Here is a 55,242-nt window from a genome sequence, read left to right as displayed (position 1 = left end):
CCAAGAACACCATCCCCACCGTCAAACATGGAGGTGGAAACATTATGCTTTGGGGGTGTTTTTCTTCTAAGGGGACAGGACAACTTCACCGCATCAAAGGGACGATGGACGGGGCCATGTACCGTCAAATCTTGGGTGAGAACCTCTTTCCCTCAGCCAGGGCATTGAAAATGGATCGTGGATGGGTATTCAGCATGACAATGACCCAAAACACACGGCCAAGGCAACAAAGGAGTGGCTCAAGAAGAAGCACATTATGGTCCTGGAATGGCCTAGCCAGTCTCCAGACCTTAATCCCATAGAAAATCTGTGGAGGGAGCTGAAGGTTCGAGTTGACAAACGTCAGCCTCGAAACCTTAATGACTTGGAGAAGATCTGCACAGAGGAGTGGGACAAAATCCCTCCTGAGATGTGGGCAAACCTGGTGGCCAACTAGAAGAAACGTCAGACCTCTGTTATTGCCAACAAGGGTTTTGCCACCAAGTACTAAATCATGTTTTGCAGAGGGGTCAAATACATTTTTCCCTTATTAAAATGCAAATAAATTTATAACATTTTTGACATGCGTTTTTCTGGATTTTGTTGTTGTTTTTCTGTCTCTCACTGTTCAAATAAACCTACCATTAAAATTATAGACTGATCATTTCTTTGTCAGTGGGCAAACGTACAAAATCAGCAGGGGATCAAATACTTTTTTCCCTCACTGTATGTGTGTATCTCTCTCTGTGTGTCTCTGTGTTATATCTCTCTGTCTGTGTGTCTCCGTGTCTGTGTTTTGTCTCTCTCTCAAATTGAGCAACCTTTGGAAGAACGTTATCAACCAGGTGGGGTGTTGACTGTTATGTTGGCCGACTCTCTGTGTTGTATTGCATTACATTTCTAAGTTCACTAGGTTTGTTTTCTCTTTCAATTGTACCTGATGATGATTGCTTGTGTTGCAATTGAAACGTCGCATGCTATTTGAACACAGCGTTGGTGTACGGTGCTTTTTGTGGAATATTTTGCTGTTTTTCCCTGGATTTTATGTTTGCACAGTCACACATAGTCACTTCAAGATATTTTCTTGTTCATGTTTTAGTTTTTTTGTTTGTTGTGGTTGCACCCGATTCAAGAGCCGAATGGCTCACAGGGCTATACCAAGTAAATGAAACGGAAGCTATTATTTAATTAATTTGGGGGTTTTTTTTTTGTGACTTTACCGAAAGAACCAAAGAGCATCTTGCTTAAGTTTTAATTTCTCTTCACCTGGCTCGCTACTTTGTAACTTTGTTTGTTTTAAATATTCACAGTTTTTTTTATTTTGTACCAGGCCACGCCCGCGTTGAGCTGCTGTACCGCTCTTGTTTACAGAAGCAACCTGCCCACAACAACAACAACAAGGTGGGGCTTGTCAACAGCATGGTGGTGTTCACTCTAGACACGTTGCGGTGTTCACTCTAGACACGTAGTGTTCACTCTAGACGCGTGGCGGTGTTCACTCTAGACGCGTGGCGGTGTTCACTTTAGACACGTGGCGGTGTTCACTCTAGACGCGTGGTGGTGTTCACTCTAGACGCGTGGTGGTGTTCACTCTAGACACGTGGTGGTGTTCACTCTAGACGCGTGGTGGTGTTCACTCTAGACACGTGGTGGTGTTCACTCTAGACGCGTGGCGGTGTTCACTCTAGACGCGTGGTGGTGTTCACTCTAGACGCGTGGTGGTGTTCACTCTAGACGCGTGGTGGTGTTCACTCTAGACGCGTGGCGGTGTTCACTCTAGACGCGTGGCGGTGTTCACTCTAGACGCATGGCGGTGTTCACTCTAGATGCGTGGCGGTGTTCACTCTAGACGTGTGGCGGTGTTCACTCTAGACGCGTGGCGGTGTTCACTCTAGATGTGTGGTGGTGTTCACTCTAGACGCGTGGTGGTGTTCACTCTAGACGCGTGGTGGTGTTCACTCTAGATGTGTGGTGGTGTTCACTCTAGACGCGTGGTGGTGTTCACTCTAGACACGTGGCAGTGTTCACTCTAGACGTGTGGCGGTGTTCACTCTAGACGCGTGGTGGTGTTCACTCTAGACGTGTGGTGGTGTTCACTCTAGACGCGTGGCGGTGTTCACTCTACATGTGTGGTGGTGTTCACTCTAGACGCGTGGCGGTGTTCACTCTACATGTGTGGTGGTGTTCACTCTAGACGCGTGGTGGTGTTCACTCTAGACGCGTGGCGGTGTTTACTCTAGACACGTGGTGGTGTTCACTCTAGACGCGTGGTGGTGTTCACTCTAGACGCGTGGCGGTGTTCACTCTAGACGCGTGGTGGTGTTCACTCTAGACGCGTGGTGGTGTTCACTCTAGACGCGTGGCAGTGTTCACTCTAGACGCGTGGCGGTGTTCACTCTAGACGCATGGCGGTGTTCACTCTAGATGCGTGGCGGTGTTCACTCTAGACGTGTGGCGGTGTTCACTCTAGACGCGTGGCGGTGTTCACTCTAGATGTGTGGTGGTGTTCACTCTAGACGCGTGGTGGTGTTCACTCTAGACGCGTGGTGGTGTTCACTCTAGATGTGTGGTGGTGTTCACTCTAGACGCGTGGTGGTGTTCACTCTAGACACGTGGCAGTGTTCACTCTAGACGTGTGGCGGTGTTCACTCTAGACGCGTGGTGGTGTTCACTCTAGACGTGTGGTGGTGTTCACTCTAGACGCGTGGCGGTGTTCACTCTACATGTGTGGTGGTGTTCACTCTAGACGCGTGGCGGTGTTCACTCTACATGTGTGGTGGTGTTCACTCTAGACGCGTGGTGGTGTTCACTCTAGACGCGTGGCGGTGTTCACTCTAGACACGTGGTGGTGTTCACTCTAGACGCGTGGTGGTGTTCACTCTAGACGCGTGGCGGTGTTCACTCTAGACGCGTGGTGGTGTTCACTCTAGACGCGTGGTGGTGTTCACTCTAGACACGTGGTGGTGTTCACTCTAGACACGTGGTGTTCACTCTAGACACGTGGTGGTGTTCACTCTAGACGCGTGGTGGTGTTCACTCTAGACGCGTGGTGGTGTTCACTCTAGACGCATGGCGGTGTTCACTCTAGATGCGTGGCGGTGTTCACTCTAGACGTGTGGCGGTGTTCACTCTAGACGCGTGGCGGTGTTCACTCTAGATGTGTGGTGGTGTTCACTCTAGACGCGTGGTGGTGTTCACTCTAGACGCGTGGTGGTGTTCACTCTAGATGTGTGGTGGTGTTCACTCTAGACGCGTGGTGGTGTTCACTCTAGACACGTGGCAGTGTTCACTCTAGACGTGTGGCGGTGTTCACTCTAGACGCGTGGTGGTGTTCACTCTAGACGTGTGGTGGTGTTCACTCTAGACGCGTGGCGGTGTTCACTCTACATGTGTGGTGGTGTTCACTCTAGACGCGTGGCGGTGTTCACTCTACATGTGTGGTGGTGTTCACTCTAGACGCGTGGTGGTGTTCACTCTAGACGCGTGGCGGTGTTCACTCTAGACACGTGGTGGTGTTCACTCTAGACGCGTGGTGGTGTTCACTCTAGACGTGTGGCGGTGTTCACTCTAGACGCGTGGCAGTGTTCACTCTAGATGTGTGGTGGTGTTCACTCTAGACGCGTGGTGGTGTTCACTCTAGACGCGTGGTGGTGTTCACTCTAGATGTGTGGTGGTGTTCACTCTAGACGCGTGGTGGTGTTCACTCTAGACACGTGGCAGTGTTCACTCTAGACGTGTGGCGGTGTTCACTCTAGACGCGTGGTGGTGTTCACTCTAGACGTGTGGTGGTGTTCACTCTAGACGCGTGGCGGTGTTCACTCTACATGTGTGGTGGTGTTCACTCTAGACGCGTGGCGGTGTTCACTCTACATGTGTGGTGGTGTTCACTCTAGACGCGTGGTGGTGTTCACTCTAGACGCGTGGCGGTGTTCACTCTAGACACGTGGTGGTGTTCACTCTAGACGCGTGGTGGTGTTCACTCTAGACGCGTGGCGGTGTTCACTCTAGACGCGTGGTGGTGTTCACTCTAGACGCGTGGTGGTGTTCACTCTAGACACGTGGTGGTGTTCACTCTAGACACGTGGTGTTCACTCTAGACACGTGGTGGTGTTCACTCTAGACGCTTGGCGATGTTCACTCTAGACACGTGGCGGTGTTCACTCTAGACACTTGGCGGTGTTCACTCTAGATGCGTAGTGGTGTTCACTCTAGACGCGTGGCGGTGTTCACTCTAGATGCTTGGTGGTGTTCATTCTCTACATGTAGAGGGGAGACCGGGGGATCGGGAAGGAAATCCACACGACCACGGGGAGAGAGAGAGACACGCAGCCTCGGCTGTGTTGATTGATCCTCAATTAACTACTTGGTGGAGTGAGGAAGCATTAATACTGAGCAGGTGAAGGTGGCCAGGCGTGGGTCTGGACACACCACCACCTGTGAACCATGCCAGTGTGTGACAGTGGTGGAGCCAGTGGGGGGTGGAGTGGCACGTGCCCCCCCAACGATCCGATAGAAATCCCTAATTTTGATAGGATCATTGGGGTTTATTAGTAACGAGCTTCACTACCCAGCTTCGCCCGGGACTTGGATTCTTGTCTTTGGTTAACTTCACATTCCCTTCTATTTCACTGAAAAACCCTGGAAAAAATTGATGCTTGCAAGAAAGAAAAAAGCCGAAACAAATCAATTTACCTAAATCGGATGTTTTCACTCAAGGAGATTCAACCTTACCCCACTGCTACGTAAGGCCGATTTTGGCCACTCGGGGAAGGGAATAATGACGTGGCGAGCTGAAAATAGTCACGTTCACTTAGAAATTCCAGACAGCGTTAGCCGTGCAAATTTTCACGACGCCAGAGCTCAGCGTTGGAGAGGTTTTTGCTGCTTCGCACAAACAAACAGATGGAATGTTCTGCTTCATATTTTAGATAGCAGTTCTACCCGTTCTTCGCACGGAGGATATGTATTGAACTCCCGAGAAACCAATGGCTTCATCGGCCAGGAGCGAAGCGCCACCTAAAATCTCCCGGCACGCTGTTAATAGCTCTAAGCATTGCAGAGCGCTTAACTCAGAGGTGTTGCGGGTTGACGCCAGACACTTCATGGTCATTCCCCCCCCCCAAAAAAAAATACAAAAGACTATTTTTATATTTTTTACATTGTGTACAGTATGCAACATACCCACATGCCAAATTTCAAGTGTGTGGCACGTTGGGAAGTATGCTAAACATTTCAAACAGACACAAGTATCCACACATTTCCCTTTCATATATATAGATAAATCAGCATTTTGCGACCCCCACTGCCACCGTGTGGCATATTATTACGTGCCAGGGACTCTATGAGAGGACAACAGTCCGAGTCCATAATTGGCAATAAGTAACGACAGAGCAGTTGTGACTCACAGAATTTTGCGCAGTTGCGTATACAGTACACGACTTCCCTGAAGGCAAACACCTTCAGTGAGCGCAATTCCGATCACACGCGTCGAATAAAAAGCAAGGGACAAGTCATTACTTACTAACAACTCCTTACTAACGACTCCTTACTTACTAACAACTCCTTACTAACAACTCCTTACTAACAACTCCTTGCTTACTAACAACTCCTTACTTACTAACAACTCCTTACTAACAACTCATTACTTACTAACAACTCCTTACTAACAACTCCTTACTTACTAACAACTCCTTACGTACTAACAACTCCTTGCTAACAACTCCTTACTAACAACTCCTTACTAACAACTCCTTACTTACTAACAACTACTATCATTTTTCATTGCTGGAGGGGTTGCCCCCCCTACCTGAAAATCCAGGCTCCGCCTCTGAGTGTGTGACAGTGTCAAGTTTGTGTTTGCAGTAAAGTCTATTAACTCTATTGAGCACGGAGGTTATATCAAAACAGGAGTTTCGTTTTGTTTTCCTCTGCAACTCTTTATAAGAATGGAGTCAGGAAGTTAACACAGCACACACGTGCAGCTTAAGTCGGATCTGTTCATCCCAGCATTCAAGGACATCTGTGCCTGGCTTCCCACCTCTAAGTTGCGATTGAACATTAATTCATGCATTTCTGCATAACACAAATAGTATTATTTTAAACACCCTTTGCTACGTCAGCTGAATTTAGCTTTCATAAATATTCCTTTTGAAGCCAGACAGCTGAAATTTTGTGCTCGGAGTTTTTGGTGAACATTCATTTTGAAGATACGAGGGCTTCCAGGCATGTTTATGACCATTTGCCCTCTCATTGTGTGCCATAACAGCCCGTGTGATGAATTTGGGACATTTTTCCACTATATCATGAATATGTGAATAAGTATAGACGTGTAAGTCACGTGTTACTGTGTATATATGCTTTCCTCTGTGCATCGATACTGACGTGTAGATGGTGTGGATATTATTTTTTTCTGTCAGCAGCTGACGCTTCCTCTGATGCTTCCTCTGCAGAATTGGTCTCATGGAGCAAATGCACTCAGCGCAGCTCGGTAGGACAAGGCTCCAATGCGACCGGTGTGCATACAACACGGATCGGACTGGAGATTTCACACGGCACGAGAGAACTCACACAGGAGAGAAACCCTTCAAGTGCAGTGTGTGTGAGAAGGCGTTTGCACGTTCATCTGCTCTTGTAGAACACCAGAGAACACACACGGGAGAGAAACCCTTCAAGTGCAGTGTGTGTGGGAAGGCGTTTGCACATTCATCTACTCTTGTAATACACCAGAGAACACACACGGGAGATAAACCCTTCAAGTGCAGTGTGTGTGGGAAGGCGTTTGCACATTCATCTGCTCTTGTAATACACCAGAGAACACACACGGGAGAGAAACCCTTCAAGTGCAGTGTGTGTGGGAAGGCGTTTGTACAGTCATCTAATCTTGTAGAACACCAGAGAACACACACGGGAGAGAAACCCTTCAAGTGCAGTGTGTGTGGGAAGGCGTTTGCACATTCATCTGCTCTTGTAATACACCAGAGAACACACACGGGAGAGAAACCCTTCAAGTGCAGTGTGTGTGGGAAGGCGTTTGCACAGTCATCTAATCTTGTAGAACACCAGAGAACACACACGGGAGAGAAACCCTTCAAGTGCAGTGTGTGTGGGAAGGCGTTTGCACATTCATCTACTCTTGTAATACACCAGAGAACACACACGGGAGATAAACCCTTCAAGTGCAGTGTGTGTGGGAAGGCGTTTGCACATTCATCTGCTCTTGTAATACACCAGAGAACACACACGGGAGAGAAACCATTCAAGTGCAGTGTGTGTGGGAATGCGTTTGCACAGTCATCTAATCTTGTAGAACACCAGAGAACGCACACGGGAGAGAAACCCTTCAAGTGCAGTGTGTGTGGAAAGGTGTTTGCATATTCATCTACTCTTGTAATACACCAGAGAACACACACGGGAGAGAAACCCTTCAAGTGCAGTGTGTGCGTGAAGGCGTTTGCACGTTCATCTCTTCTTGTAGAACACCAGAGAACACACAGGAGAGAAACCCTTCAAGTGGAGTGTGTGTGGGAAGGCGTTTGCAGATTCATCAAATCTTCAAGTACACCAGAGAACACACACGGGAGAGAAACCCTTCAGGTGCATTCCGTGCGGGATAACGTTTGCACAGCAACCACATCTTCAAGTACACCAGAGAACACAGAAGCATCAGAAGATCCACATGGAGTGGAGTCTGAAATCGGCTTGTGAAAGTCAAAGTGCCACCATGAGCCCATCCCGCATGAAACACGAACCGGAAGAAAATCCCAGCTTAGACACTTTTAAAGTTATCGAGGTGAAATATGAATAGGTGATGGTGAAGAGGGAAGAAGTGGTGGTGAAGAGGGAAGAAGTGATGGTGAAATGTGAAGATGAAGATTCAACTCCAAAATGGGACCTTCACATTGATGGAGGCAACGTGAAGCAGGAGGAGAATTCTGACTGTGAGGCAGAGCGAGGCAACTCCCAGCAGTTTGTGGAAGTGGAGGTGTGGGTGGACTTCCTGGACAATCCAAAGTCAAGTGGAGACCCGGTAGATGTGTAAGCCAGAGACGATGTCGCTACAATAGATGCACCTTTGTCACAGGCCTTTAATGACAAGAATGTGAAGTTTTACACTCATTTCCTAGGTTCAACCTGCAGAGTAAGAGCGGCCAGTCTTTGTGGACCTGTGAGTTGGGTCAATCTCTCACCAGGAGCGAGAGCCAATAAGCTCCCAAGCATTCACGATGTTCTCATGATAATTGCTTTTACGCTTTGCTCGCTTAATCGCCTCGGCAACTCGGAGTTTTGTGTCGTACCTCGTCTGAAATGCTCGAAGAGCATCCCCAAGTAGCAGCTGCCCCTGTGTGGCACAAGGTGGTGGCCCTGCACCGGCCTGCATGTGGACAAGAGCTTGTCAGCAGGGGACGATGATTGATGTGTCATCTCAGTTGTGTAGTTTGTAGGCAATCTTGATTTCGAAGCTTTCGTGACTACAGGAATCCACACTCTTGAGTTCTTTCGGTAAATTCACCACGTGGGTAGAAACATAACAGATCACGGCGTTTAGATCACAACACAAGCAATCGTGATCAGGTGGGACAACCACAGCAAGAGAAACTGCTGAAGTAGTAGGTGCCTACTCCAGCAGTTTCCTCTTATTGCTGCTGTGCTTGTCCCACCTGATGACGATTGCTTGTGTTGCCATCGAAACTCCGTGATCTATTATTTGTAGCGTAATGTTTAGAGTTTGCTACATTTTGACCCAGATGCCAGCATGCAACGGCCTACTCGTTTTGAATGACGCAACAATAGTACGTTGTACATACACTGTTAAGCAGATGGTGCGTATTTGTAAATAACTTCTTGTTAATACGATGTAACGTGATGCAGTCAATTTCGCTGCAGTAATTCAATGTTGCTAAAATGTCCGTCAATGATTTAGAATGAATACTTGTCTGATTGTGCGCGTACATGTAATATTTTGTCTGAGGGTCACACATTGAATAAGTGATGTTAGGACAAAGTGTGTGTGTGTTTTGGAAGTAACCTGTACAGAGAACTCTTGTGTTTCACGAAGCGTCTGCCTCTGGAGCAACTCATCGTCTTTGAAATAGGGAGCACGCTCGGATCATTCATCAGTTACAAGGCATACCACTTGAAAGTTACACGTATAGGAGGAGGTACATTCTCTACAACACGAATTGTAGTTTTGTCTTACGTGTTGACGTAGATTTTGTCTAACTAGGACTAGAAATGCTCCTTGCTGATTCACGTCTGGATGTTCGTTACCTATCGGTTGAAGCAAACCCCACTGCTGTTGTTGAGACGCTGTGCACCAATAATGGTCCAACACATTGACGGCCTTCAGGCCAGGAAAGTCACAACATTTCCGGCACACGAAGGACGCATTCACGCAAGTACCCCATGCTCCGTTTTGAAGTTTTAAAATGAAACATCTTTGACTTGTGTTGTGTTTTGAATTAGATGATTTTATTTCTTCATTAAAAGCTTGTATCAATTTACATCTGGAAGACTTCATTGAAAAGGACATTTCGTGTGAATTTTCTCTCGTCATTAAGTAGATGGCCTTGCCGGGGGTTCGGACACAAACAGTGTACACACAGTGTACACACACACAGTGTACACACACAATGTACACACAGTGTACACATGCACACAGTGTACACACACACAGTGTATACACACATACCGTACACACACACACAGTGTACACGCACACAGTGTACACGCACACAGTATATACACTGTACACATACACAGGGTATACACTGTACACACACAGTGTACACACATACAGTGTATACACACAGTGTACACACACAGGGTACACACACAGTGTATATACACACACAGTGACACACACAGTGACACATAGTGTACACACAGAGTGTACACACACACACAGTGACACAACAACAACCGCCATTCGCCACTAAGTGGCGGTGACGTCACCACGACGCTTGTGCCAGGCACAGTGACACACAGTGTACACACACACACAGTGTGTGTACACACACAGTGTGTACACACACTGTACACACACAGTGTACACACACACAGTGCACACTGTGTGTACGTGTACACACAGTGTACACGTACACACAGTGTACGCACACAGTTTACATATACATAGTGTGTACACAATAGTTTCAGTTGATATATATTGGTATACCCCTGTGAGCCATTCGGCTCTTGAATCAAGTGCAACCACAACAAACACAAACAAGAACAAGAAACACATCTTAAAGTTACTACTTTGTGTGACTCTGCAAACAGAAAATCCATGAAAAAAACAGCAAAATGTTCTTCAAAAAAGCACCGTACACCAACGCTGTGTGCTAAAAATCCCAGTGGGATGCAATGTCCACGTTGTTGTTGCTGAGTTCAAGGGAGGGAGCAATGGAAAATGAATCTAAATCAACTTAAACTCCAATCCCGCTCTGTGACGTCACTACTCAGCATTACCTCATCGGCGTGAAACGCCAGGGTGAGGTGTACCTCGCCAGTGACGTCATGTCACCAAGGTATTCACCCCACCCCGTCTACCGCGCCCTTGAGCGTGACGTCACCTCTGCCTGGGTCAACTTGCGTTATCTGTTCAAGTACAATCCTTATTTGGGCAAAGCTACGCCCGGTAACTGGCGGCTCATTAACATAATGTGTTCGTATTCTTAGTTTTTTCGGTAAAGTCACGTTGAAGAGAAACAACAAAATAACAAAATATATATAAAACAATAAAAAATTCTCACAATAAAAAATTCTCACGACGGTGTCGACCGTCGCGAGTTTATTGCGACGTATGGGCCGGACTCATTAACATAATTTATTTAAATTAAGACCCGCTCGTTGCGGGAGGGGAGTGTTCTTGTACCATGCAAGTGACGTCATCTCCTGCTGCTGCGTGACGTCACGAGGTAACAGAAATCTGCCGCTCCGCGCGTGAACTGAAATCCGAGGTGAGAAATTCTCATCGCGGTTGTGGTGGTGGTTGTGGTGGTGGTGGTTGTGGTGGTGGTGGTTGTGGTGGTGGTGGTTGTTGTTGTTGTTTACCAAGGTAGAGCCTCTCTCTCTCTCATAGGGATGTCAGTTGAGTAGCAGCGAGCATGGGAATCGATGTCCAGATTGGAACTTTACAACGCGGGGCCTAGCCACGCGGGGCCTTGCCTCCTGCCCTCGCCTAATCGTGTTTGCTTCAATTATCTCGCTTAGTTGAGCAATCTTTGTAAGAAAGTAATCTACCAGGCTATGCGTTTATTGTGTGTTGACCGACTCTCTGTGTTGCATTGCATTACATTTCCAAGTTTTACTCAGTTTGTTTGATTAAGTGTGCTTTTGATTTAAAGCTTTCGTGACTGCAGGGATTAATATTATTGGTTCTTTCGGTAAAGTCACCACCACGTAGAAGGGAAACAATAAAATAATAAAAATATAAAACAATAAAATTCTCACGACGTTTCGACTGCAACACAAGAAGCAATCATCATCAGGTGTGAAAACCATCAGCAAGAAAATGTTCATGTGTTGCTGTGGTTTTCACACCTGATGATGATTGCTCGTCTTGCAGTCGAAACGTCGTGAGAATTTTATTGTTTTATATTTGTATTATTTTATTGTTTCCCTTCTACGTGGTGACTTTACCGAAAGAACCAAGATTATAAGTGAGCTTTCTCTCTCTCTGCGTGTGCTCGTGTTATTATTATTTCCTGCAGTCACCAAAGTTCCAAATCTCTCATTGACACAAGGCCGTAATGATAATATGTTATAATAGTTATAATATATATATTGGTGGGGGATATATCCCCCCCCAATAATCAAATATGCTCAAAATATATTGCTATAAAAATATTATTTCAAATAATAATTGCTATGCTATGTTAATAAAAACAATATGCTAAACCTTGGCCACAAAATGTGGACTTGTCTTCATGTAACAATGCGTAGATTTGTGTTTGTATGATTGCGTTGTACTTTATGAATCCCTAATCTCTGCCATTACATACTATGAAACAAGAAAAGTTAAAAAATAAACAACAGAGCAATGTAATACAATACAATATTATACAATATTGTTAGTGAAATTTTTCAATATTTTAGAAATTAGTTTTCAAATTTAGATTTTCTTTCTGGGGGGGGGAGACCCCAGAGCCCCTGGTAGATTTGTTCCCCCCCCAATGTTGACTCCATGGCTACGGCCTTGCATTGACTCGCGAATTTCTCTACACCCCCTCCCCTCTCTCTCTGCCCCCCTCTCTCTCTCTATTTAAGGCCTCGACACAGAGGCGTTGTTTCTCTGTGTGCCTACAGTGAGGGAAAACAGTATTTGTTCCCCTGCTGATTTTGTACGTTTGCCCACTGACAAGGAAATGATCAGTCTATAATTTTAATGGTAGGTTTATTTAAACAGTGAGAGACAGAATAACAACAATAAAATCCAGATAAACGCATGTCAAAAATGTTATAAATTGATTCGCATTTTAATGAGGGAAATAAGTATTTGACCCCCTCTCAATCGGAAAGATTTCTGGCTCCCAGGTGTCTTTTATACAGGTAACGAGCTGAGATTAGGAGCACACTCTTAAAGGGAGTGCCCCTTATCTCAGCTCGTTACCTGTATAAAAGACACCTGTCCGTAGAAGCAATCAATCAATCAAATCCCAAACTCTCCACCATGGCCAAGACCAAAGAGCTCTCCAAGGATGTCAGGGACAAGATTGGAATGGGCTACAAGATCATTGCCAAGCAGCTTGGTGAGAAGGTGACAACAGTTGGTGCGATTATTCGCAAATGGAAGAAACGCAAAAAAACTGTCAATCTCCTTCGGCCTGGGGCTCCATGCAAGATCTCACCTCGTGGAGTTGCAATGGTCATGAGAACGGTGAGGAATCAGCCCAGAACTACACGGGAGGATCTTGTCAATGATCTCAAGGCAGCTGGGACCATAGTCACCAAGAAAACAATTGATAACACACTTCACCGTGAAGGACTGAAATCCTGCAGCGCCTGCAAGGTTTCCCTGCTCAAGAAAGCACATATATATGCCCGTCTGAAGTTTGCCAATGAACATCTGAATGATTCAGAGGACAACTGGGTGAAAGTGTTTTGGTCGGATTAGACCAAAATGGAGCTCTTTTGCATCAACTCAACTCGCCGTGTTTGGAGGAGGAGGAATGCTGCCTATGACCCCAAGAACACCCCAAAGCATGGAAACATGCTTTGGGGTGTTTTTCTACTAAGGGGACAGGACAACTTCACCGCATCAAAGGGACGATGGACGGGGCCATGTACCGTCAAATCTTGGGTGAGAACCTCCTTCCCTCAGCCAGGGCATTGAAAATGGATGGTGGATGGGTATTCCAGCATGACAATGACCCAAAACACGGCCAAGGAAACAAAGGAGTGGCTCAAGAAGAAGCACATTAAGGTCCTGGGGTGACCTAGCCAGTCTCCAGACCTTAATCCCATAGGAAATCTGGAGGGAGCTTAAGGTTCGAGTTGCCAAACGTCAGCCTCGAAACCTTAATGACTTGGAGAAGATCTGCAAAGAGGAGTGGGACAAAATCCCTCCTGAGATGTGTGCAAATCTGGTGGCCAACTACAAGAAACGTCTGACCTCTGTGATTGCCAACAAGGGTTTTGCCACCAAGTACTAAGTCATGTTTTGCAGAGGGGTCAAATACTTTTTTCCCACATTAAAATGCTAATAAATTTATAACATTTTTGACATGCGTTTATCTGGATTTTTTTGTTGTTATTCTGTCTCTCACTGTTCAAATAAACCTTCCATTAAAATTATAGACTGATCATTTCTTTGTCAGTGGGCAAACGTACAAAATCAGCAGGGGATCAAATACTTTTTTCCCTCATTGTATGTGTGTATCTCTCTGTGTGTGTCTCTGTGTTATCTCTCTCTGTCTATGTGTCTCCGTGTCTGTGTTTTGTCTCTCTTTCAAATTGAGCAATCTTTGGAAGAACGTTATCAACCAGGTGGGGTGTTGCCTCTTATGTTGGCCGACTCTCTGTGTTGTATTGCATTACATTTCTATTCTAGATTTTAAAGCTTTCGTGACTGCTAGGATCCATACTCTTTGGTTCTATTGGGTAAAGTCACGTAGGTAAAAAAAATAAATAACAAAAACCACGACGTTTCGGCCACAACACAAGCGGCCTTCATCAGGTGAAGGGACGAGACTGTCTGGAGGATAGCGCTGGAGTGGAAAAAGCCACGCGCAGATCACGACCTTTAAGCTGTGTGAGAAGAAACAAAGCGCCTTGACAAAGGAATTAGGATATAATTTAGCATTGAAATGGCTCATTGAAATAGCTAAGTTAAAGTATACACATCCGCAGAGGCACCCCTTGACAAAGGAATTAGCATAGAATTTAGCATTGAAATAGCTGAGTGATGTTCTGTGCATGTGGACAAGAGCCTGTCAGTAGGGGGCAATGATTGATGCGTCATCTCGGTTGTGTAGTTTGTCGGCAATCTTGATTCGAAGCTTTCGTGACTGCAGGAATCCATACTCTCTCGTTATTTCGGTAAAGTCATCACGTGGGTAGAAACATAACAGATAACGGCGTTTAGATCACAACACAAGCAATCGTCATCAGGTGGGACAACCACAGCAAGAAGAAGACGCTGAAGTAGGCGCCTACTTCAGCAGTTTTGTCTTCTTGCTGCTGTGGTTGTCTCACCTGATGACGATTGCTTGTGTTACGATCTAAACTCCGTGATCTATTATTTGTAGCTAATGTTTAGAATTTGCTACATTTTGACCCAGATGCCAGCATGCAATGGCCTACTCGTTTTGAATGACACTGCAATAGTTTGTTGTACATACACTGTTAAGCAGGAGTTGCGTATTTTTAAAATAGCTTCTTGTTAATACGATGTAACCTGATGCAGTATATTTCACTGCAGTAATTCAATTTTGTTAATATGCCTGTCAATAATTACGAATGAATACTTGTCTGTGCGTATTTTAAATGTTATTCTTTTATAAGGTGATGTTGATATCGAAAACTGACACGTAACTGGCATGCCATAAATAGGAAATTAACTCTGCTTATTCGAATCAATGTATTCATATATGTTGATAAACTGTTTCACGCAGATTGTGTTTCTAACGGCGACTACAGGGACCACGTGATTGTTTAAAAATGTCTTTGATTATAACTTTAATTGCCTACAATTCGTCATGTGTAGCTTATTTAGACTATAATTTATTCACTACCCAAAATATATTTACTTGAAAACATAGAGCTGATATTTGTAAGCAGTCTTTTTATTTCTACGTTTGAAAAAAAATATTTGCACAAATTGAACTTGTTCAGATACAAGGTGAATTCACAAGGCCTTGTAAAAAATCCAATATTTCAGAATTTTGCCTTAACGGAGAATATTTTTTCAAATGTTGGTAAAAATAAAGATTCACAAATATATATTGTGCCATGTCTACAATTTTACTGTAAATTGGAATTGGTAAAAAAAATTGATGGTTCAATGAGCCACTCCGTCTACGGGAAAGCTACCCATACGGATGCTTACCTGAAACCGGATTCCCACCACCATCCATCCCAGAAGAATTCCCTCATCAAGACTCTGCACCATAGAGCCCAATGCATATCCGACCAGGAACACATAGCCAGTGAACTCAAGCACGTACACCAAGCTCTTAAGGCTAATGGTTATTCCGACTACACAATCCGCAAAGCTATCACTCCAACCATGAAGAAGGACCCTCTTGAGGAGACTTTCAAAACCATCACTTTACCCTACATTGCGGGGATCACAAAAAAAATCTCAAAAAATCTTGAATAAACACAAGATCCAGGTCCGTTACAACACATTACATAAAATCCGTGATCTGGTTCCGTCTGTAAAAGATGTGATTCCGGACATACAGTACCCTGGTGTCTACAAACTAAGTTGCCTCTGTGGTAGTAGTTACATTGGATAAACCAAACGCCATGTCTCGGACCGCATTCGTGAACACAAAGCAGACCTTAAACACGGTAGGACCAACACCTCGGCCGTGGCAGATCATTGTTATAATTCAGTAGGCTCACATGACATTGACTTCTCCAAGACAGAGGTTCTTTGCAAGCCATCTGGCTACCATGAGAGATTCGTTCATGAGGCTATCCACATATACAAACACAGAGACAATTTCAACCGAGAGGAAGGAATTCTGGCTTAGCAATCATTGGAAGGATTTGATAAACCATTTCGGGTCTTAATTGATTGTTCACGCTTACGGTGGCTTTCAGACAGCATAACTTTATTTTTCGTCTCCCCCCCTCCTCTTTTCAGAACATAGATGGACTAGTCCTTCTAAATAAACTGCCAAATCGCTCTCCGTGGTGCTAACGTTTAAAAATAAATAAATACAAACCGCCACTTCTTTCAAATGTTTCTTGCCGTTGGTTTTCACACCTGATGATGACTGCTTGTGTTACAGTCGAAACGTCGTGAGAATTTTATTGTTTTATATATTTTTTTATTGTTTCCCTTCAACGTGACTTTACCGAAATAACCAAGAATATAATTCATTATGTTCGTGTTACATTTTAAACAGAAAATGTTTACGTTTGCGGGACCTCTTTGGCCCAGAATTAAAATGGTGACAGAGAAAGGGATGTGGCGTGAACACCTACACACACTCAGTGTACACACACAGAGAAAGGGACGTGGCGTGAACACCTACACACACTCAGTGTACACACACACACAGTGTACACACAGAGAAAGGGACGTGGCGTGAACACCTACACACACTCAGTGTGCACACATACAGAGTGTACACACAGAGAAAGGGACGTGGCGTGAACACCTACACACACTCAGTGTACACACACACAGAGTGTACACACACAGAGAAAGGGACGTGGCGTGAACACCTTCTGCCTATAAACAAACAGCAGCAGCAGCAGTGGCTGTGAAGGTGTTGATCTGACTGGTGTCAGAACATCACAACAACCACCACCACCAGGGTGATGGGGGGTGGTGGAGGGTAATGGGGGGCGTGGTGGGGGGGTATAGGGTGATGGGGGGTGGTGAAGGGTGGTGGGGGTGGTGGGGGTAGTGGTGGAGGGTGGTGGGGGGTGGTGAAGGGTGGTGGGGGGGGGGACTCCCCGGGACTGCCAAGTGTATACACACACAGTGTACACACACACAGTGTACACACACACACAGCGTGTGTACACACACAGTGTACACACACACAGTGTATACACACAGTGTACACACACAGTGTAAACACACAGTGTACACACATAAACAGTGTATACACAATAATGTCCACGTTGTTGTTGTAGCTGAGCCCACGCACCCAAAGGAGAGAGCAATGAAAATGAATCTAAATCAACTTAAACTCCAATCCCGCTCTGTGACGCCACCTCTCAGCATTACTTCATCGGCGTGAAACGCCTGGGGGAGGTGTACCTCGCTAGTGACGTCATGTCACCAAGGTATTCACCCCTCGCCCGTCTACCGGGCTCTTGAACATGACGTCACCTCCGCTTGGGTCACTGACGTTATCGTTCCAGTGCCAATCCTTATTTGGGCAAAGCTACGCCCAGTGACTGGTGCCGCCATTAACATAATGTATCCGTTAAAGCCGTCGCGAGTTTATTGCGACGGGTTCAGCACTCACGACGTGACGGACGACGACATTAACATAATTTATTCATTCTCTAATTTATTTAGTTACGGAGCCGCTCATTGTGGGAGGAGCGTGTCTCGTACCCCGGAGGTGACGTCACGTCACCTGCTGCCGTGAGACGTCACGAGGTAACAGGAAGCTATCGCTTCCTGCACTGAAATCCGAGGTGAGAAATTCTCATTGCGATTGTGGTTGTTGTGGTGGTTGTTGTGGTGGTGGTTGTTGTTTACCAAGGTAGAGCCTCGCTCTCTCTCGTAGGGATGTCAGTTGAGTAGCAGCGAGCATGGGAATCGATGTCCAGGTTGGAACTTTACAACGCAGGGCCTAGCCACGCGGGGCCTTGCCTCCTGCCCTCGCCTGATTGCGTTTACTTTAATTATCTCGCTTAAGTTTAATTTGTCTTCACCCGGCTCGCCACTTTGTAACTTTGTTCTATTGTAAATATTCACGCAGTTTTTATTTTCTTTTGTTACCAGGCCAAGCCCGCTTGAGCTGCTATACCGCTCTTGTTATCAGAAGCGACCTGCCCACAACAACACAAGGTGAGGCTTTGTCAACGTGTGTGAATGTTTTGACTTAAAACTTTGGTGACTGCAGGAATTAATATTCTTGGTTCTTTCGGTGAAGTCACATAGATAGAAAATAAAATGAAAATAACAGATAATATTTTTTTTATTTTTTTAAATGAAGCAAAAAACCCCACAACGTTTCTATGGCAACATTAATGTTGAAGATGCGAGGGCTTACAGGAATATTTATGACATTTGCCCTCTCATTGCGTGCCATGACAGTGCTGTTTGCACAGTCACACATAGTCACTGTAAGATGTTTTTCTTGGTCGTGTTTTTGTTTTTTTGCTTGTTGTGGTTGCACCCGATTCAAGAGCCGAATGGCTCACGGGACTATAACCAAAATAAATCAAACTGAAAATCAAAATACTGAAACCGCGTGATGAATTTGGGAAAGTTTTTCACTGCATCTCCAAATATATATAAAAGTCAAAGTTGTGATTTTGTGTGTTGTCTGTTCAAAATGTTTAGCGTACTTCGCGACATGCAACAAACTGGAAATTTGCCATGTGGGTACTTTCCAGACTGTACACCGTGCAAACATTATACAAATACACTTTTGTGTTTTTTAGGGGGGGAGGGGAGCTCAATAATGTATAGATTTTTTGGACGGCAAGTGAGCTGTGACGTCAAATCTGTCACGTGACCCTCGCATGTGGAAGAGTAACGCATTGTAGTGTAGCGGTTAGCGTTGTCTGTGTGTTTGTGTCTGTGTGTGTCTGTGTGTCTGTGTGTGTCTGTGTGTGTTTGTCTGTGTGTGTGTATCTGTGTGTGTCTCTGTGTGTGTGTGTCTGTGTGTGTGTGTCTGTGTGTGTCTGTATCTGTGTGTGTGTATGTGTGTCTGTGTGTGTGTGTCTGTGTGTGTCTGTGTGTCTGTGTGCTGTGGGGGGAGTTCCAATTTTGATTGGCTCCTCCCCTCATGGCATATGTGTCCACCACAGGGGCTAAACGGGGGCTCTGGACGGGTGCGAGGGGCTGGTAACCCCTCCACCTTCAATTAATTACCACAAAACCACGAATTAAAGTGAAATATGTAACAACTAAGCTTGTGCCGGAGGCCCCGGGGGGCCAGGCGTCTATGACGTCTCCTGGCCAAACCCCAATTGGCGGAGCCAGGAGATTGAATACCTACCCTCGGGGCTACTCCAGAAACAACGAAAAGCCACTACGGGTGGCCACGTGGAATGTTCGAACGCTCACTGCAGAGGAGAGGCTGCCACTCCTCTGTCGGGAGCTGGACCGGTACCGCCTGGATCTATGCGGCATTCAGGAGGTCCGGTGGACCGGCTCTGGCTCCTGCCACCATGAGGGGTGGACAGTCCTCTACTCGGGGCAGCAGACTGCCAAACAACAGGGTGTGGGTCTTCTTTTGAACAAAAGAATGAAGGGGGCGTGGGAGCGTGGCGGTGAGGTGTGGGAAGCTGTAAGCCCCAGGCTACTTTGGGCTCGCCTTCCCATCAACCGGAGGCGAGGAATGGTGGTCGTGGTTACTTATGCCCCCACCGAAGATGAACATCCGTGGAGGGATGCAGGCAAAGCCGATGAGTCAGATGCCTTCTATGACCTCCTGTCACAGGTGCTGGCTAAAGTGGCCCCTCGGGATAGAGTCATCATGCTGGGTGACTTCAATGCCCGAGTTGGTCATGATACTGGCACCTGGTCTGGAGTGATTGGAGGGCATGGGCCAGATCAGCTCAATAACAACGGTAGGAGGCTGCTAGATTTTTGTGCAGCCCATGGGCTTGTAATTACCAACACGCTGTTCCGGCATCGGCGCATCCACACAACATCATGGATGCATGCCGGGTCCAAGCAAGAACATCTGCTGGACTACATAGTGACGGACCAGCGAATGCGAGCCCATGTCCTTGACACCAGGACCTACCGTGGAGCTGATCTGCCCTCTGACCATCGACTAGTCATCTGTAAGATGCGCCTGCCATTCTTCCACTCCGGTGGTGGGTGTACACCCAGGACCCCATTCCAACCTAAAGTGGCCTGGTCTCAGTTATCTGATGAAAGTTGCAAGCGAGAATTTCATCATCGCTTGCGGCTGGGATTGGCATCGTCCCCGACTCCTCCTGATGTCGAGGGTAAATGGGCGAGGTTTAGGACTGTGACTCATGCAGCTGCAATGGCTGCTTTGGGTACGCGGTCCAGACCTCCCCAGACACCCTGGATGACAGAGGAGTTGTTCAGGATGGTTGAGAAAAAGCGACAGGCCCACTGTCATCGGCTACAGAATCCCACGTCAGAGAATGAGGAGGCTTACCGCAGCCTTCGCTCGGAGGTTCGGAGAGCCGTGAGGCGCTGCAAGGATGGGTGGTGGTCGCGGGTTGCTGAGGAGATGGAGTCTGCCTCAGTGGCCCGTGATCACAAATCGCTATTTAACTCCATCAAAAAAGTAACCTGCAGCGCCACACCTATTACCATCATTAGGGGAAAAAACGGTGATCCAATTTCCGACCCCCAGGAACAGGTTCGCAGATTTGCTGAGCATTTCTGTGAGGTCCTGGGGGAGGGAAAATCCCACAGCCAGGAAAACATCGTGGCACAAAGTGAGGATGACCCTGCTGAGGCTGCGGTGCCTCAAATATTGGATGAAGTCACCCCCTGTGAGTGGCTGGCTGAGGTGCCATCTGCTGAGGAAGTATTGAAGGCGATCCGGAGTCTGAGACCAGGAAAGGCAGCGGGCAGAGATGATCTCCCAAGCGAAATGCTGAGGGAGGGTGGCGTTTGTGCACAGACTGCCCTATATGACATCATAACAACAGTCTGGACCACTGGACGGGTTCCGCAGGATTGGAAGGATGCCCTGGTGGTCCCCCTTTTTAAGAAGGGGGACCGCACAGACTGTAACAACTACAGGGGCATCTCACTCCTCAGTGTGCCGGGAAAGGTCCTGGCAAGGATTATTCAGCATCGCCTTGCCAGGCACGCTGAGGAGAGGCTTGCGGAGCCCCAATGCGGTTTCAGGAAAGGGCGGTCCTGCACAGATGCCATATTTTCTGTCCGTCTGCTACAGCAGAGGTGTAGGGAATTCCAACAAGACCTACATCTCTGCTTTATTGACCTGGTCAAGGCCTATGATACCATCAGTAGGCCTGGGCTCTGGGTCGTTCTTCGTGCTTTTGGAGTACCTGACCCTCTGCTCACGATCATTAAGGACCTTCATGATGGTGAGCGGGCCCGGGTAAAACTACGTGGCCGGGAGTCAGAGCCATTCCCTGTACACCTTGGGGTGCGACAGGGATGTCCTCTGGCTCCCACATTATTTAACATTATTTAACATCTATTTTGACCACGTAGTTCGTGAAGCCTTCAATAGCTGTACCGGGGGAATCTCCATATGGTACAGATATAATGGGAGGCTAATCGATGCCCGGGTGCGGTCAAGGGATGGCTCCCTATTGCTCAACCACGTTATGTATGCTGATGACTTGGTAATAGCTGCTCAGTCAGAGGAGGAGTTGGAGATGCTGCTGCTGAGACTGGAGCGTGCCACTAAGAGGTGGGGCCTTACCATCAGCCCCACCAAAACTAAGCACCTGCCTGGGTATTTTGTACCATCGGACACTCCGCCCCCACAACTCCCAATCGGTGATGGGGCAGTTGTGGAGAGAGTGGAGAGTTTCCCATACCTGGGCAGTGTGCTTATGACTGGCTCCAGTTTAACAGCAGAGGTCTCACTCCGAATCAGTCGAGCGGCAATATCTTTTCATCGGTTGCGTAACGCTGTGTGGAAGCTACCTGGTCTGTCGCTCCGCACTAAGCTTCAGGTCTTCTCGGCCACGGTCATTCCCTCCCTTCTCTACGCTTGCGAAACGTGGACCCCCCTAATGGAACATCTTCGCCGGTTAGAAACATTTAGGCTGACCTGCCTACGATCCATCCTGGGTTTAACCAGACTGGATTGTGTGAGGAGCTCACAAATCCTTGAAAGATCTGGACAGGGTCCCATCGGTGAGCTCCTCCGGCAGGCAAGGCTGCGATGGCTGGGTCATGTAGCCCGCATGCCCAGCCACCGCATGCCGAAACAGCTTTTGTTTGGCCGGATTGAGGGGGCTAAGCGGGCGCGGCACGGGCTAGAGAAGAGATGGAGTGATGTGGTACAGGAGGACGTGGAGCTGAGTGGACTTGCCGATGACTGGTACCAGCGGTGTCAAGATCGGCCTCTGTGGAGGAGGCTCGTGAAGGATGCTACTGGGCAGTTGGAGGCAGTCGCCCTCCAACAACAACGGAGGGCGGAGGAGCGACGCTCACAACAGCGAGCGGAGCGCCGGGTGGCTAAAGCACAGCAGGTTGGCACAGTAGGGGGCACAGGTGGTGCATCAGCCAGTCATCTCAGTCAGTCGACCCGTGGCACCTGGGTCTGCCCCGTGACCTCCTGCCAGCGGGCGTTCGACACTTCACGTGGCCTCAGGGTGCACATAGCCTGGCACAAGCGTCGTGGTGACGTCACCGCCACTTAGTGGCGAATGGCGGTTGTTGTTGTTGTTGTATCTGTGTGTGTGTGTGGAAGAGTAACTCATTGTAGTGTAGCGGTTAGCGCTACGCTGCGCTACGAACCCGGCGACCCGAGTTCGATTCCCGCTCACGGCCACCACCGGCGACGATTATTTGAACCGCTTCTGGGCCTCCCCTAGGTCGACTCAGCCTCAAACGAGTAACTGCTGTGGTGTGAACATCGCCACTGGGGAGACAAAGGCGGCCGGACGTGGTGGATCCAAGTCCCGGGCGAAGCCGGGTAGTACAGCTAGTCATGAATACATGAATGAATATAGACGTGTAAGTCACGTGTGACTGTATATATTCATTCCTCCATGGCTCGATACTGACGTGTAGATGGTGTGGATATTCTTATTTTCTGTCTGCAGCTGACGCTGGTCTGATGGAGCAAAGGCAGTCAGCACAGCAGCTCGGTACGACAAGTCAACATTGCGACCGGCGTGCATACAGCACGGATCGGACGGGAAATTTGACACAGCACCAGAGAACTCGCAAAGGAGAGAAACCCTTCAAGTGCACTGTGTGTGACAAGGCATTTGCATGGCCATCAGTTCTTGAGACCCACCAGAGAACACACACAGGAGAGAAACCCTTCAAGTGCAGTGTGTGTGGGAAGACATTTTCAGATTCATCTGCTCTTAAAAAACACCAGAGAATACACACGGGAGAGAAACCTTTCAAGTGCAGTGTGTGTGGGATGGCATTTTCACGGTCATCTGCTGTTAAAACACACCAGAGAACACACACGGGAGAGAAACCTTTCAAGTGCAGTGTGTGTGGGAAGACATTTTCATATTCATTTGCTCTTAAAACACACCAGAGAACACACACGGGAGAGAAACCCTTCAGGTGCAGTGTGTGTGGGAAGACATTTTCAGATTCATCTGCTCTTAAAAAACACCAGAGAACACACACGGGAGAGAAACCTTTCAAGTGCAGTGTGTGTGGGAAGACATTTTCATATTCATTTGCTCTTAAAACACACCAGAGAACACACACGGGAGAGAAACCCTTCAGGTGCAGTGTGTGTGGGAAGGCATTTCCAGATTAATTTAATCTTCAAAGGCACCAGAGAACACACACGGGAGAGAAACCCTTCAAGTGCAGTGTGTGTGTCAAGGCATTTTCACAGTCATCTGCTCTTAAAAAACACAAGAGAACACACACGGGAGAGAAACCCTTCAGGTGCAGTGTGTGTGGGAAGGCATTTTCACGGTCATCTGCTCTTAAAACACACCAGAGAACACACACGGGAGAGAAACCCTTCAAGTGCAGTATGTGTGGGAAGACATTTTCAGATTCATCTACTCTTAAAAAACACCAGAGAACACACACGGGAGAGAAACCCTTCAGGTGCAGTGTGTGTGGGATGGCATTTTCACGGTCATCTGCTCTTAAAACACACCAGAGAACACACACGGGAGAGAAACCCTTCAGGTGCAGTGTGTGTGGGAAGGCATTTCCAGATTCATTTAATCTTCAAAGGCACCAGAGAACACACACGGGAGAGAAACCCTTCAAGTGCAGTGTGTGTGTGAAGGCATTTTCACAGTCATCTGCTCTTAAAAAACACCAGAGAACACACACGGGAGAGAAACCCTTCAAGTGCAGTGTGTGTGGGAAGGCATTTTCACGGTCATGTGCTCTTAAAACACACCAGAGAACACACACGGGAGAGAAACCCTTCAAGTGCAGTGTGTGTGGGAAGACATTTTCAGATTCATCTATTCTTAAAAAACACCAGAGAACACACACGGGAGAGAAACCCTTCAGGTGCAGTGTGTGTGGGATGGCATTTTCACGGTCATCTGCTCTTAAAACACACCAGAGAACACACACGGGAGAGAAACCCTTCAGGTGCAGTGTGTGTGGGAAGGCATTTCCAGATTCATTTAATCTTCAAAGGCACCAGAGAACACACACGTGAGAGAAACCCTTCAAGTGCAGTGTGTGTGTGAAGGCATTTTCACAGTCATCTGCTCTTAAAAAACACCAGAGAACACACACTGGAGAGAAACCCTACAGGTGCAGTGTGTGTGGGAAGACATTTTTAGATTCATCTGCTCTTAAAAAACACCACAGAACACACACGGGAGAGAAACCCTTCAAGTGCAGTGTGTGTGGGAAGGCATTTCCAGATTCATATCATATTAAAACACACCAGAGAACACACACGGGAGAGAAACCCTTCAAGTGCAGTGTGTGTGTGAAGGCATTTTCACAGTCATCTGCTCTTAAAAGACACCAGAGAACACACACGGGAGAGAAACCCTTCAGGTGCAGTGTGTGTGGGAAGACATTTTCAGGTTCATCTGCTCTTAAAAAACACCAGAGAACGCACGCAGGAGAGAAACCCTTCAAGTGCAGTGTGTGCGGGAAGGCATTTGCACATTCATCAAATCTTCAAGTACACCAGAGTACACACATGGGAGAGAAACCCTTCAAGTGCAGTGTGTGCGGGAAGGCATTTGCACATTCATCAAATCTTCAAGTACACCAGAGAACACAGAAGCATCAGAAGATCCACAAGGAGTGTAGTCTGAAATCAGCTTGTGAAAGTCAAAGTGCCACCATGAGCCCATCCCTCATGAAACACGAACCAGAAGAAAATCCCAGCTTGGACACTTTTAAAGTTATCGAGGTGAAATATGAAGAAGTGATGGTGAAGAGGGAAGAAGTGATGAGCGAAGAAGTGAAGGTGAAATGTGAAGAAGTGATGGTGAAGAGGGAAGAAGTGAAGGTAAAATGTGAAGATGAAGATTCAACTCCAAAATGGGACCTTCATATCGATGGAGGCAACGTGAAGCAGGAGGAGAATTCTGACTGTGAGGCAGAGCGAGGCAACTCCCAGCAGTTTGTGGCAGTGGAGGTGTGAGTGGACTTCCTAGACAATACAAAGTCAAGTGGAGACCCGGTAGATGTGTAAGCCAGAAACGATGTTGCTACAATAGGTGCACCTTTGTCACAGGCCTTTAATGACAAGAACGTGAAGTTGAACACTCAGCTCCTAGGTTCAACCTGCAGAGTAAGAACGGCCAGTCTTTGTGGACCTGTGGGTTGGGTCAATCTCTGACCAGGAGCGAGAGCCAATAAGCTCCCAAGCATTCACGATGTTCTCATGATAATTGCTTTTACGCGGTGCTCGCTTAATCGCCTCGGCATCTCGGAGTTTCGTATCTCGTCTGAGACGCTCGAAGAGCATCCCCAAATAGCAGCTGCCCCTGTGTGGCACCGGGTGGTGGCCCTGCACCGGCCTGCATGTGGACAAGAGCCTGTCAGTAGGGGGCAATGATTGATGCGTCATCTCGGTTGTGTAGTTTGTCGGCAATCTTGATTCGAAGCTTTCGTGACTGCAGGAATCCATACTCTCTCGTTATTTCGGTAAAGTCATCACGTGGGTAGAAACATAACAGATAACGGCGTTTAGATCACAACACAAGCAATCGTCATCAGGTGGGACAACCACAGCAAGAAGAAGACGCTGAAGTAGGCGCCTACTTCAGCAGTTTTGTCTTCTTGCTGCTGTGGTTGTCTCACCTGATGACGATTGCTTGTGTTACGATCTAAACTCCGTGATCTATTATTTGTAGCTAATGTTTAGAATTTGCTACATTTTGACCCAGACGCCAGCATGCAATGGCCTACTCGTTTTGAATGACACTGCAATAGTTTGTTGTACATACACTGTTAAGCAGGAGTTGCGTATTTTTAAAATAGCTTCTTGTTAATACGATGTAACCTGATGCAGTATATTTCACTGCAGTAATTCAATTTTGTTAATATGCCTGTCAATAATTACGAATGAATACTTGTCTGTGCGTATTTTAAATGTTATTCTTTTATAAGGTGATGTTGATATCGAAAACTGACACATAGCTGGCATGCCATAAATAGGAAATTAACTCTGCTTATTCGAATCAATGTATTCATATATGTTGATAAACTGTTTCAAGCAGATTTTGTCTCTTAACGGCGACTACAGGGACCACGTGATTGTTTAAAAATGTCTTTGATTATAACTATAATTGCCTACAATTCGTCATGTGTAGCTTATTTAGACTACAATTTATTCACTACCCAAAATGTATTTACTTGAAAACATAGAGCTGATATTTGTAAGCAGTCTTTTTTATTTATACGTTTGAAAAAATATATTTGCACAAATTGAACTTGTTCAGATACAAGGTGAATTCACAAGGCTTTGTAAAAAATCCAATATTTCAGAATTTTGCCTTAACGGAGAATATTTTAAAAAATGTTGGTAACAATAAAGATTCAGAAATATATATTGTGCCGTGTCTACAATTTTATTGTAAAGTGGAATTGGTAAAAAAAAATGTATTTGTACACGTATAGGCGTTGTGGTCCATAAGTCTGGTGACACAGAGGAATTGTGGTCCATAAGTCTGGTGACACAGAGGCATTGTGGTCCATAAGTCTGGTGACACACAAGTTTCATTTATTAGGTATAGCCCTGTGAGCCATGCGGCTCATAAGTCGGGTGCAACCGCAACAAACATAAGTCTGGTGACACAGAGGCGTTGTGGTCCATAAGTCTGGTGACAGAGGCGTTGTGGTCCATAAGTCTGGTGACAGAGACGTTGTGGTCCATAAGTCTGGTGACACAGAGGCGTTGTGGTCCATAAGTCTGGTGACACAGAGGCGTTGTGGTCCATAAGTCTGGTGACACAGAGGCGTTGTGGTCCATAAGTCTGGTGACACAGAGGCGTTGTGGTCCATAAGTCTGGTGACACAGAGGCGTTGAGGTCCATAAGTCTGGTGACAGAGGCGTTGTGGTCCATAAGTCTATGGGCTGTGTTGAGTCTATGGCAGTGTTGAGTCCATGGGTAGTGCTGAATCTATGGGCAGTGTTGAGTCTATGGGCAATGTTGAGTCTATGGTAGTGTTGAGTCTATGGTAGTGTTGAGTCTGTGGGTGGTAGTGTTGAGTCTATGGGTGGTAGTGTTGAGTCTATGGTAGTGTTGTGTCTATGGTAGTGTTGAGTCTATGGGTGGTAGTGTTGTGTCTATGGTAGTGTTGAGTCTATGGGTAGTGTTAAGTCTATGGTAGTGTTGAGTCTATGGTAGTATTGAGTCTATGGGTGGTAGTGTTGTGTCTATGGTAGTGTTGAGTCTACAGTGAGGGAAAAAAGTATTTGATCCCCTGCTGATTTTGTACGTTAGCCCCATGACAAAGAAATGATCAGTCTATAATTTTAATGGTAGGTTTATTTGAACAGTAAGAGACAGAATAACAACAAAATCCAGAAAAACGCTTCGCTACGTGGCCACGAGTGACGGTGAAATATGAAGAAGGGGCGACCCTGAAGCGTGAAGGTCAGGAATCTTCTCCGGGTGCTCCTCCTCCCACGTTTGCAGGCGCCTATCACCGTCATCACAGCATCCCAATGGCAGTATTCTCGACACGAATATCTCGAGACTCAAGGAGGCTATTCTGGACAAATTCATTCGCATTATTCTTATTATTATTGTAATCCTCATGTGTGTATGTTGAACTTCTTTCGCACAGTACGTAGCAAACCTTGCTATACATCCTAAATAGAAGAGTCATCCTATGCAGAGGCCAGTGCCTGCCAATAAATGTATAATTTCCACCCTCAAGCTCAGATGAGAGCCGTCAAATGTATATTTGACAATGGTGACACTTTGATTTGTGTTTCTGGATAAGGTTAACATATAGGTTGCATTTTGCATTCAAACAGATGATTATACAGGAATACAGCTTCTGACCTTCAAGTGTGCATAACGTTAATTTTATTTAAGCCGAGATGCCATTCATTAATGTGAATGGAAATAAGCTCAAATATATGTTTTATGAAAGTATACCACATTGATGAAATGTATGGTGTGCATTATTGAAGGTCTGTGAACTTTCTAACAGTTTTCCCAGGAAGTGAAGAAACTTGTCAAGCATTTCTAAAACACTTTATATAAACAAGGTTAATGTTTTAATGGTATCTGTGAAAGCAGAGGATGGAGCTCTTTTTTCATCAGCGGAGTACGGTGCCCACACTCCTCTTACACAGCAACTCTTTGAGTTATGGATCACGCAGAGATCGTAAAACTCTGCACGCCCGACTTGCAGGGCAGCACTGTGGTGTCTGTAAGAGCATTCATTTTGATCTATGCACGTAGTCTTCAGTCTCGGTGGTGCTTTCCTGGGTAAATATTCTAATGAAATATGGATGATGAACGTTAGCAACTGCTCAATCTGCTGTGTGTGTATATTTACATTTCTGCTCTAATTTGATGCGTGAGAAGGGGAGATCCATTTTTCACTTAATGGGAACCAGTCTTCCCGAAAAAAGACTGCAGTATAGTGGTTGTACAAATATACTTACAGCTTTGTTGAACAGCACCACTCACCTTCATTACAGTGGAGATAACCCATGTATATCAGTTCACCAACATTGATCTGTTGTTCACACATTACTAAGGTTGTGGTTATGGTGGTGGAAACAGAAAAATGCATTTGTGGGGGCTACCGTCCCCCGCCATCACCGAATTGTCGGGGCCGTTGGCCCCCGACTCCCCCGTTAAATTCATACCACTACCACAACTGCAACACCCGTTGTATGATTATGCCCGTGGGTACCCGTGTACCTCACGGCGCAGCTCTACTCACGCAGTAACCACTGCCAGCAGCATCGCGTGCTTGAATTGTGTAATCTTGTTTCATTTACCTTCGCAGCCGGTCGGAAGCAACTAATTAGGCCACGCTGCGCGAATTCCCGCTCACCAATTGATCTCTACACGCTACACGCGCGGCGCGTGCCGTGAGCGCCGCTGCTCCTGCACGTCCCCGTACTGGCGCGGGCGAAGTGCAACCAGTACCACACAATGCAGAGGCTCACCACACCACGCACGAGTGCATATTAATGATCGAAGGACCCGTACTTTAATTCCCAGGGCGATAGCACGTTGCTGCTGCCCCGGCATGCGCGTCAAGCCCCGAGTGGACTCACCCGTGCGAGCGTAAACACATGGGTAAAATTACTCACTCACGCGCAAACAAAAGAATCACTGCGGGCAGGCTTGCCACACCACGCACCGCCCCTCCGTACTCACAGAGACAACATGATACGGTTTATACCCTACGGACGGTTTATTCCCCACGAATAAACGAACTAGACTGTGCGTGTCAGTACGGACCAGCAGGACAGGTCTAACCTATCTCGCTACTGCCTGATACTTAATCGACCTGTCTGCCCTCTATTTTCTCTCCCCGTGCTTCCCCAAAGCGTCCCTTTTTATCCTCCTTTCAAAGCCCTCGCACCGCCCATCCGCGGTGCATCACGGGTCAGGCCGTTAATCTGCGGTGCATCATGGGTAGGGCCGTTAATCCGCGGTGCATCATGGGTAGGGCCGTTAATTCGCGGTGCATCATAGGTAGGGCCGTTAATCCACGGTGCATCATGGGTAGAGACGCTAACCCGCGGTGCACCATGGGTAGAGACGCTTAACCCGCGCTGCCCCGCTCCCCACCTGTCTGCTGGTACGCGTGTGTCCTAGGCATCTCCTCACTGCAGTTCTCAGCGAGTTCTCCGTGGTCATTTAATTCTAAGTTAAGCCACGGCGCCGCAGTGCCATTTGGCCTGGGGGGGGGGGGGGGTGACTGCCAATTCCCTAACCCTGAGAAACCGTGGAGCACCTCCACGAGGGGGCCTCTCGGGTAACAACTCAGGGCAGGTACCCCCCCCCCTCCCCATGAGGCCCTACTTGAGTGTGTGTGTGTTTAGGTGGGGGGGGGGCAGAGGAAGTGCTGTGATGGGAGCCGGGTGGCTTCTCGGTCGCAGCAGCACAGCGACTGCCCCGGTTTCGACGGAGCGGCTTCTCTGTTGTGGCACCACAATGGCAATTGTCATCCCGGCCGAGGGGCGCCTGACAGCGAGGGACATCCGTCGCTTCATTACTGAGAACTTCCTCTTCTATCAGAACAATGACAAGAAGCGGGGAAACTCTGTCCGTCGCTGCCTCACGTTTGAAGACTGCTTCGTTAAAGTGCCCAGAAGGCCGTGCCAGCCGGGCAGAAGCAATCACTGGGTCGTGGACCCGGCGGCTGCGAACATCTTTGATGACGGCTCGTATCAGCGCAGGAGGAAGAGGTTCAAACGGTGCGGTGTGGTGTGGGGTGAGTGGGCGAATGACTGGATGGGTAGGTGAGTGGGTGGGTAGGTGAGTGAGTGGGTAGGTGAGTAGGTGGGTGAGTGGGTGGGTAGGTGAGTGGATGGGTAGGTGTGTGGGCGAATGACAGGGTGGGTAGGTGAGTGGATGGGTAGGTGAGTGGGCGAATGACTGGGTAGGTAGGTGAGTGGATGGGTAGGTGAGTGGGTGGGTAGGTGAGTGGGTGGGTAGGTGAGTGAGTGGGTAGGTGAGTGAGTGGGTAGGTGAGTAAGTGGGTAGGTAGGTGAGTGGGTGGGTAGATGAGTGGGTGGGTAGGTGAGTGAGTGGGCGAATGACTGGATGGGTAGATGAGTGGGTGGGTTGGTAGGTGAGTAGGTGGGTAGGTGAGTGGGTGGGTAGGTGAGTGGGTGGGTAGGTGAGTGAGTGGGCGAATGACTGGATGGGTAGATGAGTGGGTGGGTGGGTAGGTGAGTGGGCGAATGACTGAATGAGTAGATGAGTGGCTGGGTAGGTGAGTGGGTAAGTGAGTGAAAGGGTGGGTGAATCGGTTGGTGGGTGAGTGGGAGGGTGGGTGTGGATGTGTACTGTGATGCATCTGCCAATTGTCTCAAGTCAGTCAACCCATGGCATCTGGGTCTGTCCCGTGACTTGTCAGCGAACTTGGCCTAAGCTCCGTGGTGATCTCACGGGTGGTCGGGGCATTTAAACTGGAGCATGATGTGTTTATTTTGCTCCCCATAGAATGTGGAGATTTTACGTGGTAACAACTTCTTTAAACACCACCGAGGCATCGTTAAGCGTCTCTTTCAAACCGTGATAGTTTGCGAACGGTAGTTTCCCTTATCTCCAGATATATAAAAGGCAAAGTTGTGATTATGTGTGTCTGTTCAAAATGTTTAGCGTACATCCCGACATTCAACAAACTTTAAATTTGCCATGTGGGTACTTTCCAGACTGTACACCGTGCAAACATTATAAAAATACACTTTTAGCTTCTATTTTAGGGGGGGGGGGGAGCTCAATAATGCATTTATTTTTTGCACGGCAAGTGAGCTGTGACATCAAATCTGTCACGTGACCCGCGCACGTGGAAGCGTAACGCATTGTAGTGTAGCGGTTAGCGTTGTCTGTGTGTGTCTGTGTGTGTCTGTGTGTGTCTGTGTGTGTGTCTGTGTGTGTGTGTCTGTGTGTGTCTGTGTGTGTCTGTGTGTGTGTCTGTGTGTGTGTCTGTGTGTGTCTGTGTGTGTGTCTGTGTGTGTGTGTCTGTGTGTGTCTGTGTGTGTCTGTGTGTGTGTCTGTGTGTGTGTCTGTGTGTGGCTGTGTGTGTGTCTGTGTGTGTCTGTGTGTGGGGGGGGAGCGGTAGTGTAGTGGTTAGCGCTACGCTGCGCTACGAACCCGGCGACCCGAGTTCGATTCCCGCTCACGGCCACCACCGGTGACGATTATTTCAACCGGTCCTGGGCCTCCCCTAGGTCGACTCAGCCTCAAACGTGTAAATGTTGTGGTGTGAACATCGGGAGACAAAGGTGGCCGGACGTGGTGAATCCAAGTCCCGGGCGAAGCCGGGTAGTTAAAGCTCGTGCTGTTATATTCACAATCAGATGTTTTTATTTCGACTCGAGGAAAATCGGTGAAATCGGAAGCCAACGATAGGCCCCAGTTGTGGGCCCTTCTTAACCTGGTAACAAAATAATATTCTTAATCAGTGATGTCCTCACCTAAGCGTGTGAGACGAGACGGACGCACAAGACTCTAGTCTCCCGTTGCTGTACATCACTCACAGAGCACCACAGCGCCCCCCCCCCCCCCCACCAGATCCACAAAAGCGTTCGCCCCGCAAGACTAAGGCAGCTTCTCCCTGCCTCAGCTGGACCATCAACAACGGCAACATTTGTGTCAACAACAGCAGCAACAGCTAACTTGGCGCCTTTATCATTACGTCTTCAGCACGGCAGCAGCAGCAGCACGGAACAACTTCAGGGCATGACTCAGTCGCAACTCGCGTTTTAAATCGTCACGCAAGACGGCTTTCCGCGAGACGTCGCGGGCACACGGCGCGTCACTTTTCTCCCCCAATAAAACTCGGACAATGTGAATGCGTGGAAACGAGAAACGATGTCGGAACGCATCGCAAATCGTAAAGATTTTTATAGAGCGAGAAAGAAAAGCTTCCTTCTAGACGTCGCCGCCGCGCGCCAACGACGGCACCAGCGTGAGCAGAAGCGCCGTGGCCCAAGCGGCACCGGGGCAGCAAGACGCCTTGCTGGTGGCAGACGCCCGCCCCGCTGACGTCGTCGCCGCCGCTGACGTCGTCGCTGATGACGTCGTCGCCGCTGATGACGTCGCTGATGATGTCGTCGCCGCTGCAAAGGGGCAAGCGGAGAAACGAGACGTCAGTCGCCATCGCTATGATGAGAGCAATGTACGAGTACCGGGGGGCCTCTTACAACCCTCCGCCTCCTCCTCCATCTCCACCACCACCAACACCACCAACATCACCACCAACACCACCACCAACACCACCACCAACACCACCACCAACACCACCAACACCAACACCACCACCAACACCACCAACACCACCACCACCAACACCACCAACACCACTAACACCACCAACACCACTAACACCAACACCACCACCACCAACACCACCAACACCACCATCACCAACACCACCACCAACACCACTAACACCACCACCACCAACACCACCAACACCACCGCCACCATCTCCACCACCACCAACACCACCACCTCCTAGGGGATGGAAGATTTGTTGGAGGTTGTTGGTAGTTGAGACTGAAACCTCTTCCTCACTTGTTCACTCTGCCACTCACCCAATCATTCAGAGAGACGATCCATAACACTACGTTTAAAACTATTTGGTAAATTAAAACGCCGACTGTCACATCATCGACGTCGGGTGCCCGATTGTAACTCCTCTGCGGTGAGCGGTGGACCACCACCACCACCACCAACACCCGAGTGTCAACAACGCTCTTTGCCAAAACAGCAAACCCCTGCCCAGAGTTGCGATGCTGAGAATCTTTTTTATTTTCAAAGCGTTCTTTTATCTCCGTTTGACCGGAACTTTGTTGACTGCCCTCGATGTGTGCACCTCCGTGAGTCTATGGGAGCCTTTAACATTGAAGTCTATGGGACCCTTTAACAGTGAAGTCTATGGGAGCCTTTAACAGTGAAGTCTATGGGAGCCTTTAACAGTGAAGTCTATGGGAGCCTTTAACAGTGAAGTCTATGGGAGCCTTTACCAGTGAAGTCTATGGGAGCCTTTAACAGTGAAGTCTATGGGAGCCTTTAACAGTGAAGTCTATGGGAGCCTTTAACAGTGAAGTCTATGGGAGCCTTTAACATTGAAGTCTATGGGAGCCTTTAACGTTGAAGTCTATGGGAGCCTTTAACAGTGAAGTCTATGGGAGCCTTTAACAGTGAAGTCGATGGCAGCCTTTAACATTGAAGTCTATAGGAGCCTTTAACATTGAAGTCTATGGGAGCCTTTAACATTGAAGTCTATGGGAGCCTTTAACATTGAAGTCTATGGGAGCCTTTAACAGTGAAGTCTATGGGAGCCTTTAACAGTGAAGTCTATGGGAGCCTTTAACAGTGAAGTCTATGGGAGCCTTTAACAGTGAAGTCTATGGGAGCCTTTAACAGTGAAGTCTATGGGAGCCTTTAACAGTGAAGTCTATGGGAGCCATTAACATTGAAGTCTATGGGAGCCTTTAACATTGAAGTCTATGGGAGCCTTTAACATTGAAGTCTATGGGAGCCTTTAACATTGAAGTCTGTGGGAGCCTTTAACATTGAAGTCTGTGGGAGCCTTTAACATTGAAGTCTGTGGGAGCCTTTAACATTGAAGTCTGTGGGAGCCTTTAACACTGAAGTCTGTGGGAGCCTTTAACATTGAAGTCTGTGGGAGCCTTTAACAGTGAAGTCTATGGGAGCCTTTAACAGTGAAGTCTATGGGAGCCTTTAACAGTGAAGTCTATGGGAGCCTTTAACAGTGAAGTCTATGGGAGCCTTTAACAGTGAAGTCTATGGGAGCCTTTAACATTGAAGTCTATGGGAGCCTTTAACATTGAAGTCTATGGGAGCTTTTAACATTGAAGTCTATGGGAGCCTTTAACATTGAAGTCTATGGGAGCCTTTAACATTGAAGTCTATGGGAGCCTTTAACATTGAAGTCTGTGGGAGCCTTTAACATTGAAGTCTGTGGGAGCCTTTAACATTGAAGTCTGTGGGAGCCTTTAACATTGAAGTCTATGGGAGCCTGTAACATTGAAGACTATGGGAGCCTTTAACATTGAAGTCTATCGGAGCCTTTAACATTGAAGTCTATCGGAGCCTTTAACATTGAAGTCTATGGGAGCCTTTAACATTGAAGTCTATGGGAGCCTTTAACATTGAAGTCTGTGGGAGCCTTTAAAATTGATGACTGTGGGAGCCTTTAACATTGAAGTCTGTGGGAGCCTTTAACAGTGAAGTCTATGGGAGCCTTTAACAGTGAAGTCTATGGGAGCCTTTAACAGTGAAGTCTATGGGAGCCTTTAACAGTGAAGTCTATGGGAGCCTTTAACAGTGAAGTCTATGGGAGCCTTTAACATTGAAGTCTATGGGAGCCTTTAACATTGAAGTCTATGGGAGCCTTTAACATTGAAGTCTATGGGAGCCTTTAACATTGAAGTCTATGGGAGCCTTTAACATTGAAGTCTATGGGAGCCTTTAACATTGAAGTCTGTGGGAGCCTTTAACATTGAAGTCTGTGGGAGCCTTTAACATTGAAGTCTGTGGGAGCCTTTAACATTGAAGTCTATGGGAGCCTGTAACATTGAAGACTATGGGAGCCTTTAACATTGAAGTCTATCGGAGCCTTTAACATTGAAGTCTATCGGAGCCTTTAACATTGAAGTCTATGGGAGCCTTTAACATTGAAGTCTATGGGAGCCTTTAACATTGAAGTCTGTGGGAGCCTTTAAAATTGATGACTGTGGGAGCCTTTAACATTGAAGTCTGTGGGAGCCTTTAACAGTGAAGTCTATGGGAGCCTTTAACATTGAAGTCTATGGGAGCCTTTAACAGTGAAGTCTATGGGAGCCTTTAACATTGAAGTCTATGGGAGCCTTTAACATTGAAGTCTATGGGAGCCTTTAACATTGAAGTCTGTGGGAGCCTTTAACATTGAAGTCTGTGGGAGCCTTTAACATTGAAGTCTGTGGGAGCCTTTAACATTGAAGTCTGTGGGAGCCTTTAACATTGAAGTCTGTGGGAGCCTTTAACATTGAAGTCTATCGGAGCCTTTAACATTGAAGTCTATCGGAGCCTTTAACATTGAAGTCTATCGGAGCCTTTAACATTGAAGTCTATCGGAGCCTTTAACATTGAAGTCTATGGGAGCCTTTAACATTGAAGTCTATGGGAGCCTTTAACATTGAAGTCTGTGGGAGCCTTTAAAATTGATGTCTGTGGGAGCCTTTAACATTGAAGTCTGTGGGAGCCTTTAACAGTGAAGTCTATGGGAGCCTTTAACAGTGAAGTCTATGGGAGCCTTTAACAGTGCAGTCTATGGGAGCCTTTAACAGTGAAGTCTATGGGAGCCTTTAACAGTGAAGTCTATGGGAGCCTTTAACAGTGAAGCCTATGGGAGCCTTTAACAGTGAAGTCTATGGGAGCCTTTAACAGTGAAGTCTATGGGAGCCTTTAACAGTGAAGTCTATGGGAGCCTTTAACATTGAAGTATATGGGAGCCTTTAACATTGAAGCCTATGGGAGCCTTTAATATTGAAGTATATGGGAGCCTTTAACATTGAAGTCTATGGGAGCCTTTAACATTGAAGTCTATGGGAGCCTTTAACATTGAAGTCTATGGGAGCCTTTAACAGTGAAGTCTATGGGAGCCTTTAACAGTGCGGTCTATGGGAGCCTTTAACAGTGAAGTCTATGGGAGCCTTTAACAGTGAAGTCTATGGGAGCCTTTAACAGTGAAGCCTATGGGAGCCTTTAACAGTGAAGTCTATGGGAGCCTTTAACAGTGAAGTCTATGGGAGCCTTTAACAGTGAAGTCTATGGGAGCCTTTAACATTGAAGTATATGGGAGCCTTTAACATTGAAGCCTATGGGAGCCTTTAATATTGAAGTATATGGGAGCCTTTAACATTGAAGTCTATGGGAGCCTTTAACATTGAAGTCTATGGGAGCCTTTAACATTGAAGTCTATGGGAGCCTTTAACATTGAAGTCTGTGGGAGCCTTTAACATTGAAGTCTGTGGGAGCCTTTAACATTGAAGTCTGTGGGAGCCTTTAACATTGAAGTCTGTGGGATCCTTTAACATTGAAGTCTGTGGGAGCCTTTAACATTGAAGTCTGTGGGAGCCTTTAACATTGAAGTCTATGGGAGCCTGTAACATTGAAGACTATGGGAGCCTTTAACATTGAAGTCTATCGGAGCCTTTAACATTGAAGTCTATGGGAGCCTTTAACATTGAAGTCTATGGGAGCCTTTAACATTGAAGTCTGTGGGAGCCTTTAAAATTGATGTCTGTGGGAGCCTTTAACATTGAAGTATGTGGGAGCCTTTAACAGTGAAGTCTATGGGAGCCTTTAACAGTGAAGTCTATGGGAGCCTTTAACAGTGCAGTCTATGGGAGCCTTTAACATTGAAGTCTATGGGAGCCTTTAACATTGAAGTCTATGGGAGCCTTTAACATTGAAGTCTGTGGGAGCCTTTAAAATTGATGTCTGTGGGAGCCTTTAACATTGAAGTCTGTGGGAGCCTTTAACAGTGAAGTCTATGGGAGCCTTTAACAGTGAAGTCTATGGGAGCCTTTAACAGTGCAGTCTATGGGAGCCTTTAACAGTGAAGTCTATGGGAGCCTTTAACAGTGAAGTCTATGGGAGCCTTTAACAGTGAAGCCTATGGGAGCCTTTAACAGTGAAGTCTATGGGAGCCTTTAACAGTGAAGTCTATGGGAGCCTTTAACAGTGAAGTCTATGGGAGCCTTTAACATTGAAGAATATGGGAGCCTTTAACATTGAAGCCTATGGGAGCCTTTAATATTGAAGTATATGGGAGCCTTTAACATTGAAGTCTATGGGAGCCTTTAACATTGAAGTCTATGGGAGCCTTTAACAGTGAAGTCTATGGGAGCCTTTAACAGTGAAGTCTATGGGAGCCTTTAACAGTGAAGTCTATGGGAGCCTTTAACAGTGAAGTCTATGGAAGCCTTTAACAGTGAAGTCTATGGGAGCCTTTAACAGTGAAGTCTATGGGAGCCTTTAACATTGAAGTCTATGGGAGCCTTTAACATTGAAGTCTATGGGAGCCTTTAACATTGAAGTCTATGGGAGCCTTTAACATTGAAGTCTATGGGATCCTTTAACATTGAAGTCTATGGGAGCCTTTAACATTGAAGTCTGTGGGAGCCTTTAACATTGAAGTCTGTGGGAGCCTTTAACATTGAAGTCTGTGGGAGCCTTTAACATTGAAGTCTGTGGGAGCCTTTAACATTGAAGTCTGTGGGAGCCTTTAACATTAAAGTCTGTGGGAGCCTTTAACAGTGAAGTCTATGGGAGCCTTTAACAGTGAAGTCTATGGGAGCCTTTAACAGTGAAGTCTATGGGAGCCTTTAACATTGAAGTCTATGGGAGCCTTTAACATTGAAGTCTATGGGAGCCTTTAACATTGAAGTCTATGGGAGCCTTTAACATTGAAGTCTATGGGAGCCTTTAACATTGAAGTCTATGGGAGCCTTTAACATTGAAGTCTGTGGGAGCCTTTAACATTGAAGTCTGTGGGAGCCTTTAACATTGAAGTCTGTGGGAGCCTTTAACATTGAAGTCTGTGGGAGCCTTTAACATTGAAGTCTGTGGGAGCCTTTAACATTAAAGTCTGTGGGAGCCTTTAACAGTGAAGTCTATGGGAGCCTTTAACAGTGAAGTCTATGGGAGCCTTTAACAGTGAAGTCTATGGGAGCCTTTAACATTGAAGTCTATGGGAGCCTTTAACATTGAAGTCTATGGGAGCCTTTAACATTGAAGTCTATGGGAGCCTTTAACATTGAAGTCTATGGGAGCCTTTAACATTGAAGTCTATGGGAGCCTTTAACATTGAAGTCTGTGGGAGCCTTTAACATTTAAGTCTGTGGGAGCCTTTAACATTGAAGTCTGTGGGAGCCTTTAACATTGAAGTCTGTGGGAGCCTTTAACATTGAAGTCTGTGGGAGCTTTTAACATTGAAGTCTGTGGGAGCCTTTAACATTGAAGTCTATGGGAGCCTGCAACATTGAAGACTATGGGAGCCTTTAACATTGAAGTCTATCGGAGCCTTTAACATTGAAGTCTATCGGAGCCTTTAACATTGAAGTCTATGGGAGCCTTTAACATTGAAGTATATGGGAGCCTTTAACATTGAAGCCTATGGGAGCCTTTAATATTGAAGTATATGGGAGCCTTTAACATTGAAGTATATGGGAGCCTTTAACATTGAAGACTATGGGAGCCTTTAACATGGAAGTCTATGGGAGCCTTTAACATTGAAGTCTATGGGAGCCTTTAACATTGAAGTCTATGGGAGCCTTTAACATTGAAGTCTATGGGAGCCTTTAACATTGAAGTCTATGGGAGCCTTTAACATTCAAGTCTATGGGAGCCTTTAACAGTGAAGTCTATGGGAGCCTTTAACATTGAAGTCTATGGGAGCCTTTAACATTGAAGACTATGGGAGCCTTTAACATTGAAGTCTATGGGAGCCTTTAACATTGAAGTCTATGGCAGCCTTTAACATTGAAGTCTATGGGAGCCTTTACCATTGAAGTCTGTGGGAGCCTTTAACATTGAAGTCTGTGGGAGCCTTTAACATTGAAGTCTGTGGGAGCCTTTAACATTGAAGTCTGTGGGAGCCTTTAACATTGAAGTCTGTGGGAGCCTTTAACATTGAAGTCTGTGGGAGCCTTTAACATTGAAGTCTATGGGAGCCTGTAACATTGAGGTCTATGGGAGCCTTTAACATTGAAGTCTATCGGAGCCTTTAACATTGAAGTCTATCGGAGCCTTTAACATTGAAGTCTATGGGAGCCTTTAACATTGGAGTCTATGGGAGCCTTTAACATTGAAGTCTGTGGGAGCCTTTAAAACTGATGTCTGTGGGAGCCTTTAACATTGAAGTCTGTGGGAGCCTTTAACAGTGCAGTCTATGGGAGCCTTTAACAGTGAAGTCTATGGGAGCCTTTAACAGTGCAGTCTATGGGAGCCTTTATCAGTGCAGTCTATGGGAGCCTTTAACAGTGAAGTCTATGGGAGCCTTTAACAGTGAAGTCTATGGGAGCCTTTAACAGTGAAGTATATGGGAGCCTTTAACAGTGAAGTCTATGGGAGCCTTTAACAGTGAAGTCTATCGGAGCCTTTAACAGTGAAATCTATGGGAGCCTTTAACAGTGAAGTCTATGGGAGCCTTTAACAGTGAAGTCTATGGGAGCCTTTAACAGTGAAGTCTATGGGAGCCTTTAACAGTGAAGTCTATGGGAGCCTTTAACAGTGAAGTCTATGGGAGCCTTTAACAGTGAAGTCTATGGGAGCCTTTAACATTGAAGTCTATGGGAGCCTTTAACATTGAAGTCTATGGGAGCCTTTAACATTGAAGTCAATGGGAGCCTTTAACATTGAAGACTATGGGAGCCTTTAACATTGAAGTCTGTGGGAGCCTTTAACATTGAAGTCTGTGGGAGCCTTTAACATTGAAGTCTATGGGAGCCTGTGACATTGAAGTCTATGGGAGCCTTTAACATTGAAGTCTATCGGAGCCTTTAACATTGAAGTCTATGGGAGCCTTTAACAGTGAAGTCTATGGGAGCCTTTAACATTGAAGACTATGGGAGCCTTTAACATTGAAGTCTATGGGAGCCTTTAACATTGAAGACTATGGGAGCCTTTAACATTGAAGTCTATGGGAGCCTTTAACATTGAAGCCTATGGGAGCCTTTAATATTGAAGTATATGGGAGCCTTTAACATTGAAGTATATGGGAGCCTTTAACATTGAAGACTATGGGAGCCTTTAACATGGAAGTCTATGGGAGCCTTTAACATTGAAGTCTATGGGAGCCTTTAACAGTGAAGTCTATGGGAGCCTTTAACATTGAAGACTATGGGAGCCTTTAACATTGAAGTCTATGGGAGCCTTTAACATTGAAGACTATGGGAGCCTTTAACATTGAAGTCTATGGGAGCCTTTGACATTGAAGTCTATGGGAACCTTTAACATTGAAGTCTATGGGAGCCTTTAACATTGAAGTCTATGGGAGCCTTTAACATTCAATCCAAGCATGAATGGAGCAAGCACTTGGGAACCCGAGCAGCCAATGGAGATTCACGGGGTGGCCAGAAACCCAGTTTTTTTTAAACCCAGGACTTTCCGCGCCGCCGACCTCATTGGGCTGACCACGGCCATTTGCATCGTCAGGGTGGACAGACGATCCAAGCCGCCGCCCTCCCGCGTACCTGGCGAGGTAGCTAACAGCTCGTCGTCGTCATCCTCGCCATCGTCAGCACCGCCGTCACGGCCGCTACCGGCGTTGGGGGCCGATGGCGAGGACGTAGAGACCTCCTTGCCATCGTCCTGGCCCTCCTCCTCGTCCTCCTCGTCCTCCTCCTCGTCCTCCTTGTCCTCGTCCTCCTCCTCGTCCTCCTCCTCGTCCCCCTCCTCCTCCTCCTCGTCCTCCTCCTCACCGTCCGACGCCACTGTGGGGGTGGTTGTGGGGGTGATGGTGGTGGTAGTTAATGGTGGTGGTGGTGGCGGCGGCGGGTGTAGCGGTCTACGCCGCGCTACGCCGCGCTACGAACCCGGCCGAACCCAAGTTCGATTCCCGCTCACGGCCACCAACACGCGGTGATGATTATCTGAACCCGTCTTGGGCCTCCCCTAGGTCGACTCGGCCTCAAACGAGCACCCGGCGCGGTGTGTGGCGAACATCGCCAGCACCGGGGAGACAAAGGCGGTCGGGCGTGGCGCTGGCCACCCACCCCCTCGTGCGCCGTGCCGGCCTTCACAGGTGCTACTTGCTAACAGCGCTTGCCCCTTGCGGCCTGTTGAGGCTACACCAGACGTGGGCAATGTACGGCCCCCGGGCCTTCTAGGGCCCGTTGGGCTTTTTAATCTGGCCCGCCGAACTTGTCCAAATATTATTATTATTAAATTAAATTTTACCTTTCTCCTGTAATGCCCCCATTTCCCCATTAGACGGCGCTGTTTTCACGATGTTTGATCAGTCACGTTACGACATGTTTTTGTATTGTTCAGATTCGTGCAATTTGTTAAATTGCCTTGCAAATAAATGCTTTGCTACCTGTTAAAGGCCAAATCCTTTCACGTAATGATTTTTAACACGTCATTTATATTTAGTTCACACAAACACTCCATCCATCTGTTCCTGGCCCGGCCCCTCTGTCAAATTTTAGAACGCACTGTGGCTTGCGAGTCAAAACATTTGCCTACCCCTGGGCTACACGGTGGGGGATCTTCGTCTTCGATGGCGGCGGTTGCGGTGCGGCGGCGGTTAACGGCTCGGCGCCGGATCGGAGAGGGATTCCGGCCGGCGGGTTTGTTGCCGGCGGCGACTTTGCTCACCTTCCACGGAGAGGTGCGCCCGCAGCTGGCCGGTGTTCAGGTTGTTGATGGCGAAGCAGGTGTAAGTGTTCGAGTCCTCGCGCCGCAAGTCCACGATGTGAAGGGTGCCATTCTCGAAGATCTGGAAGCGCTCGCCCTCAACATTCAAGCTCTGGTAGTTCCTGAACCTGGCGGTGCGCGGGAAGGCGTGGGGGGCGTGGGGGGCGTGAACCGTTGAGGTTTGACGGCGATGCCGTCGGGGGATTTGAGATCCGGGGTCGGCTGCTTCGCGAGACGCGGAGGCGAACGTCCCGGGGGACGTTGGGGCGGCGAGGTTCACGCGGCCCTCCGCCGCGTTGAGTGCCCCTCTCTCGCTCTCTCGCTCTGAGTCACGTCTGCGTGGCGGCCATCGACAGTCGCCCTACCCCGCCCCCGCGCGCGCGAAATTATAAATGTTAGCCTATGGGAGTCTTTAACATTGAAGCCTATGCGAGCCTTTGACATTGAAGTCTATGGGAGCCTTTGACATTGAAGTCTATGGGAGCCTTTAACAGTGAAGTCTATGGGAGCCTTTAACATTGAAGTCTATGGGAGCCTTTAACATTGAAGCCTATGGGAGCCTTTAACATTGAAGTCTATGGGAGCCTTTAACAGTGAAGTCTATGGGAGCCTTTAACATTGAAGTCTATGGAAGCCTTTAACATTGAAGTCTATGGGAGCCTTTAACATTGAAGCATATGGGAGCCTTTAACATTGAAGCCTATGGGAGCCTTTAACATTGAAGTCTATTGGAGCCTTTAACATTGAAGTCTATGGGAGCCTTTAACATTGAAGTCTGTGGGAGCCTTTAACATTGAAGTCTATGGGAGCCTTTAACATTGAAGTCTATGGGTGCCTTTAACATTGAAGTCTATGGGAGCCTTTAACATTGAAGTCTATGGGAGCCTTTAACATTGAAGTCTATGGGAGCCTTTAGCATTGAAGTCTATGGAAGTGTTCTATGTTGAACTTCTTTTGCTCCGTACGTGGCCAGCCATGCAAACCCGCTGGCGGCATTCCAAAACAGACTCGGCTCTCGTGCCTCTGATTAGCACGGTTGGCCACATAGGGTGCGAAAGAAGTTCAGGGCACGTACACATACAGAGAGACCCACAGACACCCAGATCCACGGAGGCACAGATTAGCACGGTTGGCCACGTAGGGTGCGAAAGAAGTTCAGGGCACGTACAGCCCTCGCGACAGGGAGCTTCGAGGCGCGTCGTCAGGGCCGTCGTTTGCGACATGGCCGGGTAGCTTCTGAAAAACAGCTGCACGGCTCGGTGGGCATCAGGCGGTGAAATAAACAAAAAGAGTCTCCAGCGAGCGGAGAGCGAGAGGAGAGACGGAGAGGGACGGACGCTCAGGCGCGGCGTTCGGTCTCACCACAGGATGGTGGCGGGCGGCCACACCGAGCACTCCATGTACACCGCCTCTCCCTCTCTCGCCCTGTACATCCTGTCTTGCTCCGACAGCATTGACGGGGGGTTGGCTGTGTGAGGCGGTGGTGGGGGGGGGGGCAGAGACAGCGAGCGGGCAGAGGTCACTCCCGAGGGTGGGGGGGGGGGGGTCGCTCCGGGCCGAGCAAGTACTTGCAGTGTTGCACCTTAACAAACTGCGTACTCAACTGGGCCCTGTACGTGTGTGTGTGTGTGATGTCGCAACCGTGCAACTTTCCGTCGTGTTTCCGGAGGTTGCTGCTTTGCTGCATACACCTGATGTGAGCTTCTTTGGTACCGTACGTGGCCAGAGATGATAACCGCAGCTGCGGGCGAAAATACAGCAGAGTGTTAGTAGGGTCTCTGTGTGAGTAGTGTGTGGGTCTCTGTGTGAGTAGTGTGTGGGTCTCTGTGTGAGTAGTGTGTGGGTCTCTGTGTGAGTAGTCTGTGGGTCTCTGTGTGAGTAGTGTGTGGGTCTCTGTGTGAGTAGTGTGTGGGTCTCTGTGTGAGTAGTGTGTGGGTCTCTGTGTGAGTAGTGTGTGGGTCTCTGTGTGAGTAGTGTGTGGGTCTCTGTGTGAGTAGTCTGTGGGTCTCTGTGTGAGTAGTGTGTGGGTCTCTGTGTGAGTAGTGTGTGGGTCTCTGTGTGAGTAGTGTGTGGGTCTCTGTGTGAGTAGTCTATGGGTATCTCTGTGAGTAGTGTGTGGGTCTCTATGTGAGTAGTCTGTGGGTCTCTGTGTGAGTAGTGTGTGGGTCTCTGTGTGAGTAGTCTGTGGGTCTCTCTGTTAGTAGTGCGTGGGTCTCTGTGTGAGTAGTCTGTGGGTCTCTGTGTGAGTAGACTGTGGGTCTCTGTGTGAGTAGTGTGTGGGTCTCTGTGTGAGTAGTGTGTGGGTCTCTGTGTGAGTAGTGTGTGGGTCTCTGTGTGTGAGTAGTGTGTGGTTCTCTCTGTGTGAGTAGTGTGTGGGTCTCTCTGTGTGAGTAGTGTGTGGGTCTCTGTGTGAGTAGTATTTGTGTCTCTGTGTGAGACCCACAGTAACCCACACACTACTCACACAGAGACCCACACACTACTCACACAGATACCCACAAGTGTTTCGAGTACTCGGCCCCGCTTGAACGTCGAAGTGCTTCGTTGAAACCATCATTTGCAAGAGCCGGGGCGCTTCTGAAAAAAATAAGAGCCACGAAGCTCAGTGGGCATTGCCTGGTGAAGTCAAAAGTGTCGAGTTTAGTCGATGGCCTTTAGTGGGAGTAGCGTTGAGAGGGGGCATCGTCTCAAGTGGGGTAGCGGCGCTGTTTGCTACTCACGGTCAAGCGGCAGGGCGAAGGGGTTGTGACGGTCGCCCAGCACAACGACCAGCAAGGCCACTAAACGGGTGGTGGTGTGGAAAGCCTCCATTGGGGGGGGGGGGGGGGTGGCAGATGGTCGGCCTGGAGGCTTCCTTCACTTGGCTAGGAGGGGTGAAGGGGAGGGAGTAGGAGGAGCAGTGGAAATGATATTTATTTAGACTGCAAGAGGAGGAATCCAAAGCGCTACGAAGCTCTTTTTGTCACAGATGTCCAGCTGTGGCACTGGGTCAAAACATGACAACAAACACTAAACAAAAACACGGCGTGAGTGCAGAGTTACAGGAAGAGTAAACAAATCACTTTAAAAAAATCTATACTAATAAAAGTAACCAATGTTTAATGTTGCCACGTGAAGCACACCACCGTGCTACATAGCTCTTTTTAAGAAGAGACCTGGCCCACAAATAGTGGGCTGATATCAAGTGGACATTCAGGGCAAAATACTCTAAACACGTGGCGTTTCGGAATGTGGAGGGGAAAAAACCGGAGGACTCGGGGAGAGAAATCCACGCGGCCGCGGGGCGCGAGAAACGTCAACTCCAAAGATACAGCAGGGAGTGTCAGGGTCGGTATCAAACCCCACGACCTCCTGTGCACCAGGTGACAACCATGCCGGGTTAAAGACCTCCTCCTTCACAAGGGACAATTGGATGCATGCCTAAGGCTCCCTCGTTGATGGACACGTTCCTCCTGCGTTGAGCAAAATGTTTAGGTTCTCATCGTTTCGCAGAGGCTGCATTTTTTGCCACCGCAGAAAACGAACGTTGGGGGAAACGCCTCCTCACATCGGACTCTTTGTTTTTTGTTCGCTAAAGTCACGTAGGTAAAAAAATCAATAAAATAAATAAATTTAAAAACAACTCAATTAAAATCACGACGTTTCGGAGGCAGTAGCACAAGCTTCTGTCTTGAGGTGGAAACCATCACGGTAAAAATTGCTACATCAAGTGAAGAGAACTCTAAGCCAATTCTAGATTTAAAGCTTTCGTGACTGCAAGGATCCATACTCTTTGGTTCTATTCGGTAAAGTCACGTAGGTAAAAAATAAAACAACAAAAATCACGACGTTTCGGCCACAACACAAGCGGCCTTCATCAGGTGAAGGGATCAGGCTGTCTCGAGGGCAGCACTGGAGTGAAACACAGCCACGCTCAGACCGTGGACAGCTTAAAGGTCGCGGTCTGAGCGTGGCTGTGTTTCACTCCAGCGCTGTCCTCGAGACAGCCTGATCCTTTCACCTGATGAAGGTCGCTTGTGTTGTGGCCGAAACGTCGTGATTTTTGTTTTATTTTTTACCTACGTGACTTTACCGAATAGAACCAAAGAGGAACTCTAAGACACCCGAGATTGTATACAGGTTAAGGGGGGGGGAGAGACAAGAAGGGCCGTGGGGGGGGGCTAAGTTAAGCCGCCTTCTGTTATGCTGCAGGGGGTTGGGGACGGAGAGATGGCCGTGTGCAGGTTGAAGAGCATTACACACGTGAACCAGAGGCAGGAGGCAGTAGTTAAGCTGACAAACTGGTTGCCTTGCAGAGCATACTGCTGTAAACTATAAGGCTGCTAAAGTTTAACTTGGGTTTAACTTTATTTTTTTTACCTCCGCGACTTTACCGAAAATAAGCCAGAGTATGAATCCTTGCACATCACGAAAGCTTCAAATCTAGCGCCTCACATCGTGTTAGTTTGGCACCGATGTTCGTGCTGATTGTTTTAAACTAGATCAATAAAACAACATTGATTACACCCCCAGCTCAGGTTTTTTTTTCCCATCAATGAAACAGCCCCTGAAGTGAGAGCACCTTCCAGGATAGAAACCCACACTGCCGCACGTCTGTCCAAGAGCTGTGTAAAAAAACAATTGAGTTGAAAAAAATGTCAAGCCGACAGGGAAAGGGGCTCCTGGCAACTTTGACCGCCAGCCAGGTCGATGTATTAGTAATGAGAATGTGCAATTTGTTTTATCCTTGGAAACACGGACTATGAATAAAACGAGATATTCTTAGCTCTTTCGGTAAAGTCACGTTGAAGGGAAACAATAAAATAATATATATAAAACAATAAAAATTCTCACGACGTTTCGACCATAACACAAACGGTCGTCATCAGGTCGAAACGTCGTGAGAATTTTTATTGTTTTATATATTTTATTGTTTCCCTTCAACGTGACTTTACCGAAAGAGCTAAGAATATGAATTACTGCAGTCACGAAAGCTTTAAATCTAAATTTAAAACGAGATACTCGCAGAGTTTACGCTTCTGAATGTGCACTTGTTCAAGCGATTCACTCGGTCTAAGAGGCAGACGCACAGTAAATTATTGGGCGGCACTTTGTAAGCTCCTAAGGTAGAAAAAGCGAGCTTGAACACGACGCGCTCGAGTGAAGTCTTTGAGCGACGCATAGTTCATAGTTCATTTATTTGGTATAGCCCTGTGAGCCATTCGGCTCTTGAATCGGGTGCAACCGCAACAAACAAAAAACATGAACAAGAAAACATCTTAAAGTGATTACGTGACTGTGCAAACAGAAAATACAGGAAAAAAATATCAAAATATTCCTGAAATAGCACCGTACACCAACGCTGTGTGCAAAAATCCCAGTGGGATGCAAGTCAAATAACAACAACCACAACTAAGATTAAAGCCATCAGTCTAACTCCGTAATACAATAAACAAAAACATGGCCAAAACAATTTTTTTTTCGAAATCACCAAAATAAAAGCCATAAATGCAATGTAACAGTGATCATAGGGAGTGTGACCGAATTTTTAACAATAAACTACATAAATAAATTATAACACCAAAATCTAGAGCCATAATTTAGGCCACTGAATAGCAGTGGCAGCTAGGGTTCTACAACTCCTCTAGAGCACATTGACACGTGTGCATTGCAAATAATTCAAGTTTAAAACACGCAGCAAAGATTCATTACAAAAGCCTAGCGGCAGCCTTCACGCATCCTTTGGAAGCTTGCTAACCCACAACATAACCTAGAGACCATCTTCCAGGTCTCTATGGAGACCATCGCATGACAGCGGCATCTGTAGCCGGCCAAAGTGCCGCCTCGGCCGGCTGGGCAATCTAGCCGAGACCGGTGACACTCCCGGAATAGGCCTCAACGCGGCACTCACCAGCGCAACGCTGCGTAGGTGTCTGGGGAGGGGGTCTTGAGCTATATCCTCCTTCGTGGTGAGGTTATAAACAAAACAATGTCCTCGTGTGGTCGTGGTGGAGGAGGAGATTCGACGTTCCGTGCCTCGAATCACAGGCAGGCGACTCGGTGGGGCAGTTATCACGTGAGGCCTTAGCAGGGCGCTTTTATAAATCGTAGTGCGGATAGGCGAACACGCAGTGCGAGCGAGGCTCAGATTCTGTAGAACTGATAAACACTGCCCATAGACTCAGCACTGCCCATAGACTCAGCACTGCCCATAGACTCAACACTGCCCATAGACTCACCACTGCCCATAGACTCAACACTGCACCATAGACTCAACACTGCCCATAGACTCAAGACTGCACCATAGACTCAGAACTGCACCATAGACTCAACACTGCCCATGGACTCAACACTGTCCATAGGCTCAACACTGTCTATGGACAGTGGCCTAAAATATGGCTCTAGATTTTGGTGTTATAATTTATTTATGTAGTTTATTGTTAAAAATTCGGTCACAGTCCCTATGATCACTGTTACACACAATGTACACACATTGTGTACACACACGGTGTACACACACACAGTGTACACACACACACATACAGTGTATACACACAGTGTATATACACACAGTGTACACACACACAGTGTACACACACAGTGTACACACACAGTGTGTAAACACACAGTATACACACAGTGTACACACACACAGTGTATACACACAGTGTACACACACACAGTGAACACACACACAGTATACATGCACAGTGTACACACACATAGTGTATACACACAGTGTACACACACAGTGTACACACACACAATGTACACACAGTGTACACACACAGTGTACACACACACAGTGTACACACATACACAGTGTACACACACACACAGTATACATGCACAGTGTACACACACACAGTGTATACACAATAATGTCCACGTTGTTGTTGTAGCTGAGCCCACGCACCCAAGGGAGGGAGCAATGAAAATGAATCTAAATCAACTTAAACTCCAAACCCGCTGTGACGTCACCACTCAGCTTTACCTCATCGGCGTGAAACGCCAAGGGGAGGTGTACCTCGCTAGTGACGTCATGTCATCAAGGTATTCACCCCTCCCCCGCGCTCTTGAACATGACGTCACCTCCGCTTGGGTCACTGCCAATATCGTTCCAGTGCCAATCCTTATTTGGGCAAAGCTACGCCCAGTGACTGGCGGCTCATTAACATAATGTGTTCGTTAAAGCCGTCGCGAGTTTATTGCGACGGGTTCAGCACTCACGACGTAACGGACGGCAATATTAACATAATTTATTCATTCTCTAATTTAATTAGTTACGGAGCAGCTCATTGTGGGAGGAGCGTGTCTCGTTCCCAGGAAGTGACGTCACGTCACCTGCTACCGCGTGACGTCCCGAGGTGAGAAATTCTCATTGCGATTGTGGTTGTGGTGGTGGTTGTTGTTGTTGTTTACCAAGGTAGAGCCTCTCTCTCTCAGGGATGTCAGTTGAGTAGCAGCGAGCATGGGAATCGATGTCCAGGTTGGAACTTTACAACGCGGGGCCTAGCCACGCGGGGCCTTGCCTCCTGCCCTCGCCTGATTGCATTCACTTTAATTATCTCGCTTAAGTTTAATTTGTCTACACCCGGCTCGCCACTTTGTAACTTTGTTTTATTGTAAATATTCACGCAGTTTTTATTTTCTTTTGTTAGCAGGCCAAGCCCGCTTGAGCTGCTATACCGCTCTTGTCATCAGAAGCGACCTGCCCACAACAACACAAGGTGGGGCTTTGTCAACGTGTGTGAATGTTTTGACTTAAAACTTTGGTGACTGCAGGAATTAATATTCTTGGTTCTTTCGGTGAAGTCACGTAGATAGAAAATAAAATAACAGATAATAAAATTAAATGAAAAATATATTTTTTTAAATAAAGCAAAAAACCCACGACGTTTCGATCGCAACACAAGTGGTCTTTATCTTATTGAATTTAATCTGTTATTTTTATTTTCTATCTACGTGACTTTACTGAAAGAACCAACAATACGTGCGTAAATGTATCTATCGGTCAAAGACGCTAAGCGCGTGCCGCTGTTGACTCTGAATGTGTGGAGGGGAACACCTTCACCACGGGGAGAGAGAGACAGAGACACAGATAGCCTCGGCTATGTTGATTGATCCTCGATTCATTACTTGGTGGAGTGAGGAAGAATTAATGCTGAGCAGATGAAGGTGGCCAGGCATGGTTCTGGTCACACCACCACCTGTTTACTCATGGCAGTGTGTGACAGTGTCAAGTTTGTGTTTGAAGTAAAGTCTATTAACTCTGTTGCACACGGAGGTTGTATCAAAGCAATAGTTTATTTTGTTTTCCTCTGGAACTCTTTATACGAATGGAAATAGGAAGTTAACAGCACACACATTCAGCTGAAGTCAGAACTGTTCATCCCCAGCATTCAAGGACATAGCCTGGATTGACACTTCTATGTTGTGATTGAACATTAATTAATGCATTTTTGCATAACAGAAATAGTATTGTTTTCAACACCCTTTGCTATGTCAGCCGAATTTAGCTTTTGTAAATATTCCTTTTGTAGTCAGCCAAAATTGTGTGCTTAGAGTTTTGGGTTAACATTCATCTTGAAGATATGAAGGCTTCCAGGCATATTAATGACATTTTCCCTCATTGTGTGCCCTAACAGCCCGTGGAGAGAAACCCTTCAGGTGTACTCTGTGCGTGAAGGCGTTTGCACGTTCATCAAATCTGATGAATTTGGGAAACTTTTTCACTACATCATGAATATATTAATAAGTATAGACGTGTAAGTCACGTGTGCATTCCTCTGTGCCTGACGTGTAGATGGTGTGGATATTATTTTTTTCTGTCTGCAGCTGACGCTTCCTCTGCAGAATTGTTCTGATGGAGCAAAGGCACTCAGCGCAGCTCGGTACGACAAGTCAACAATGCGACCAGCGTGCATACAGCACGGACCGGACTGGAAATCTGACACGGCACCAGAGGAGTCACACAGGAGAGAAACCCTTCAAATGTACTGTGTGTAACAAGGCATTTGCATGGCCATCAGTTCTTCAGACCCACCAGAGAACACACACAGGAGAGAAACCCTTCAGGTGCACAATGTGCGGGATGGCGTTTACACAGTCATATAATCTTGTAATACACCAGAGAACACACACGGGAGAGAAACCCTTCAAGTGCAGTGTTTGTGGGAAGGCGTTTTCATGGTCATCTGCTCTTAAAAAACACCAGAGAACACACACAGGAGAGAAACCCTTCAAGTGTACTCTGTGCGGCAAGGCGTTTTCAGATTCATGGCATCTTGTAACACACCAGAGAACACACACGGGAGAGAAACCCTTCAAGTGCACTGTGTGCCGGATGGTGTTTGCACAGTCACCACATCTTAAAGTACATCAGAGAACACACACGGGAGAGAAACCCTTCAAGTGCAGTGTGTGCGTGAAGGCATTTACACAGTCATCTAATCTTGTAAAACACCAGAGAACACACACAGGAGAGAAACCCATCAAGTGTGCTCTGTGCGGGAAGCCGTTTGCAGATTCATCAAATCTTCGAAGACACCAGAGAACAGCTTGTGAAAGTCAAAGTGCTGCAATGAGCCCATCCCTCACGAAACAAGAACCGGACGAAAATCCCAGCTTGGACACTTTTAAAGGTATCAAGGTGAAATATGAAGAGGTGAAGGTGAAATGTGAAGAAGTGATGAGCGAAGAAGTGAAGGTAAAATGTGAAGATGAAGATTCATCTCCAAAATGGGACCTTCACATCGTAAAGCAGGATAATTCTGACTGAGGCAGAGCGAGGCAACTCCCAGCAGTTTGTGGAAGTGGAGGTGTGGGTGGACTTGCTCCTAGACAATACAAAGTCAAGTGGAGACCCGGTAGATGTCTAAGCTTGAGACGATGTCGCTACAATAGATGCACCTTTGTCACAGGCCTTAATTACAAGAATGTGAAGTTAAAACTTAGTGGGCCCGTGGGTTGGGTAGGTCTGTAACCAGGAGCGAGAGCCAATAAGCTCCCAAGCATTTACTATGTTATAATAATTGCATTTACATGGTGCTTTGTTAATCGCGTCAGCAACTCGGAGTTTTGTGTCGTACCTCATCTCAAACGCTCGAAGAGCATCCCCAAGTAGCAGCTGTCCCTGTGTGGCACAAGGTGGTGGCCCTGCACCGGCCTGCATGTGAACAAGAGCCTGTCAGTAGGGGGCGATGATTGACGTCATCTCAGTTGTGTAGTTTGTAGGTAATGTTTAGAATTTGCTACATTTTCACTCAGACGCCAGCATGCAATGGCCTACTCGTTTTGAATGACAATAGTATGTTTTACATACACTGTTAAGCAGACTGTGCAACTTTTTTTAAAAAGCTTTTTGTTAATACGATGTAACGTGATGCAGTATATTTCACTGAAGTAATCCAGTTTTGTTAATATACCTGTCAATAATTTAGAATGAATACTTGTCTGATTTTGTGCATACATGTAACATTTGATCTGTAAGGGTCAAACATTGAATAAGTGATGTTAGGACAAAGTGTGTGTGTGTTTGAAAGTAACCTGTACAGAGAACTCAGGTGAGACCCGTTGTTCTTGTGATACAGGTCAAACGGTGTTTTTTGTGTTCCACGAAGCATCTGGAGCAACTCATTGTCTTTGAAATAGGTAGCATGCTCGGATCATTCATCAGTTACAAGGCATACCACTTGAAAGTTACACGTATAGGAGGAGGTACGTTCTCTACAACACGAATTGTAGTTTTGTCTTACATCTTGACGTAGATTTTGTCTAACTAGGACTAGAAATGCTCCTTGCTGATTAACGTCTGGATGTTCGTTACCTATCGATTGAAGAAAACCCCACTGCTGTTGTTGAGACGCTGTGCACCAATAAGGGTCCAACACATTGACGGCCTTCAGGCCAGGAAAGTCACAACATTTGCACACGAAGGACGCATTCACGCAAGTACCCCATGCTCCGTTTTGAAGTTTTAAAATGAAACATCTTTGAATTGTGTTGTGTTTTGAATTAGATAATTTTATTTCTTCATTAAAAGCTTGTATCAATTTACATCTGGAAGACTTCATTGAAAACGATATTTCGTGTGAATTTTCTCTCGTCGTTAAGTAGATGGCCTTGCCGGGGGTTCGGTTCGTTGCGGACTTTCACCTGTTTGGGATTGCGGGATCGAGATAAGGCGACACGGAGCTGGCCGTGCGAGAAGACCGCCGTCTGCAGATCGATTCCAACGTAATCGAACGTCTGTCCCTGCGCCTCCCTCGTCCATGCAGGGGGTGCGTAGGTTTGCAGCGCCCCCTGCATGAAAACAACGGAAAGTGCAGCGCTCATCACAGATAAAGTTGTGCGCTTATATTTAAAATGTTATTCTTTTATAAGGTGATGTTGAAATCGGAAAGTGTTTAGCCAGTTGATGATTTCAATCAGATTGATTCATTTATTATGCACCACATATCCGAGCTTTTGTGGTCCTGTTGACCTAAAGTTGGAAAAAGTCCGTGACTATAACTTCGCTCAATATTGTCAACGTGTTTCTGTTATTTAGTTATTGTTGTTTAATACAAACTACTTCAGATAATGGGTTTCAAGATGTACTTGAATGGCACGTTCGTTGTTCCGGTGTTTAATGGCTTGGACGTCATGGCAAATAGCTTCCATCGATGTGGAAGTCAACGGTGGATGATAATTTGACATTTCGGTGTTGATTTGGAGTAGATTGTTTAACTGTTGCATACCGGGTGGTGAAATGCTTTGCCAAGTACCTGAACTGTTTGACCAAGTGAATTCATGAAGAGTTCGATACGAGTTTGAGCGTTAATATTCTTGCGGAACGACAAAGGTCGGATATTTTAAAGATTCCTGATCGTACGTTTATTGCGACAATGTTTACGGGGAACACGTGTGGAGGAGAGTTCCGAGTGAAGTCTCCCCTTATCTGGCAACCATGGTGGCTGTCCGCTGATCACTCTCACTCCGTCACAGCTACGAGCTGTAGGGATCCTGACGCTCCACCCTGGCGCTGTTTTAATTCACAGCACCAAGAGCGGAGAGCCTCATCCCTGCAGTTCCCTCCTGTTGTGCCGCAGCATTTACCGCGTAACGAGGCAATGTTTTCATGAGCAGTGCGTTCCACTACACACCCACACGAGCGAACCATGTGCAACAGTGTGCGTACATACAGACACGAACAAACACGCGGGTGCACATACACACACGAGCGCTTACTTGCAGACATGGAGATGCACGCACGAGTGTGGTCACCACCTGGCTAGCTACACTAGTCACGTGATAACTAGTATACTAAACTATACACTACACTATACACTACACTATACACTGCACTATACACTACACTATACACTACACTATACACTACTATACACTTCACTATACACTACACTACTATACACTACACTAAACACTTATACACTACACTATACACTTAAACACTACAATATACACTACTATACACTATACAATACACTTTTATACACTAGACTATTATACACTATGCACCTATACACTACAATATACACTACAATATGCACTACTATACACTACACTGTACACTACACTATACACTACAATATACACTACACTATACACTACAATATACACTACTATACACTACACTATACACTACTATACACTACAATATACACTACAATATGTACTACTATACACTACTATACACTACACTACTATACACTACACTATACA

At 46.9% G+C, this 55,242-nt stretch overlaps 2 protein-coding genes and 1 pseudogene across 3 annotated transcripts; 2 read left to right on the top strand and 1 right to left on the bottom strand.

The window, feature by feature from the left end:
- Window positions 1-1,310: 1,310 nt before the first annotated feature.
- LOC142912331 (uncharacterized) lies at window positions 1,311-8,755 on the top strand. The gene is made up of 2 exons (XM_076060497.1): window positions 1,311-1,380; window positions 6,429-8,755. Exon 2 carries the CDS (start codon window positions 6,439-6,441, stop codon window positions 7,681-7,683), a length of 1,245 nt encoding a protein of 414 aa, XP_075916612.1. The 5' UTR covers window positions 1,311-1,380; window positions 6,429-6,438; the 3' UTR covers window positions 7,684-8,755.
- An 8,679-nt stretch (window positions 8,756-17,434) lies between these two features.
- Window positions 17,435-26,193, top strand: LOC142912362 (uncharacterized; annotated as a pseudogene).
- A 6,469-nt stretch (window positions 26,194-32,662) lies between these two features.
- LOC142912330 (uncharacterized) lies at window positions 32,663-48,605 on the bottom strand. Of its 2 annotated transcripts, none has more exons than XM_076060496.1 (7): window positions 48,428-48,605; window positions 45,258-45,401; window positions 45,025-45,114; window positions 43,900-44,278; window positions 42,499-42,665; window positions 41,373-41,612; window positions 32,663-33,224 (listed from the first exon to the last, which is right to left on the bottom strand). In XM_076060496.1, exons 4-7 carry the CDS (start codon window positions 43,989-43,991, stop codon window positions 33,037-33,039), a joined length of 687 nt encoding a protein of 228 aa, XP_075916611.1. In that variant the 5' UTR covers window positions 43,992-44,278; window positions 45,025-45,114; window positions 45,258-45,401; window positions 48,428-48,605; the 3' UTR covers window positions 32,663-33,036. The 2 variants fall into 2 exon arrangements, with proteins under 2 accessions (XP_075916611.1, XP_075916610.1); XM_076060495.1 differs by having other exon boundaries at window positions 45,037-45,114.
- Window positions 48,606-55,242: the final 6,637 nt, after the last annotated feature.

The sequence above is a fragment of the Petromyzon marinus genome, unplaced genomic scaffold (assembly GCF_048934315.1).
Source record: "Petromyzon marinus isolate PM22_M1 ecotype Great Lakes invasive population unplaced genomic scaffold, UKy_Petmar_22M1.pri1.0 PM_G_Scaffold_2, whole genome shotgun sequence".
Taxonomy (NCBI): domain Eukaryota; kingdom Metazoa; phylum Chordata; class Hyperoartia; order Petromyzontiformes; family Petromyzontidae; genus Petromyzon; species Petromyzon marinus.
Note: the sequence above shows the minus strand (reverse complement) of the source record. Positions and strands in the feature narration are given on the sequence as shown.

Excerpts from the sequence above, each read along its gene's own strand:
- LOC142912331 (XM_076060497.1), top strand. The coding sequence starts at position 6,439 with ATGGAGCAAATGCACTCAGCGCAGCTCGGTAGGACAAGGCTCCAATGC.
- LOC142912330 (XM_076060496.1), bottom strand. The coding sequence starts at position 43,991 with ATGCTGTCGGAGCAAGACAGGATGTACAGGGCGAGAGAGGGAGAGGCG. Across the intron at positions 42,666-43,899 it reads CCGCCCGCCACCATCCTGTG|GTTCAGGAACTACCAGAGCT; the intron begins GTGAGACCGAAC and ends GCGCACCGCCAG. Across the intron at positions 41,613-42,498 it reads GGCGCACCTCTCCGTGGAAG|TGGCGTCGGACGGTGAGGAG; the intron begins GTGAGCAAAGTC and ends CCACCCCCACAG.